General features: G+C 34.3%; 2 protein-coding genes across 3 annotated transcripts in view; one reads left to right on the forward strand and one right to left on the reverse strand.

Annotated features, from left to right (window-relative positions):
• LOC129804565 (uncharacterized) overlaps positions 1-5,633 on the forward strand; it is a 102,191-nt gene extending 96,558 nt beyond the window's left edge. For both annotated transcript variants that reach the window (XM_055851960.1, XM_055851959.1), the window contains exon 6: positions 3,908-5,633. In XM_055851960.1, the coding sequence (XP_055707935.1) occupies positions 3,908-4,570 (663 nt within the window). In that variant the 3' untranslated portion in view covers positions 4,571-5,633. The remainder of the gene's footprint in view (positions 1-3,907) is intronic.
• A 14,956-nt stretch (positions 5,634-20,589) lies between these two features.
• On the reverse strand, positions 20,590-60,699 carry LOC129804568 (GPI ethanolamine phosphate transferase 3). Its single transcript, XM_055851963.1, has 5 exons — positions 60,440-60,699; positions 60,231-60,372; positions 57,871-60,156; positions 47,307-47,821; positions 20,590-21,032 (listed from the first exon to the last, which is right to left on the reverse strand). The coding sequence occupies exons 1-5, from the start codon at positions 60,596-60,598 to the stop codon at positions 20,838-20,840; spliced, it is 3,297 nt and encodes a 1,098-aa protein (XP_055707938.1). The 5' UTR covers positions 60,599-60,699; the 3' UTR covers positions 20,590-20,837.
• Between the last annotated feature and the right edge of the window lie 249 nt (positions 60,700-60,948).

Genomic DNA, 60,948 nt, shown 5'->3' on the forward strand with positions numbered 1-60,948 from the left:
ATTTTTTTCAACACTAAAAGAAATATTTAATTGAAGCACATTAAAAATTCAGTCTTGAGACCTATAGGGGAATTCTGTAATTTTCGTGGCATTATCATGCGTGAGTTCGAAACCTGACAATGCCATTCGAACTTTTTTTGTCATATCATATGAGTTCAAAAATGCAATTCATTGAATTTTAATGAAATCCTTTTACTTGATGATTTTATGAAAATAAAGTACGTCTTGGTGGATTTGTTTAACAAAATTCATTGCCATTTTAATTGCCAGAAATCTCAAATATGTGATTTCTGACAATGCCACGTGAGCTGAAATGACAATGTCACGGCTATGGAATCGCATTTTCGAAAAATCTCTCCTAAGATTCGAACCCAATTTGTCATATGGTATTGCCAGAGCGTTACAGAATTCCCCTCCTGGAAGCTGGAAGGAAGTTAGGTCCCAAGTCACTGTCTTTAACCGTTTGGCCTCTAGAGCTGGCGACAGTCGGACGGACAGACGGACAAATAGCGTGACGCCAAAAAACTTGAAACTTCAGATTTCCAAAATTTTACCAAAATACGACCCCTTTGGGGGGCAAGGAGTCGAATATTTATAACTCAAAATCGAGGGATTATATATACTGCTCTCTCCGTCGAGTTCGAGCAGTAAATCATCTTTAACCGGTGCATTAGTTACCGAAATATTGTAATTTTAAAGCATAATCACGATTTTTCAAAAATGTTCCGGGTTATTAGACTTTTCTCAAAACCTACATATGCGATTTTGATCATTTAAAAGCTCATTTTGTAGAGCTTTATTTGTTGTAAGCTCCCTTTATTCTCAGGGAGACTAGACTCCTCCTTGTTAGGGCCTCGATAATCCCATTTTTCGCCTAAGGGGTTGCACTATTTTTTCAGTGCTAATGTGGAGGAGCAGACTTAGTTGAAACTGGTTATCACTTCTTGTTTGCGTTACGTTTTCGGACTTCGCAAATATGATTATGTTTATGTTTCTGCTTTTGCAAGCTCCATTCTCGCTCTACCACTGATCTTCTATCTTGAGTTTCGTGTGGTTAATTTATTTCCCGGCTTCATTGCGGAGCTCGTAGTTCTTGGATCTTCTGCCAAACCTTCGTCAATGCCAACGTGCCAAAAAACGTCAATGCCATGTGTCGCCGCTTGTTGTTTGCATTGGTCAAACGATTTGCAGGCTTTTGTGTGTTTTTTTTCTAAAATAGCTTGAAAATCGTTTTTATCGCTCAGTTAGAAAAAATGGTGTTTTACAAAGGTGTAGGAGAAACAAATTTCCTATGATAATATGTTATCTAGGTATTTTTTTTTAATTTACGGAATCCCGTAACAAAGCGAATCAAAATATGATAATATCCCATGCCTGATACTATTTGCCCCAGCATTTTTGAGAATGGTCACAAAATTATCTTTTAGAAAACGGCTTGATAAACGTATTTCCTTACAAAATACAGGAAAATTACTTTCACAAAGTTGTAGGGCGGTAAATTTCCTAATTAGAAATTTCTGGGGCGTCCGAGTACTTTGTAAAAAAATAAAATATCCGTTTTGTGACTTTTTGCCCCAGTGTCTCCTACTGTCCTATTTTCTCTCTAAATAATTTAAAACTGAAAATAGAGCTAATTAAGCAGAATAACTTAAATAAAAACTTCAATAACAGAACAATATTTCTCGATATATTGCATTTTTTAATAAATTGAATTAAGAAGAAATCTCTATTTTAACACCAGTTTTTGTTTAATTTATCTTGTGATCTGTTATTTAACCATCATAATTTTTTTTAGTTTCATATTGTAAAGTGTTACTTGATTAGACCAATATTAAGAAAATCCTATAACTGAATCTAAGTTCTCGAGATATGGCAATTTGAATTCTAAAATTATAAAAAAAAAAATTGTAAGTCTAGATAAAACAAAGAAAAATTATTAACAATTTATAATTATTTATTAATTATTAGTTATTTATAAGCTGATCTAGGCTTATAGGTGGCTTTTACTGCTCGAACTCCACGGAGAGAGCAGTATAATCCCTCGATTTTTTTCACGTTCCCTGCCAATTTCCACCTTCTACCCCCCAGAGACCACTTTTGTCAACAAATCTTTACAACCTTTACGTTTCAGACAATTTCTGAGAAATGTCGTCACGCTGTTTGTCCGTCTGTCCGTCCGACTGTCATCAGCTGTAGAGGCCAAACGGTTAGAGATAGTGACTTAGGACCTTCGGGGGACCCCCCCCCCATAAGTCGACCCAAGGATCGTGAACATTCCCTTCATTTCCCCCCACTCCTCCCCTTCCCTTCCAAAATCATGTTTTTTGGGATTGCTCGAAAACGCGTCGTGCGATTTTTTTCATTTTTTGATATGCTTTAGAGATTACCTAGGCGGACATTTCGTCCTTAGACGAAAATAGCGTTGAATTATTCGTACACTGAGAGAAATCCAAAAAAGTTAAAATAGCATTCCGGAAATGTTAATTTTACCCCACAGTATTTATCCAAAATCGGTGTAAATATTATGATTTTTAGGTGTATTAGGGGTTAAAGTTGCCCTTTTTCATGTTATTTTTACCCTTAAAAAGATGTAAAATTTCCAATAAAACTGAGCTGGTTACAATCGGTTCTGAATCGGTAATTAACCGGTTCATAGCCGATAACTAATTTTTATCCGAAAATCGATACTTTTAAAATAATTTTGGAGGATCTTTTGAATGATATAGGAATCGGTTCAAATCGGTTGAGAACCGGTAAATGGTAAATGATGCAAAAGTACTTCTGAGGTATATAGAATCTAAGTCACGAATTCGAGCATTTCGCAAAGCCTGGGACGCCTTGCCATCTCTTTTAAATGGAACTGGACCTTACCGTGATGCACAAACCAATTGGAAACTTAATTGTCGTAGATGCGGGTAATTTTGTCCTCCGTGGGTGCCTCTGATCCCCTACTCTTCGTAAGATTCTCTTTAATTCTAACACTTAAGGAAGGGTCTTTATACAGATGCAATCTACCTGGTCTGATCGGTGAGGACCGTTCTTAAGTGTCAGAATTAAAGAAAAACTTACGAAGAGTACTGGGCCAAAGTCACCCACGGCGGACAAAGTCACCACCCACATCTACGGTCCGTTAAGGCTCATTTTCAATAAAAAATTACAGAAAAAAGACCTAAGGTGCCCAAAATTACTGGTGCCCTACTTTCCCCTCACACCTTAAGAGAATCATAAGTGATTAAAGGTGATATTTCGTCTTTGGTATCTTTAAAATTTTTTGAAGTGCATCCGTCTTGCATTCTGCCTCCCCATTTGAGGATTATACATTACCAGGAAGACCAGAAACAATTAGAAAAATTGCCATTGCATTGAAAATATCGATATCATACAGCTTTTTGCTTCAGGACAAAAAAAGTGTATTCTGCGATATCTCCTCGGGGAATATGTCTCCGGAGAAAAGGGAGGAAAGTGCCAAGAGGTAACTCATTTCGGGGAACTCGAGCCAATCTGACCAGGGAACTCACGGGGAACCTATAGATTTTTTTTCAGGGAACCCGGGGAACCTATATATTTTTTCAGGGAATTCATTCAATTTTCAAGGATCTTTCAGAGAAACCGGGGAACTCATACATTTTTCTGGGAACCCATACATTTTTTCAGGGAACCGGGAACTCGTGCCACTCTATTTGCTTTTGAATAACCCCTTTGAAAGTACTTTCAATAAATGCTGATATTTGCAATATTTGCAATGAGAAAGACAATCAATTTCTTAATGCATAGTGCTCCTGAACTTGTACCTACTTTACTCTGCATGAAATCTCAATCTTGAGTGTATGGTTCTTTTTTGTGTTTGATTCTTGAGAGAGGAACGGAGAAACTTGAGAATATTACTAAGGGATATTGTTTATTGCAGAATCAAATTTCCTGGATACGTCGCCGTGACTGGCACATCCTCTCGTCAGGGGTCCAAATGTACACAAATGACGAGCGATTTGCCATTTTGCACACACCCGGTTCCAATGTCTGGACACTTCAAATAAAGTTCGTCCAGCGTCGTGATCATGGGATGTATGAGTGCCAAGTATCCACAGCCAGTGGGGTCATATCGCACTTTGTCAACCTACAAGTGGTAGTCCCTGAAGCCTTTATCCTTGGCAATGGGGAATTGCATGTGGACATGGGCTCTACCATTAATCTTGTGTGCATTATTGAAAAGAGTCCACAGCCACCACAATATGTATACTGGCAGAAAAATGATCGAATGATCAATTATGATGATTCACGGCGTGATATCACAATTGAAACATCACCTGGACCACGCACCCAGAGTCGCCTCATAATCCGAGAACCACAGATCGGTGACTCGGGCAATTACACGTGTTCAGCCAGCAATACAGAACCTGCCAGTATCTACGTATTTGTATCCAAGGGTGACAATATGGCAGCTATTTCCAGACGAAAAACCTCATCTGCCAATTGTATCGTCACTTGCATTGGCAATCCCGTGGGTATTTGCATCTCTGCCGTCATTCTCATGAGTAGAATCTTTCTCCAGTTTGGTCTGGCTGGTCGTTGAGCAACATTTAAACCACAATACCCAACATTAAAAAAACATAGGAAAGAAATTAACAGAAGGTAAAAGAAAAAAAACATTCTGCAACACTGAATTAGATTTCAGAACACTTTAGTGAGTAAAAAAAAACAATTGTTAATATCTCCATAAAAAGGACATTACAAAAAAATACAGAGATTAAAAAAAATAATATTTCTACTAATTATATACAGAAAAAAAAAATGGTGAAAAGAACTACAAAAAAAATTCAGTATAAATGTGTACATAGATAAATTTACATTATATATATATATATATTAAACAATAGGGAGAGGGCCAAGGTGAAAACACATTAATTATGAACTTACACGAAATCAGCAAAGATGAGGGGGAATGAGTAATATAGTAAAAGTACGTTAGAAGAATATTATTAATGTGAATTACAGAGAGAAAAAACAAGAAATAACTTAATCAATACCATCAATTTCTCAGCAAGAAATTCACCATCCACATCAAATAAATAAAAAAAGCAAACCAGGTTTTTAAATAAACTCATCAAATCCAGAGAGAATAAAAAACTGAATAGTCCAATCATTGAAAATGCTACGAGATACGAGATTGAATTGACAAAATAAAACAAAAAATAATTGAAAAAAAAATCGAGGTAATTTGTGAAACACATAGCTAATTGATAGTCTTTTTATCAGAAAGATGAAAAAAAACATAAACAAATTGTTTCATAGGAGATAGACACAAAAAAAAGGATTAAAACATGAATGAGAAAATTCTCTCTCATTTTGTGAATTTCTGACCAATTTTTGATGAAACAAAAACTACCAAAAAAAGCAAGTTAATATAAAAAAAAGAAGAAATGGAAATCAAGTATAAATAATTTTTTGTGTAAATAATGTAAATTGGTGGACGATTGACTCCGTGTCCTGCGTGTGTTGAATATTTCAGATATTCGCGTTATTTATTTTACCTTCTTGATTTTCCCTTCGACAGAAATTTCATTTGTTTTTTGTTGTTGTTATCGTGTTCCGGGGATCAAGCCCTCTTACCCCACTCTAAATCAATTGAACATCCCCCCCAAAAAAAAGACTCCAACCAAACTCTCCTGACCCTCTGAATTGCCCCATAGGGGAAGGTTTTGCAGCTTCGTAATGTTGCAGCTTCGTAAAAGCCGATTTTTTTCCAAGTTACTAAATGAATTTCATCCATGGACATACAATCTAAAAGCTAGTCCTACATCTCACATTTCCTGACAAACTTGGAAGCCTAGGCATTTTTTCCTGGATCCAAAAGGCAAAAATAAAAAATGGGCTTAAAATCGTAATTCTGATGTGTAATATTTGTGTAAGCAACTATTCCAAGTTATAGAAGGGTTTATTAGGGCATTGTCTTTGGATCTGACTGACACTTCGTTTGCCGAATCAACTCACTTTAATTTGCATTCGGAAATATCGTTTAAAGAAGGGGGTAAAAAAATGTACCTGCAGAAAAAGCGATCGCAGCGCCATAAAGGATACAATAAAGAAAACTGAGTCTTTACGGGACTATTTAGATCCAAACACAATGATTAGGGTTAATATTTACCTTGGAAATCTTTTGCTTAAAGGGGGTCATTTTTGTGGGTGGAGGAAAATTCATAAAAATTACCACCCTTGCAGCTCAGGAAAACTGAATTTTGCAGCTTCGTAAAAACATCTGTCAAAATTACTGACCACCGAATTTGAGAATTCCTCACTGTTTTGGGTCACACTGTGCATGCCGCTCGGGATATTTGACTCATCCGAGATTCCACTGAATAAATTCACAAGAAAATTGGGATATTAAACAATTTTCACTAAAATCTCGAAGGAAAACACGCACTTCCCCATCAAAATGAGACTTCATCAATGTTTTTTTTATTTCACTTCTGTCAAATCAAACATTAAGCGTGAATCTGCTTATGGTAGGTGTGATTCTTTCATTGCCCATGCGGTGCGTTTTGAGAATTTTTCATCCAATTTGCTTTGTTTTCAAGCGGAATTTTTCACATTTTACTTTAAATTAATCACTGGTAATTCTAAGAATCACTGATGTTCAAAAAATGTTCTGTAAGACAGATTCGAGACGTTAGAGAAAAAGCAAGGATTACAATAGGTGTGATTACTACTTTCTGATTTGTGCAGTGATGAAACTAGACTGCTTATGGTAGATGTGATTCTTTAATTGCCACTTCGATGTATTTTGAGTATTTCTCATTCAATTTTTTTTATTTTAAAGTGGAACTTCCCACATTTCACTTTAAATTGGTGGCTGGTCATTTTTGAAATCAGTTACGTCCGAAATATGTTCTGTAAGACCCATTGGAGGTGTTAGAGAAAATCTGAGGATTACATTAGGTATGATTATGAGAGAATCATACCTAACCAAGCCCTGTAGCCGATCGACCGCAAAGTTTCACAGTAACAGAAAAATCCATGGAATTTTTCTCCTATTTTTCCGCGAGAGTTTCCGAGGAAATAAACGCTAATATTCTTCTCGGCATTCTGCGGAGTTATCAGCTTTTTTTCGCGTGGATTTCCTGAAAAAAAAAGTCCGAGGAATTTTCTTCCAACATATCTGAGAGCATTCCCTGGAAATTGATTCAAAATTTCCTTTGAATATTCCGAGTATATTTTCTGATATCTTTCCGACCAAGGCTCCATGGAAGTAAGCTCGAAAATTCTGCAATTATTTTTCGCCCTAACGCTATAATTCTTGCTAGCTAGACATACTCAAATGAACAATATGGTAGCAATATTTTCAATTCAAAAGTAGAACAATTGTGTGTTCGTCTGATAGATGAACACTCTCCAAGTTCTAAGCTGCCAATTGGCACTGATCGTCCATATTTGTGGATGTTTTTATCTGGAAATTCTCTATGAAAGTTCCACGAAATTTTTAATCATTTTTGGAATTATTTTGAAGAAAAATGTGAAAAACTCCACTAGAAAAGTCGTGGAATTCCGTAATATTAAACCACGGAAGCCTCTAACGGCCGTTGTATGGAAATTTCCATGGAAATATAGAGGATTTTTCCAAATTTTTAAAGGGCTGATTGCCAATTATACGCTAATAATCCATAGGAAAAGCCGTGGAAATATTCGTCAGAGAAAAGTCCATGGAAACTCGCGGACATTTCTTATTAGACGGTCCTATACAGAGTTTCGCAAACGTCCATGGAACGCTAGGAAGAAATTTAGCGTCAAATTCCATCTGGGAAGCTTACGCGGATTTTGAGCGGTAAAATCCAGGGAATTCCACGCGGATATTTAGCGGTAAAATCAGCGGACATGGCAGAAAAGGCTGCTGGAAATCCAGAGGAATCGCTGCGGCCGTTGGCTATTGGTTTTCCGAGTGTCAAAAAACCTGTGTTAGAAAAATGGCTTACAATTGATTTTTAATGCGTGATACCTCCTACAAATGGTGAAAACAAGTAGATGAAAGTTTCATCTAAGTAGTGATGCCCAAATTTTTATGTCCGGTGTAATGTTTTCTGGGAAAATGAGGCCTACAGAGGTGGGAAAAGTGGTACGAAGCTGAGTTAACCAGGGCACCTTCGTAAAAAATGCCACTACATTTTCATTTTCCTGTAGAGGAAAATCCAAGGACTTCCAGGAATTTTGTGAGGCAGAATTATGAACCCAATAAGTAAGAGTTTTTTTTTATATAGTGATATCATTGATTCGGTGTGTGTGGCATTCAGTAAAAAATCTTAAATCTTGGACTCCTTTTTTAATACGAACCTTCAAAACCTTCCCCTACACCCCCCTATATACGTTAATAATGATATTAACTTGTTTGTTGAAAAGAATGTAACTAATTTTGTTTTGTATTTACTTTTATTCCCTCACCTCGTTAACATTCTGGTGCATGTTAATTATTAAATAGGAAAAGTGAAAAAATATAAGCAAGTTTATAAAACTATTAAAGTTTAGAAATGCACTCTGCAACATGAGGATTGTGATAAACATTTTTGAAATTCTCTAAGTTAATTAAAATATCCCTTTCCTCCCATCAACTCTCTCTCTCTCTCTCTTAATATTGCAAAATTTCCCACCCATTTCAACACTTTACCCCCCTCCCCCACCCCCCTAACTCAATTCTCCTTTCAACTTTTGCATTCAACATCTCTCCATGTGGGACATGCTCCAAAAGTGTTCACCCCCAAAGTGGGATGGACATTTTAAGAAAATGCATTAACACTGTCAGTGTCTACGATGCAAGGCATTTCCTGATGACCGAAACCCCCTCGACAAAAAAAACACACAGAAAAAATAATCGTTACAGAAAAACAAGAAATTTAAAAAAACGAACTCTGAGAAATATGTAAAGAGAATGAGACAGAAAAAAAATTGTTTAAGTTGCGTAGAGTATATGACAATCTTTAATTATTCTCTGAATTGAAAAAAGAAATATAAATTAAATGTATATGGTAAATTACATAATATGGTATACATTTTAAAAATGTTTTAGCAAAATAACATTTCTCCCATTTGCTGAATACAGAAAGAAAGAAAAAAAATAATAAGAGAGAAATGGATGAGAACAATTGAAATGACAAAGGGCAGAAATGCCAAAAGGAAAGGTTAAAAAGACAAACAATTTACACATACAATTCGGAATTATTTTACTGTAAAAATCCTTTTCTCTTTTTAAAATTCACATATTTTGCATAAATATTGCCTTGCCTGCAGTCCCGCATAAGTAAGTACCGCCCAATTAGAATTATAAGCCACGCCCTCTGTCAGTTTTAATGAGTTGAAGATCTTAAATTTTCAGTGTTTAACGGACTTAGCGGGAATCCTACAATGTTACGCCCATATTGTTAATAACTCTTTCCTTGTATCAGCAACTATGCTAGACTAAAGCGTGGAACGTTTGAATTTCCCCAACACTTGATATGATTTTGACAGTTTCAACTACTGTTTACTTTTTGTTTGTCAGTTGTCATTTTTAGTGCATTTCATTAGTTTTATTTTGATACTACTCTCGTTAAAAAATATTGATTTTTGGTTGAGATATCTCAAGAAGATGAAGAGAATCCGACAACAGATAGTTGACATTTACCTACAAAATCCAAATGCAACTTGTGCGGAAATAAGAAAACTCACCGGAAAGTTGCGCTCAACAGTCCGAAAGGTAGTATTGCGATTCAAGGATACAAAGACGATTGTCCGAAAGCAAGCTGGTGGTAGGAAGCCTGGAATTCAAGACCGCGACATGGAGAAAAGGGTTCTAGGGCACTTTAAGAGAAACCCTTCTCTATCTCTTCTAGATGTGGGCAAAAAGACGGGTATTTCACACTACCTAGTTCATAAAATTAAGAAGAAGAATGATTCAGTGACTTATAAATCCCAACCTGCACCTCATCGTACAGATAAGCAACGACAGTCCGCCAAAACAAGGTTCAGAAAGCTGAATGATCACCTTCTTAAAGGTTTTGAAAGATGTATTTTAATGGACGACAAAACCATCGTGAAAGTCGACTTCCACCAATTGCCTGGACAACAATACTATACGGCAACGACTCGCACAGGTGTACACAGCTAGTATCAATACAAGAACTACACCAAGTTCCCGAAAAAATACTTGGTTTGGATGGCAATTTGCTCGTGTAGTCTTCGAAGTCAAGAATTTTTCATGACCGGGATCATGAACAAAGAGATTTTCATCAAAGAGTGTCTCAAGAAACGTCTTCTGCCGCTCTATCGAAGCCATGATGTTCCACCATTGCTTTGGCCAGATCTACTCTGAGTGAGAGAAATCCGAAAAAGTTAAAATAACATACCGGAAATGTTTATATTACTCTGTAGTATTGATCCGAAATCGGTGTAAATATTATGCTTTTTAGGTGTATTAGGAGTTAAAGTTACCCTTTTCATATTAATTTTACCCTTAAAAAGGTGTAAAATTAACATTAAAAAATGTTGATAGTTGATATATTTTTACACATAAAAATGTTAAAGTCACGAGGAAAAAAAGTTAGTCGCACCTTCTTTTTTTTTCTCAGTGTAGCATCAAGCCACTACGCTAAGGGCTTTGACAGACCTGAGGATTAGCCGAGAGACGGCTTAACGGAATTATATTAGAAATAATGGTTAAAATACATTTCCATCATTTTCCACTAAGTCGTCTTTCGGCTTAAGTCGTAAGTGTGTCTAGGACATAAGGATACGATAGCGTGGTTCAACGACAATTGAGTCATTTATGTGCAGAAAGAGTTTAATCCGCCCAACACACTGGAACTGCGTCCTTCTTATGGAAAACTATTGGGGAATTTTGAAGGAGGATCTCAGGAAAAAGGCTAAACCACCTAAAAGTTTGCCCGATTTCAAGCAAAAATTGAAAAACGTCGTCAGAGCGCGTGGAGAAGAGCTTGTCAAAAACCTGATTAAGGGAATTAAGAAGAAGGTGCGGGAGTTTGCTAACCAGCCATTGGAATAAAGCAAAGAAATGGTTTAAAAGAATCACAATAAAATGACCTTTCCAAATCTGCATTAGGCTTTTTTTATCTACTGCGATTAAGATTTGAGAGCCATTTTTTCCATGGGGAAATTCATTCGATCCCACGCTTTAGATTACAGTGATGGCGGTAGGGGGAAGTATAACACCTTTGAATGTGGGGCACCTTCGAAATTAGTGTTTGGGAAAGGTTTTGATCAACTTTTGCAAAAAAAGCTTTTACGAATTTAAAGAACGTTACTTAAATTTACTTAAAATTATCAAAATCGGATACAAATTGAATAATAACGATTTTTGAAGTAAAGTCTAAAGTCTTTTTGAACTAAAAACATTTCAAGTTTAAACGCAATTACCCACCAAAAAAAAGCAACTCAGATCCAAGAAAATGTTTTTGTACCCTTATCTAAATACGTTAAATCGTCAATATCGGTGCAGAAATGGGAGAGAGAACAGAATTACCTCAAAGAGCAGTAGGGTAAAGTGGTACAAGTTGGACGATGGTACAATTTGGACAAGGCTTTTGTTCTTGATAAATTTAGTACTTCATTTTTATTTGTATATTTTTAATGCTTTAGTTTTATAATTTGGTTCCTTGTGCTTAAAAACAAATTTTGTACTGTATTTATCAAGAAAAAAGCCATGTCCAACTTGTACCGGCGAATTGTCCAACTTGTAACACTATGTCCAACTTATATCACTTTACCCTATATAAGTTTTATTGAACTTTCAATAAAAATATTCTCCTAAAATACTAAGAAATATTATTATTTTCTTATTTGTCCCCTTCTTGCTAAAATCCTAGCTATACCCTTGGGTACGCTGTCCTTTTCTTATCCAACTTGCCCATGAACAGATTGGACACGCGACAATATTTTGTTGCAGTCTCATTCGTCTGGTGAACATTTAAACCATGCTAACTGCATATTGTGTATCTCCCGGAAAATGTTTCTATTTCACTACAAAAAAATCCCAAAGGACAAAAAATAAGTCGGAAGTATAATGAAAGAGATATACTGCAAACTTTCCATTTGAATTGATTCAGAAGGAAATGGTGTTTACATTTTTTTACAATAATATCTCTTATCTAAAAAAAAACCATGTTTATGGCAATTTTCTTGCAATACTTTAAAGATTTTGTTTTATTTTTGAGCACTAAATGGGTCAAGTGGTAGAGTGGGGGTTCAATAGGCCAATTGTGAATCGAATCTAATTCTGAACTTTGAGATTTTCTCTCTGATTCAGATTAGAAAGAAAAGAGAAAAGAAGATCACGTAGAAGTATAAGACCTACACTCTAGACCTGGAGTATTCTTCATTGTGTTTATTTTATGCCCATTTGAAATGGAGAGGAAATCTCAAAGTTCAGGATTAAATTTGGTTCACAATTGGCCTTTAGCCCATTGGAATTTTTTCTGCCATATCCTTCTTGCAAAAAGGCCTAATTCCTGTATAGGGTGTTAAGCCTGATTTATTGTAATATCACCGCGAATGCAAGAAACTGGCCTTCGAGAGTAACTTTGCCCCCTGCTGTTCGTAAGCTTTTCTTTAATTCTAGTACTTAAGTATAGCCTTCTCCGATCGGACAAGGAAGATCGGATCGGTGAAGACCGTCCGTAAACGCTAGAATTAAAAAAAAAATGTTATCCAAAGACCGAAAGTATAAGATCACGAGTAAAAACTGTCGAGATAAGGTAGGGGGAAGTGGGGCACTTTTGAAAGTGGGGCACCTTTGAAATTGGGATTTCTTACCTATTTTTAAATAAAATTGAATCTTATTGTGATATAACTTAGAAGCACAAACAGATTGAGGATCTAAATTATGTCACGATAAGGCTCAATTTTATTTAAAAATAGGTGAAAAATCCCAATTTCAAAAGTGCCCCAGTTTCAAAGGTGCCCCACTTCCCCCTACCTTCGGACGGTTAAGGGAATCACAGTTAAGGGAAAAGCTACGCAAGCCATTGTAAGGAGACCTTGATCTCGGTCATCTACCTAGACCTAGGACAAGGTGGCTGAATCAAATTCAGGATCTTGCCTTGGAGCGCATTAGGATGGACCGCGAATATCTCTCTGAAGTGTTGGAGGATCGACAGGCATGTACTGCCAACCGGGTATCATAAACCCGCGACCCCAATAGGGATAAATAGTTGAAAATAAATTAATGAAAAAAGGTTACGAATATGAATAGCAGACACGCAAAGTCACTCGTCACCCATGGGCATTGAATATCACATTTAATGTCCACTTTTCACTAAAATGTGGTTAAAGTAAAAAGTTTTCAATTGATGAAATGGATGAAATCGTCAAATTGTCTAACAAAGGACAATTCCAATCATAAGCATTTAAGCCACGCCCTTTACATAATTGTGACTACTTCCGTTCCGAAATAATTTGTGTATTTGGGAAAAAATTACGGTAAATATTTTTTGTATGAACTAACCTTTATATTCAGGGATACTCTTTGGGTCCTGCCGCGATGATAAGTTGGGGAACGATAGTGTGAAAGTTCTATTTTTTTTCACATTCTTTTAATGAATTCTGGTGGATAGTTAATTAGTAAAGATTGCAAAGCGATCAATGTTATATACGATAGTATTTCTTATTTATTTTCGAATTTTACAGAAAGAGTAATACTAACTTTGGGAAAATGTTAGAAAGAATGACATTACGTTCTGGCGTATAATGGACGTAATGTTTATTTGGACCATGTTCAAAACATATCCTAAAATGAAAGAAGTTTTTAAGCTATTTTTAAGATACAGTTAAAACACGATTTTAGGTCATAGAAATGATCTATGATTGACTGAATTGGTCACCCGAACACTACAAATCTCTATTTTTCATTATTTATTTACCACCTTAAACTTAATGTGGAATAATACTGAATTGAGCAAATTTTAAGACATTTATTTCTCAAATTACCATCGCAACTGGAACGCTTATTATCACTGAGAATAAAAGAACAGTTCATAAATAAGATACTTGTAGTATTGAGTGAGATTCCTAACAATCTTGCCTTATTTAAAATATTTCCCTGTAAACCGTCCCTCAATCTTAATTATATTTCTCAAACTTATGACTTTTCTTGGAATGGAGGGAGTGTATTTTGCTTGGCATATTGCATTTCTATTATTTAATTTTCTCTATTTTGGTAACTGATTTGTGTTTTAAAACTTTCAACACTCCTACTTTTTATTGCTTCCCCAACCATCATCTTTAACCCTTTAAGGACGATTGGAACACCGGTATTCCATAAAGAAAATAATATTTCTTGACTACCTAAAGTTATTTTTTTCTTATATTTATACGTAATTGCAAAGTAGAAGGTAGAAGGAATCTAGGATATTTTTTGCAAGTCTCCACCTATTTGCTATATGACAAATATTTAAGCTCAAAACTGACAAATTTTTAAATTCTCATAGTGAAAATTGATTTTAATTATTTTTTATACTTTCAGTTTTTTTTTAAGAAACATCGTTTTGGAAAAGGAACCAACAATACTCAAACATAATATTTTTAGGTAAAGTGAAAATTATCAGTCATTGGTATCGTCAGAAAAATTACTTAAATTTTTAGGCTATTTTTGTCCCTATCGTTCATAGACACAAAAAATACACCAAATCAGATAATGTTTGCTTTACGAAGGTTAGATGTAAGATGTTTTACAATTTTTGTTTATCGGTTACATTTTTATTGCTGATTTTCGGTCAGCGAAAACTGTCTCGTCGTTAAAGGGTTAAAGAAAACGGCTCAATTAAAGATCGATCTGAGGGTCTCTGCATCACAAGACCAAGATTTTTTCGTTTAAATTATTGATATCCTCACGTTCTTTCTAAAATTCATAGCACGGAATGAAAAATAGAGTAGATTGATCATTAAAACAAGGCACAGATGTGGATGGCTGTGCCGAAAGCATCAGTAGCCAAATGTATTCAATCCAGAGTAAAACTACTAAGTCTCTAGAGCAGAGTGGTTCTACAGAAGTTGCAATAATTTTAAATTGAGGCTTCTGGTAGAGGCATCTGTGACCTGACTCTATATTACAGTTTTTACATCAATTTAAGACTATAAAACACCGTTACTCCACTTAAGACAATTTAGCATTTCAATTAAAAGTTAATTTTTCATACATCATAATCATATTACAACGATCCTGAGTGGAGGGAGGAGGGGGGTTATACCATTTCTACTGCCCATAATCACCCTCAATTGTATAGTGACCCAAAACTGAACTCTATTATTCCTCGTAGCATTCAATTTCACAAAAGCATCCTCTACTCATTGAGTTTACGGTGTAACTCTTGTTTGAAACTTAATACATGATTCTCCTTCCTCATCTTCCAACTAGCGCAAATACCTGTGGAAGTGTGGGAAGCTAAATCTAATGTTTTAGATTCGAGCATTTGTAGGGGAGTGTAGGCATGATTCGTACAGAGTGAACCTTCAAACGATGCGAATTTTGTCTTTGTTTGCAAAGAGTTGACCTACCATTTCTCGTCTCGTTTCATAAGCTTAATAATGATCTATATCTTATGGCTAAGAAATGACGATCTACCTCTTTGCAAATAAAGAGAAAATTTGCGTTGTTTGAAGGTTCACTCTATGCGAACCATGCCAACATTTCCCTAGATATGAAGAGGGACGTCAGAAGTTACTAGCTGTTGTTGTAGTTACTATGTCATTCACTAAAATTTGTCATAAATATTATATTAAGGTCACAAAGTTCCATACTTTTCATTTTTTAACGTTGTCGCTATTAGTGATGCAGAGTAATTAGAATTTGAATTTATTGTTCTTGCTATTGTTTTTCGATCTTCTTTTAATAGAGCAGCGTTTCGGTTGTTCGAGGCCCTTCATCCGGGTATTAATTTTAAGCGATTAATTGCTCTCCCTGTTGGACACTCAATGGGTCAAGTGGTAGAGCACTCGCTCTATGATGCAAGTGTCCCGGGTTCGAATCCCCTTTAGGTTAACAGGAATTTTTCTGGCGTTAAAGGTGTTCGGATTGCATCCAGTGAGCTTCATGGAACTGACAACCTCATGCCGTACAAGAAAAAATAATAATGCATGTCTAGAAATCCCCTTGCGGGAAGGCCTAGTTCCTTCATGGAATGTTGTGCCAGCATTATTATTATTAATTGCTCTCCCAGTTTTGATACCCTGAAATAGGGTAGCCCAAGGATCGAAACGTTGGTCAATAAAAAACTGATTAGAGAACAACAACATCAGGGGGGACTGGGGCAGTTGAAAACATTTCAATTTTTAAACTGGATATTAGACTTCAGATGATAAGACCTCTATGAATTCATAGATACTATAAGGACCCTTGTCCTCTTGTAGAAATAAAAAGCAGTGTGTAGAACAGCTCCATTTGTACTACTACCCTAGTCTCCCCTAGATCTAAATTCCAATTATTGTCATCCAGATTATGATCTGCAATAGATCCAATCATTTGCACATGTGCACGGACGAAAATCTCTCAAAATATCGTCGGTTACAGACTACAGACATCGCCTCTTGCGTGAAATACTGACACAAAAGAAATGGAGATACGACAACGGTCGATGCAATTGACGACGCGTAGGAGACATAGGACCTAGAGGGACTTTGGGTTTGTGCGTCCTTTTAAGTTATTACTCTCTCGTCTTCCGAACCGGGCGAGAGGTTGATATCTCGTCCCTGACCCTTCTGATCATTAAAAATACTATTGCCCCTTAGGGGAATTCTATAATTATCGTGGCATTGTCACACGTGAGTTCGAAACCTGACAATGGCATTCAAGCTTTTTTGTCATTTTAGGGAAAACTGGGGCACTACCAAACACGGGGTAGCACCAAACACTGCGATTTTTAATCAGATATCCGATTTCTGGGGATAAGACCTACAGGCATTTATAGGCACTATAGGGATGCTTGTCCACTGAAAAAATTGTTGAGATAGTCCAGGTAGTTTAGAAATAAAAATTAGTGTTTGGTGCTACCCCGTGTTTGGTGGTGCCCCAGTTTCCCCTATATGAGTTCGAAAATGCAATGCATTGAATTTTTAATGAAATCCCTTTACTTGATGATTCTGTGAAAATACAGTACGTCTTGGTTGATTTGTTTAACAAAATTCATTATCATTTGAATTGCCAGAAATCTCAAATATGTAACTTCTGACAATGCTACGTGAGCTGAAATGGCAATGTCACGGCTACGGAATCGCATTTTCGAAAATTCTCTCCTAAGATTCGAACCCAATTTGTCATATGACATTGCCAGAGCGTTACAGAATTCCCCTCCTGGACTGGAAAGGCCTAGCTCCTTCATGGAATGTTATATTGTGATTATTAATATTATTTTCGATAGCAACTCACTTATAAATCCATCAAGACATGATTTACCTAAGATGTGTCTTCGTCTCAGATTTCCAAAAAAAAAAATCTCGAGTGGTGTGTCATTTTCAGCACGTTATCTAACTTGAAATTTCTTAATTGTTGTAGATTAATTTAATCGATTAATTTAGGGGACATACTCAGAAGTCTGTGGTGTACGCAAATACTGTATTAAGTGACATTATTCGCAAATAGACCCACAATTCAACATAGACAAACAACATTGAATGCCAAGTAGCTTTTTAATTTCGAGTTTTTCTATTTAAAGTCTCACTGAGGTGTTCGATATTCTCTCTGTCTCTAATTACATCGAGAAAATTTTGGATATTTTTCGCAAATCGTGTTTTTAGAATTTAAATTCGAAAAGGTGTATATGATACAGTAGAGTCTCGCTCATTCGGCTCTTTCTCAATCGGGCGACAAATTTTGTTGACAATTTTCACGTTTAATTATGAAGCTAATTTGCTCAAATTCGCTGTAGTTCTTCCTATTTTATCGTGATTCTTTATAATTGAGCGCTTTTTGTGGAATTTACAAAGGCTTTGACGCCTAAATCTATCGATAAACCGGATGACATTTTGCCCCATATTCCCGATTGAGAGAGAGTCTACTGTAAATTTTGGCCATTGAAAATTGGCTCTCACATGTTAACCACAATATATACAGCAGACTCTCGCTAATTCGGCTCTTTTAAGATCGGGCTACTTTTTATTTCGGGCGATAGTTAAATTCGAAAAAAAGTTTCTTGACAATTTTCAAGTTTGATTATGTTTATCGAATGAAGCAAATATCCTTAAATTTGTCATGATCGTTTTAGTTTGGATGTGATTTTACATTATTATAATCTTTATTGTTAACGGTACGTGAAGTTTTCAAATGAAAAAATTACCTATTTCGTGAACAAAAAGGGTTTTTCTAAAGTGTCTGCAAAGGAAACATGATTATTTTTACATAATATAATACGGAAATATAATTTTTTTTTTTGGAGAGATTTTTTCATTGTTTTAGATGGAAAGGGAGAAAAAACCAGGAATGAGAACAAATCCTGCACTCAGGAGCAACTCAACAAGGTTTTGGAAGCCTTTCGTCGTTTGTCAGTTTATCTCCAATTAGAAACTTTCCCTTGTCTCCATTTGGATTAATTTGTTTCCAATAGAAGCATTTTACGTGCGCGTATTTTTCTTGTATTTAAGAAGTTTTCAAATTATATCTCAAGAATTTTCACTAAACAGTAACATTCTAAAAGAGACAAGGAGCAAATTTATGTAATTCTCTGCTGAAAAAATATGAATTTAATGTGTTGAATTTTCTGCCAAAGTTAAAGCGTCTGGAAATGGTTTTGAATTAGGACATTTACCCTATTAAAATTTAATATGGAAGATGGTAAATTTTGATGTCCTAGTTTGATGGGTACAGGCTTAGCAGACATTACCGAATATACTATGAATATTTCTCGTATAGAAAGACAAAAGGCTTTTAGATTAAAATCAATCCATATTAATACCTTAATCTTTCTTTTGTCAAAGAAAAAAACAAGTATCTAAAAAATATAAAGTCCTCATCGCCCTTAACCCTTTAAGGACGATTGGAACACCGGTGTCCCATAAAGAAAATAATTTTTCCTGACTACCTAAAATTATTTTTTTCTTATGTTTATACGTAATTGCAAATTAGAAGGTTGAAGGAATCTAGGATATTTTTTGCAAGTCTCTAGCTATTCGTTATTTAGTAAATATTTAAGCACAAAAATGGCGAATTTTTAAATTCTCAAATTCATAATTGATTTTATTTATTTTTTATACTTCCAATTTTTTTTAAGCAAAACCCTTATGGCAATAAAAACTACAATACTCTTACGTAATATTTTTCATTAAAACGAAAAATATTATTCATTGGTATTGTTAGAATAATAATTACTTAAATTTTTGGGCTATTTTTGTCCCTATCTTTCATAGAAGCACAAAAGATACCGAATCAGACTCTGTTGGACTTTCCAAGGTTAGATGTAAGACTTATAATTGATTATGTTTCTCAGTTTATTTTTTATTGTTGATTTTCAGTCCGTAAAAAGTGTCTCGTCGTTAAAGGGTTAAGAGATTCAGAGGCACTGTCCCTAATTAGATCTGCATCACTGTAGGTCTGCAATCTTTGAACAGGCAAGAATTATCATACGAACACATTTAATGTGAATGGTCACGAGCTCTATTACCACAGTGTCGTGACTTTGCACAATGCTAAAAAAAACTTATTTAGAAAGCATAAGTTTTGGTTAATGAATTTCTCTTATCTCAAAAAAGTTTTGTTACCAGAGAAACATTATGTATAAAAAGTTATTTTCACGTTATTAATTCCGTTATTAATAACGTGAAAATAAATTTTTCTTTACGTTTTTTTTTTTGTTTTCTTAAATTGTGGGGTAGTTTGGTCATTGATTCTTAAGCTTTCGGGACAAATTTCTAACGATTATATTATGTACAGTCAAGCTTAGCGGGGAAAGGTAGTAAATAAGAAAAAAAATTGAAGAAAACCTATACCGAAATAACCGTCCTTTCTTTTTGCCGTCTGTTTTTTGTGGAATACCGCAATACGTAATTTCGCTCCTGAATATTGGAGTCTCTTCCAAGGTACGAAAGCTCTGAGTTCCAAGAGCTCATTCGAACCCTTAATTCCCTCGCACTCGACAATAAATCTTTATAATCTGGCGTCATTAATGCTTTAAGTCAGTGTTGAGTAACCTCGTGTAAATTTTTTCCACGGGGTTTTACTTTGTTAATCCAGCCTTCCTAAATTTTTCTTACTCGTTTATTTGTGGTTGGTACTTTTCTTTTTAGTTCAAATCAACCTCATGCAAAAGAGATGCATCATGTAAAAATCAATAAATCACCATAACCTCAAAAAGTGGGCGTGTCCTAAAAAATCATTCTGGGCTGAAGCTTACTAAAAGGCTCAATTACCACCTTCCCGCAAAGTATGGGAATCAAAAAAAAAATAGAAACTTATGGTAAAGTAATTCCGATAAAAAATTGAAAATGAAAACAAATCATATTAATCCCAATTGAAGTTAAAAAGAAAAAAATTATTGAGAAAAACATGAATGAAAAAAAAAACACTTTAAATAGACAGTCACTTATATAAGAGAAGAAAGGAATACTATTAAAATAAAATGAAAAAAAAAATTACAATCATAAGAACAGTTTAAATTTGTTTGTTAGTCAAAATACCATTACAATATATAAACCTTAAAAATAAATAAAAACAAAAAAAAATACAGTGAAAAACGAAATTTGGCTCTTACATTTTTCTCCACGCACATTCCAACTCCTCTTGGATAACTTGTAACATCTGGTTTTTCCTTTTTCCTCTACAAACACACTTGACTCTTCGTGTTTATTCTTCTGTGGTTATTTTGTTTCATTTCTTTTACATTTTAATTAAATTTGGTGAATTTTACAATGAGATTTACCACGGCTCTGTGAATCCGAATCAGCATCAAGTAGCTGAAAAGAATTGCTCCCAGGAGAACATAGGTGGAAATTCCTTCATATATAAATCGGGGTGCGAATATTTTCCACACCATCAAATGCCGACAGTGAATTGTGCAGGCCAGCATCGAGCAGAAAATCTGAAAGGAAGAACATGAGAAAGGGCAATTTTATACATATTTTCCTTTTGCTACCTTTTCCTCTACAATCCTCTCTTCTTCTCTCCATCCAAAATTTCACCCAAACACTCCCCTCAACCCCGCCCATTCCTGCCACATATTCATTCCTTATCCCCCATTCCATTTACTTCAATTTTCGGAAGGTGATTCTACTAGAAGTGCTTCACAGATATTGTGATTGAATTTGATACTGATACTTTTGGCCATAACATGATATCTCAATAATAATGATTGGGTTATTAATTTTATTAATACTTATAGCTATACCGTAATAAATCATGTAACATTTCTTTTCTCCTTAGGTACAAGTTCAAATACTTATCTTCAACATGAGTGGTATATTCATTTTTAAGACGAAGCAGGTAACCTAATATTTCCTAAAGCTTCAAATATTATTCAACTACTTTGTCCCATAATAGCCTTTAGCTATAGAAAAGTTAGACATTGTCAAATGAAATGTGAAACTAACGGGTCAATATGATATTCTTCTTTATTATACAATATTATGATTTTTTGAATAATCTCCAGAATATTATACTTGATGTGAAAATTCATAATACTCGAGCTCATAAATTTTTTATAGCACAACACCTCTCAATCGCGTTAAACAGCTTTATAAAATCATCGCAACATCATGAAAAAATTTGTATAAATGTGGTAGCAAAGCTATTTACGAAATGCTCGAACTCATGAATTCTATGATACATCCTCAAAATACTTTCGCATTATTTACAGTTTACCAGTCAATTCTTTAAGAAAGGAGTGGCAAAGTGTCCCAGGTTTTGCAAAATGCTCGAACTCGAGATATAGATGCTGTACCTCTAAAGTATTTTCGCATCATTTACCGGTTTTCAATCGATTTAAATCGATTCATCACTCCAAAGATCCCCAGAATAATTTTAACAGTAATAGAATTAATTTTCAGATAAAAATTAGTTATCGGCTATGAATCGGTTCATTACCGGTTCAAAATCGATTAGAACCGGCTCAGTTTTGTCGGAAATTCCAAGATCTTTCCAACGAGCGTAAACACAATACCATTTTGTTGAAAAATGCCATCTCTAGTGTCTTTTTAACCTTTGACCTTGAAAAACCGTTATTAGGAATAATTCAACGGTATTTTCGTCTAAGGACGAAATGGCCGCCTAGATAATCTCTAAAAACCATCTCCATGGCAAATTGTCTTTTTTTATATGGAGTTATTTGAAGTTATATTAGAACCTCGCTATAGGCCATCGCTCTATAATAGTCCACAATTTATCGACCGTTGATTTCAAAACACTGATTTTAAGTTAGGTTATGTTTTTTAGTACGCGACATGCAATGTTGTCATGATTATTTTAATATTTTTTGGCAAACTTTATTGAGTAGTTGTGATAATTGTGATCCTTAATGAAGAGAGCGAGCACGAGTAGCACAATCGCAAGGAAAGTGGAAGCCGTCGAGCAATTTCAATAGTAAAAGTCGATGATAATTTTAAAAATGACATGGACTATAGTGCGGCCCAAGTGTCAAATCTGGAACCAAATATGGCCTATAGCGAGGCTCTACTGCAAAGGTGTGCAAGAACCGTTTGAAACCGAATAAACGTCAAAATAAGTTTCTTGAAGTAGTTTTTTGACCATTGACGTATGAGTTTCTTTTGACGTTTTTTCGGTTTCAAACCGTTCTTGCACTCCTCTGCTCTACTGTATTTGTTATTATTAATAAAAACTCTAAAATCGCTCACAATCATTGTGCAAATTTTAAAAACAATTAAAATGATTCGGAAAATATTTCATCTTGTCACTGACAGCCGAGCAACACGTCCGGCAACATAATTTTCGTAGTTCCGCTACTCATTACCATGAACGCAAAACAGTGTGCTTCACATATATTTAGTAAGGGGTATTTTGCATGGGAACTTCTTAAAAGTAAGGTATGAAAGATAGGGGTTAATCCACGCTTACCTGGTCAGACGGGACAGTTGATTTTTTGATAAAAATTAGTTACGATTCATTACCGGTTTATCATAACTGATTGGAACCGATGCAGTTTTGTAAAAAATTCGAAGATCTTTTCAACAAGTCCTCACATGAAAACCCTATTTTAGGAATGATTCAATGATTCAATGACTTCATTTTCAGGAATGAAATGTTCGCCTAGGTAAGTTAAAACATAACCAAAAACGAAAAAAAATCGCACGACGCGTTTTCGAGCAATCCCAAAAAACATGGCTTTTGAGGGGAAGGGTAAGGGTGGGGGAAAATAGAGGAATATTAATTACCCCAGGATCGACTTATGGGGGGGGTCCCCGAAGGTGCCAAGTCGCTATCTCTAACCTTTTGGCCCCTAGAGCTGTCGACGGCCGGACGAACAGACATGGATCAAACGGACAAAGAGCGTGACGTCATTTCTCAGAAATTCTCTGAAACTTGAAGATATGTTGAGAAAAGTGGTTTCCGAAGTGGAAATTTTGGAAGGCAAAGTTGTGGACTTTGAGCAGTAAAACTAATTACTCAAATTATTCCCTAGAAAAGCTATGCAAGGCCATTGTGAGGAGGCGCCGACCTCGAGGCAGACCTAGGACAAGGTGGCTGAATCAAATTCAGAACCTTGCCTTGGAGCCCCTTGGGATTGAACCTGAACATCGACAAGCGTAGGCTGCTAAACTGAATGTCATGGGCTCGCGACCACAATAGGGATAAGCGGTTGAAAATTATGATGATGATGAAACTAATACTCAATATTATTCAGATATATCACTCCCATGCCAATATTAATCTTGGCGAAAAATTCGTTCGATTGTTAGCATTAGCTTTTTCCCAATGGCTAAGCCCCCTGTTGATATTTGAATTGATTCGGAACAGCGTCGATTTCTCCTAACAGTATTCCTAATATTGACCAGCAGGATGGTTATCTTAGATAGGATTAGTATAAAAAGTTTAGTTTATGTTGGATTTCGGTAGGGCGTAGACGTTAAAAAAACGCTAAGGGTTCTGGAGAAACCTCAAGCGATCAAGGCGTTCATAGACGCGATTGACTTAAGGGCTTCCGGCTTAGAGATTCCCTGATCGAATCTAAGACGTTCGTTTTGAAATATTCTATTTTAGAAAAATTGTATTGGAATACCACATATGCTTATGGCCAAGCGTTCCACATTCCTAATATCCATTGGAGTGGATCTCGATTGGAGTGGCAATAGTCCACGCTTTTACGAAGTTGGGAAACTTAGCAAAGAGTAGGACTAACCGCTAGATCGTCCACTAGCTTACTGCACGTTTAGTAATATAGCTTTTTAGCCCCAGCCAACAAGTCTTAGGCGTCCGCCACCTGTTAGCAAATTAACTGCCTCTTGAGGGTAAATCAGTGAATCAAGTCTCTGTGATCTGGCTAGGGTACGCTTCTATAGACAGGGAAGTACAGAAAAGAATTTTCTGGAGTATTCTGAAAATTGCCTTAGTAGAAAATCCACAATACAATTGAAGCCCCTTAGCCCTATCAAAATTGACCCATGGATTATTTCTTTAATAGTTGTGGCTAAAGTTTGAGTCTGAAAGTAATACAAAAAGAATTCGTATTCCACGAAATCCCCAATTTGCAATTAAATAAATCTATTATCAGTCCATTATCGATTTAATGACAACTCTAAACACTTCAGATGTTATTTAGAATTTGAAGACCTTTCAAAAATTTACGAAAACCTATGGAAAATTGATTCAAAACTGCGAATTTTAAAGTGGAATTTGCAACATTGAAAATCCATTAAAAAAAAATTATTTAAGAGGTATGTTCGAAAATGAAGATGACCTTTCATTTTTCTCGAAAAATGTTATTTTTTTCATTAATATCTATTTTATTCCCTTGAAAGTAATCTCCCTCAGATATAATGCACTTGTGTTTAAGCTTGTTCCAATCTTCAAAGACTTTCTGAAATGTGTTTTTTGATATGGCTACGAGCTCTTCTGGTAATAGAGTCTTTATCTCCTTAATCGTGCTTTTCAGTTCTGAAAATAGGAAAAGCCCCTGAGGGTCAATTCTATAGTAAAAACGATGGCTAAGGTATGATTAAGGCGTTGTTTTAAGCCAAAAAATCACGAGCAAACAAGATTGTGTGAACAATCTTTTAGAACAAACTGTGCTGCGACATGTATCATGCTCAAAACATCCAAAACGAATTGCATGGCACGAGCCAACTGATATACCGAGGACATTAAAAATTCTTCAATACTGATTCGACAGTTTTCCATAAAAAATGTTTTCACTGCTTCATCATTTCTATCGGCTTTTAACATCCAGGTCTAACATCATAATTAACATGTTCTAGGCAACATGTGAAGAGCTTGCACCACTTTCACGCCCATTACAAGAACGTTTTCAATATGGATTCCCAAGCATTCCCAGGCAAGGTTTTTGAATTTACTTCAGATGTGGAATCTCTTAACACGAAGTAGCAGCTCTTTTGCTTATCAATGATTGCTTAATTTGCCAAGACAAAGCTTATCTCGGTAACTTGTTTTCCCCATTTAATTTTCTACATTTAATATGCGTTATTTGTCCTAAATATGGAACTCTGAGTCAAACCAAAAAAAAACCTGTCTGACAAGAAATTAAAGAAGTTAAGCCCTATGTCTGAACCTCAGGTCTGAAGACTGTATAAGGGAAGATGAATAAATAATAGCCTTGAAAACTGTAAACTTATTCAAACGATTTTCCATAAAACGCTTCTACCAATTCCCCTCCCTATGTTATTGAAAAACCTTGACCAATATGGTCAATGCTTCAGCATCTATCCTACCATCACTTGTTTAATAACGTCCCGAGTTACTATCCCAAAATTTACTGAAACATTTCAAATTAAAACTATGACAAAATATTTCATATAATGTGGTCAAGAAGGAAGTTTAACTTAAAAAGTTTCGTTTATACCCTCTGGGTGATTTAGTAACTTATGGAAACCCTTTACATATCGCCAAAGTTCTAAAAAGTTTGTCTGTTTTATAAAAATTTATTGTGTGTGTGTGTGTCCAATGGATTCTCTTGGATTTAAAAAAGATTGTATGTGGCTACATGTTCTTTTTTTTTTGTAAATTCGTAAGAAACGGAGACTAAAAGATCATATTTTGATGACATTTTAATAATGTGTAATACCGGCTTCAGACTGGAGGTTTAGCTCAGTTCCCGAAGGTCTCAAAAATCTTAATAACAAGCAATTTAACTTTAGCTAAAATATTTAACTTCGGCTTTTACTATCTTTTAATTCTTTTGCATTTTTTGAAACTCTGGATCTGGATACACTGAGAGAAATCCGAAAAATTAAAATAACATTCCGGAAATGTTAATTTTACCCTGCATTATTGATCCGAAATCGATGTAAATATTATGCTTTTTCGGTGTATTATGGGTTGAAGTTACCCTTTTTCATGTTAATTTTACACTTAAAAAAGTGTAAAATTAACATTAAAAAATCGTAATATATTTTTACACCTAAAGTGTTAAAATTACGAAGAAAAAAAGTTAATCGCACCCTCTTTTTTTCTCAGTGTACCTATACCCCCTATACCCAAAGTAAATTATGGATTCCCCTTAGAAAACCAAGGCATTTTGGACTATTTAGATTTAGAATCAATTAAAATTCAAATCTTGTGCATGATTACGTTACAAAGTATTTCTTCAAATCCAGGGCACATTTTGTAAAACCAAATAATTCCTGAACTACGATATTTTTTTAATAAAAAAATCGTAACATTGGCTCACTGGCTCGCTGAAAATTTAACAGTCAGAGAAGAGTTAATGGTATTACACAAAAACCAATTTCACAGTATATTGAAAAAATTCTCACAACATTTTGTTGTATTTTTCTAAGCTCTCCCTCCCATAATTGAATATCTATTCAACAAAAAATATATAAATAAAATTTGTATTGTGAGTTTTTTTTACGAATGTGAACTCAACTTGTTGAATAAGTTGACAGAGTTGATTTTTTATTGCATTTGACTGACGCGATATTTATAAAAAAAAAAGTTAAAAAATGTATTAGATATAAGCCCTTATTAAAATAAATTTACTCTAAACATGATTTTAAAAATAATGATATTTATTTTATAAACAAAACGAAGATTTCATTTCACACTATTCCATCAGAAAATGCATTTAAGGTGGATAATTTCGTTAAAAAAAAAAATAGGTTTTAGAATTCGTTTTCGAGTATCAATCTGTGTTCTTTAACGTAAAGAATATTTATACCTACAATTTAAAAAAAAATCGCACAATTCCGCAAAATTCCGAGCTATTTCTTTGAGAAAGCTAATTTTTTGCTTACACAGAAAAAATATTTTGTAAAAATGTTTGTGAATTCCTATGGGGGAGTTACGAAGTGCTCGTGAATCGTATAACCCACAAACAAGTTCGTAAAAGTTTGTACTTTTTTTACAAACATTGTTCGTAACATTATCAATTGACGAACATTTTTTGTACTTTTACAAACATTCGTTCGTAAAAGTTCGTGAACACACAAAAAATCTTCGTAAAATTTTGTCATTTGTTCGTAAATGTTCGTAAAATGTTCGATAGGAAAACATTTTACATTCACAAACATTTACGAACATTTTTATAATTTTTTTTTCTATGTAGATCATCTCATTGTAAGTGAGATTCCTAACGTGAGCTGACTCGGAATGCATGCAAAGACGATTTAAGAGCTGAAGTTGGGGTACGCCATTCAATTATCTTGAATCAAATTCGAAAAATTATACAAATTTTATATTTAAACCAAAATATCAAGGATTTGGATGGACTGACAGAAAAGTAATATATGGGTGAAATGTAGATGAGAATGTTCTCTATAATTTTGCCGAAGAAGTTGATGTCATTGATTATTCAAAATGTTTCAAATTTAAAGCAAATTTAGTGTTCTTGTCTGCCGTATCCCGTATAGACACCAAATCGGCGTACCCAAGATATTAATGAAGCAGCAAATTGCACTTAACAATTTTAATTCCACTACGACTATACAGAATGTTTTCACTGTGTTTTTCACGCTTTCTATTGTTATTTAATTTCTTGGAAAATTTTGCCAGTTTTAACCTAATCCAAGAATAATATTTGCAAGAATTTTGGCCGTCGGATTATTGATAACTGAACCATCCGACATGTCAAAAACTGTTGCACTGGGGATGCAACCTCGCGAACAAGTCTTTAAACATTTCACTATTGAAGTCTTTTGGATACAAAATATTCATCACACAACACTCCAGAGACTTGAGCATGCCCTCTAATGGCCTCTACACATTGGGAGTAATTTTAGTCAAAAATTGCTTTTTTGAAGGAAATTCCCTGCAGCGTTGTAGGGGGAAACGTCAAATTTCTGTCAAAAACGCAATTTTTGACGAAAATTGCTCCCAATGTGTAGACACCTTAAACCACAAAATTTAATTTTCCAAATAAATGATTTGAGCAATTTTCCTGCAAAACACTGCTCAAATTTCATTTAATTTCTGTCGGCACTGTTTTTTTCCGAATCACAACACAAATCTCTACTGGAAGAGTTTTTCCTTCAAATTTCCACTATTATAATTATTGAGAAACACGTGAAAACTATTACCACTTTGCAAAATAATTCTACAGTGCATTAATATTTTGTCTGCCATTTGACAATTCTGTGTGACACAGCGACACTGACACTGGAAGACACTGGAAAGTGCTCATTTTTCCACAAATTGACCTCCTTTTGCAAAATATTGATCTCCTTTTGCAAAAAAGTTGGTTGGAAAATGGGTTATTACATTCTTTGGTTATTTACATGGAGTGACAACCAACTTTTGACATCCTTTTGCAAACTATTTTTCTCATAGGACTCATATATAGGGTGTCCCAAAAATTACGCAAGATTTAAATTAAATAAAAAACACATTTTTTTCTCAATTAAATTTTTTGATAAATTGAAAAATAAAGTACACAAGATAGGGTTTATGTATTATATATCGCATCCATTAATTAACATCCATAGCTCTTCTGGCATATGAATCCTTTCGTCGAAGGTTTCCCTGACATTTTTGGACAAATGCAATGATGCAGTGTTAAAACTTCTCTTTTAATGCACAGAGGTAGATGTAGGCCTGTTGACTTAGGCTTGTGATTTCGAATAACCGAATAAAAAAATGTAATGGTCTAAAATTACATGATCTAAGGGACCAATTCTAATCACCAATAGAGAAAATTACAATCAGGAAATATCCTATGCAGGAATTGCATTATTTCGGGATTGGGAAACCTCGTATTTTACATTTCGTATTTTACATCTTCGTATTGCACATTTCGTATTGCGGAAACTTCGTATTTCAGCACATTTCGTATTTTACCATTTCGTATTTCACATTTCGTCTTTCATACATTTTGTACAAAAATTTAACATTTCGTCTTCCATATATTCCATACAAGCATATCAACCAATAAAATAATAGAATTGTAGTTTTATAAGGTCAAGGGCGCTATGCGCCTCGGGTCTGAGTTTGAAGTCGAAAATTATGCTTTTTAATTATTCTTTTATTTAAGATTTTTATGTAAATTTGCGACTGCTTCAGCAAATATTTCAAATTTTACCACCAAGTCTGAGAAATATTGGTAAATGTTTACAATATGCTCTTAAAACACATTTGAGCCTTTTATTCATAACTTTATCAAGACATTAGATGGAGATTTTATAAAAGGGAAACGTGACCATTAAAATAGATTTTATAATAATTCCTTGAGGCTTTTTTGTAGATATATCTTGTGTAGCCGAGGCTTTTGCCCTGAAAGATTCCTTATGGAGACCAAATCTTTTCGCGGCTAATTGCCCAGCACCACCCAAGCTCTGTGCCTCCATCCGATCTCGTCCAGACCATGTTACCGACTGACTGACAGTATCTCCTGTTATCCTGTTAACCAAGGCCAAGCCCACACACGATAATAGGCTTTGCTTGGAGCGGGAGGCGGGAAATATGAAGTTTCTGCGAACAGGGAAGGGATAGGCGTGATCAACTTCGCTATCAGGTGAAAAATCTCGCCAATACTTGAAAATTTCTATTTTTATCACATAAAATTGCTGCCTATTTATTTTTTTACGTTTTTCTTGCCAAATATTTTTTTTATGTTTAATCTCAAGAGTACTTCGTTTTTATTTTTTTAATTTTATTTTTCTTTTTTTCTTTCGTTTTGTTGTTTTTTTTCTATTTTTTTTTTTTTAATCTTTCTGTGCGTTTGATTTTTTCATATCTGAATGCGGAATACCACGACGAAGAGAAAAAAATAAAATTCGTAAATTTAACTTTATATAGAAATATTTTATTGCCAAGATATTGAAAACATTATAGGCTTTAACACTGGAAATTTTGAGAAATTCCGCGTAAAAAATTGATTACGGATCGGTTGGAATAGTCGTTTACGACTGCTCTAATGCAATTTCCGATAGCCGCATACTTTTTGTTGCACGGATTTCCCTGATGTCCTGCTATGAATTGAGCAATTTCATAATTGTGAAAAATTTGTTGCTTCTTTAGGCAGTCGATAAAACGATAAACATTGGGATAGATTGTTTCATAGATGTTCTGGAAGCTTCTGTGCCATCCTTCCACGTTGTTGTTTGTTCGATGTTTACCGTCGATTGTACGCTGGTACATATTCCAAAGAGTGATGGGAAATAATGCATCACGTCGACCTCGACGATGTTGGCGACCTATGTAGGTATCCTCGAAGTAGTCGAGGATTGGACAGAAGCTTCCAGAACATCTGTGAAACAATCTATCCCAATGTTTATCGTTTTATCGACTGCCTAAAGAAGCAACAAATTTTTCACAATTATGAAATTGCTCAATTCATAGCAGGACATCAGGGAAATCCGTGCAACAAAAAGTATGCGGCTATCGGAAATTGCATTAAAGCAGTCGTAAACGACTATTCCAACCGATCCGTAATCAATTTTTTACGCGGAATTTCTCAAAATTTCCAGTGTTAAAGCCTATAATGTTTTCAATATCTTGGCAATAAAATATTTCTATATAAAGTTAAATTTACGAATTTTATTTTTTTCTTCGTCGTGGTATTCCGCATTCAGATATGAAAAAATCAAACGCACAGAAAGATTAAAAAAAAAAATAGAAAAAAAACAACAAAACGAAAGAAAAAAAAGAAAAATAAAATTAAAAAAATAAAAACGAAGTAGGGGAAATGCTTCTAATTTTGTCCAGTTTCTTATTTTGGACACTTTGAGGATAACATTGGACACTAAAAATAAATTGATTAAAATGATGGATTTTTATTCCAATATTTGATGAATAATGAATTCTATCTAAATATTTGTTCTTTTTGGAATATTTTAACACTAAATACGTTAAAATTTGAATATGATTTGAGTTGAAATTGCTTTGTTGAAAATTCAGTGTGAGCAATTGCTTACGAGAAATATGACAGAACTTCGTGGCTTACTTCAGTCTTATTTAGTTTTGGTGAAGTACTAACAAAGTTTGTTCGCTGTTTTTGAGTGATATTATTGAATATTCATTGAATATTGTGTTGATTCACGTTACTGATGATTTGTACATTTGACCTGAAGTGAGATTTGCCTTGTGAATTACATTTTTCGTGTGAAAAATGGGAATTTTTTTAAGGCATTCACCAGTGAGATGATGATTCTTATTTTGGACAGGTGTTTTTCTCACGAAATTTCGTGAAGTTTTAGCTTTTGTGATGACTAGGTTGGACAAATGCCTGGAGAAATGAAGGAGCATCATCTCTACGAAAGAGATGCAGTGAGAAATGCCTTGAAAGGCTCCCGGAAAGGCCAGGGAATGAGCGAATCCCCACGTACTTGGAGTACCGAAGTCAACTCACTTTAATGAATGATATGGAAAGTTTCCGGGCTTCTTGTGACATTCTACGTTTCCCTTACATGAACAGGAAGAGGACTTGGTAAGATTGGTTCATCAAATGAAGAACAATGGGCATCCTATTGAGGCGGATTATCTGTCCAAATTTACAGACAAGTTGTAAAAATTAATAACCAAGTTGTCCAAAATAAGAGTCAAATTCACCTCTACATATCAATTCATTTTTAAACGTATTAAAACTAATTTTAGTAAAAATGAGATGATAAATAGCTTGCCAAGTTTCTAAACAATCCTTCTGAAAAGAGAGTAACAAGAAAAGTCAATTAGTATTGAAAATATGGCACTTCAAACTTAGGATATCGATGCTTATATGCAGACTGTCCAAAATTATAAGCACTTCCCCTACTCTTGAGATTAAACATAAAAAAAAATATTTGGCAAGAAAAACGTAAAAAAATAAATAGGCAGCAATTTTATGTGATAAAAATAGAAATTTTCAAGTATTGGCGAGATTTTTCACCTGATAGCGAAGTTGATCACGCCTATCCCTTCCCTGTTCGCAGGAACTTCATATTTCCCGCCTCCCGCTCCAAGCAAAGCCTATTATCGTGTGTGGGCTTGGCCTTGGTTAACAGGATAACAGGAGATACTGTCAGTCAGTCGGTAACATGGTCTGGACGAGATCGGATGGAGGCACAGAGCTTGGGTGGTGCTGGGCAATTAGCCGCGAAAAGATTTGGTCTCCATAAGGAATCTTTCAGGGCAAAAGCCTCGGCTACACAAGATATATCTACAAAAAAGCCTCAAGGAATTATTATAAAATCTATTTTAATGGTCACGTTTCCCTTTTATAAAATCTCCATCTAATGTCTTGATAAAGTTATGAATAAAAGGCTCAAATGTGTTTTAAGAGCATATTGTAAACATTTACCAATATTTCTCAGACTTGGTGGTAAAATTTGAAATATTTGCTGAAGCAGTCGCAAATTTACATAAAAATCTTAAATAAAAGAATAATTAAAAAGCATAATTTTCGACTTCAAACTCAGACCCGAGGCGCATAGCGCCCTTGACCTTATAAAACTACAATTCTATTATTTTATTGGTTGATATGCTTGTATGGAATATATGGAAGACGAAATGTTAAATTTTTGTACAAAATGTATGAAAGACGAAATGTGAAATACGAAATGGTAAAATACGAAATGTGCTGAAATACGAAGTTTCCGCAATACGAAATGTGCAATACGAAGATGTAAAATACGAAATGTAAAATACGAGGTTTCCGCGAACCCATTATTTCATAGGCTATATGACATGTCACACTATCATGCTAAAGCCACATGTCCTCAATATTAATGAATTCATAATTAATTAATTTATTAATGAACAAATCCTCCAATTTAGGCTTCTTAAACTCGGTCATCATGTTGCGATATCGCACGCCAGTAACAGTAACGCTTGATCAGCTTTATTTTCAGATAATACACTGCTTCAATATTAGGGTAAGTGTGCCAAATTCCGGCATAGTTGCATGCAAGCGTCAAAGTCTCAAGTTTGAAATGTAATATTTTAAATACAAATTGATTTTTTTTATTCTTTCTTCTGAAAGAGTGTTGCTTGGAACCTTGTAAAGAGTTTACCGTCTTTATTTACTCTAAAATAGTTCTTAATACATTTTAAAATGAATAAAAATATAGACATGGCTTTGGTACCCTATTTCGGCCACCTTCATTCTCATAGGAATTTTTCAATGCCTTTTTCACATCATCTTGTTTGTCAAAGCTACATTTTTTGTTATTCTTTTGCATTGTATAATCTCTAGAGTATGTAAAATCTAAAAGTTCATGGAAATTCGAGGAACAAAAAAGGTGGCCGAAATTGCAAGCTGGCCGGAATTTAGCACATTTACCCTATTAATCATTTGCAGGACTTGTTCTTGGATGGCAAGTGTATTTAGCCTCCCCAGTTGATTCAGTTTTGTGAATTTTTCAATTAGACTTGATAGTTGACGAAGTTAAATAAAGGAGAATGGTCAAAACTATATGGGCGCTGGTCCCGGAATCGCCACAAACGAGAGTAGGCGCATTTTGTAGGTACTGATATAAGATTAAAAAATTGCCGGAACCCAGGACGATAAACGCTGGGAGTTCTTGTAAAAAGGTCTTTATCCTTCCGAAAAATCGCTGTTTTGAAAACGAATTACTCAAGAATGACTAAAGCGATCTTGATGAAATTCGGTAAAGGGTCAGTGTATTACTTAAACTTTTTATTCATGCTTACCACCCCCTCCCCCCACCCTCCGTTCTGGTAGTCCCAATACAAAATGAGAGCATTTTACCTTACGACTTCTTTATTTATTCGATATGGGAACAAGGCTTAGATAAGACTCTTTAACTGGCATACCACCCCAACACCCACTTGTCTGATAGTCCCAATATAGAAAGATTTCCTTCGCACAAATTGTTATTAATCCACTGAATTGCATATTAGTACAACTTCTGTAGATAACAAATTGAGAAGGAACTCCAAAACCTTGATTACAATAAAAAAAAATCACCAATAATGCTAATTAGATTATACAATGAGGATATGTTTCTATTATTGACGTACCAACAGTTAATGAGGCGAAAAATGAAATATAAAAAATCTAGAAAATGATTGTAAACGTTACTACTTATTCAATTTTTTCATTCAATTAAGATCGGTCAAAAAGTTCTTCGTGAGGATTGTTGGAAATACCTCTTCTCAGAAAGGAGTTAGAAAGGAAAATGCTCTCATTTTGTATGGGTGCTGCCAGGATGGAGAGTTGGGGGAGGGGTGGTATGCATGGATAAAAAGTTTAAGTAATACACTGACCCTATACCGAATTTTATCAAGATCGCTTTAGCACTTCTTGCGTAATTTGTTGTCAAAATAGTGATTTAATGGAAAGATAGAGGCTTTTTTACAAGGACTCTCAGCGTTTATCGTCCTGGGTCCCGAGAATTTTTTTAATCTTATACCAGTATCTGCAAAATGCGCTTACTATAATCTCCGGATAAAGATGAACCGGTGCCCATATATATTTTTGACCATTCTTTCTTCTATGAAATAGTTTTTATGCTCTGGAATTTTTCCTCCATGGTTTAGAACATTGGTCCCAGAACAAAAGTTGTTACCTATACCAATGTCTATCCATTGACATAGGTCCCGTTCGTGGCGATTCCGGGACCGGATTTGACCATTCTCCTTTTCTGACCAATTCTCAAACCGAATTATTTTAAGAACAAAAACGCGTTAGTCTGGCATTTAGTGATGGATTTTTTAAAAACCCTAATCTATAAACTGTCACGTAGTATTTTTATCATTCGTTGCGGACCTTTATTTCAGAAATGATGCTAAATCTAAATCTTGCGTGATTTTTGGGACACCCTATATTTGTAATCAGGAAGTGGCGAAACACATTTTGGCAAAGTTTGAGCCCGATCGGAGGACATGAAATTTTGGTAGGAGTATAGTAGGTGAGATTGTTAAGAATCTCACCTAATATTAATTTCTTATTGTGAAATAGTTCATAAATGTGCATGTGAATCTACCCAATCCTCCATAATCCAGGGATTATAAAGCTGCTTCTTTAGAATTCAACTATATTGAAATATGCAGAAAATCTTCTTCTTTTTCAAAGAAATCTCGTCTTAAATAATTTCTTACAGCTGAGCAATTTGAAACTTTTGAAAATGTTAACAGAATAATCCAGCTAAACTAAGGCCAAATCCCACCCTGTTATTCCCACTGCGACCACCCAGTCACATTTTTTTTTGTTACTTTTCTTTTCAATCCACCAAATACACTTTACACTTTATTATAGAGCAGAAAATAGCGAAGCAGAAAATTTGTGTAGAAAATACAAAATATACAACAAGATGCTGTGGGAAAAGAACTCTCTCACCCTAGAAGCCCACATTCCAACAAGGAAAAGAATCCAACATGGATGGGGAGATGTCGGAAGCTTGTTCTGGGATGGAAAGTTGATAGAAAAAAAAATAAGGTAAAAAAGGCATGAGCTAGAGAGGAACAAGAATATGAGAAGGTGGTGAAGAGAGTAAAAAATGCAAAGACGATAGGATTATACTAAGACAACTTTTCCAGGAAGTTTTATAATATTTTACTATACAGCATAACGATCGCATTCTGTTGCCAATATCCACTAAGTTACCAAAAGTAAAAGCTTATTATAACCGTCATCCTCTCTCTCGCACAGACTTTGTGAGAGCTTGAGAACCAACTTATCTGCAAATTTTAAAATAGAGACATACCCAGTGTGTAGGAGCTCTCTACACTTTTACTGTAAAAAATTCTCTCTTAGCTCCTTTTTCTTCTTTTCCAACTTTTCTTTCTTCTCTTTTTTTTCTCCCTCTCACCCATGTTAATCCTGTCGCTATAAACTTTCTCTTTTATCTTCTTCTAATATTAATTTTTACCACCCAACACATTTTTCCTCCTTGTCCCCTATTCATCTACCTTTGTACACACCAAAAGCACTAGAATTTCTCTGAGAATCAGCCAGCTGAACACAAATCTCAAGTGGGTAATTATTCACACACAAACTACCAGCACAGGAGATGAATTAGAAAAGAAATCACTTTAGAAAGTTTCCCATTTACAACAATATATATATAAAAAAAAAAATGCCCAGCCCTTCTACACAAGGAGCTCTCTGTAATTATTTAAAAGGTAAAATCACATTTTAGTAATCTGAAATGTTTGTCCTCTCTTAATTTACCATCAAGTTAGTTGTTTGAGCTGGAAGAATTTTAGCATTAAATTGACTGTGGCATTTTAATTCAGCAAATATTTGCAGACCTAATTTATGCTACTCGACGCTTGTGGATGGTAAATTGTATTATTTATAATTAGTTTGTTGGTGTGTTAAAGTTTTATTTTGAACCAAAAAAAAAGGGTCATATTGTGCATGGGAGAAATACCAGATAAATCTCAACAATGAAACATTGTTTGCAAATTGGCTGAAAAATATCAATCCCTTGAATAAATAAATTGAGGGAAAAAAACATCGAATGTAGTGATGTTTGCTCCATTCACAAAGGATAAAAGAAGACAATCGGATTTAATTTTCAATATACCAACTCTGAAAGTCTTCATTAGTTGTTACTTAACCCTTTCAATTTGAAAGTCAACCAATTGCTTTGCGTAGGCCGATGAAGCCTCGAACGCTATAGTTCCACGTTCACCACGTGGAACTATTAGGTGAGATTCTTAACAATCTCACCTACTATAATCCTAACAAAATTTCATGTCGTCCGATCGACCTCAAACTTGGCCAAAATGTGTTTCAGCACTTCCTGATCACGAATATATGGGGGGGCTAAGTTAAGTTCCCGGCCGGCCGGCCGGCCGGCCGCTCATTGGAGCTTAATAGCTCCTAAACTAAAAAAGATATCGACTTGCGGTTTTCGGCAAAGGTTATATATCGGGTGAAAATTGCAACTTGGTGCATTGACCCCCCACCCCCCACTCCTCCTTCCGCCATTTTGAAGACCCCCCTTTTTTTGTTTTCTCAATAGCTCCGCCCCTATGGCATCGATCGGGCTCAAATTTTAGTAAGTTATAGCTGGGCCTTAAAGCTTTCCATCAATACCAAACTTAAGGTCCCCCGACCCCCCTGACCCGAGCTATAAGGGTCCAAAAAAAAATTCTTAAAATGGCCATAACTCCGGTTCTAATTGTCAGAATTTGAAAAGTGAGGGCTTTTTGGAAAGCTCTCGTGAAATGCCACTTCCCCTTCTAACATCGCAAGTTCATAAAACCACCGCTAGGGGCGCTATTATTAAAAAGAAAATTTTTAAATCTTATAAGTTAAAAAACTCAAAAATTCCTTATGCAATCGGGCTGAAATTTTAGTATGCTGTAGCCGTTGATTATACCTATCAAACAAAAAAAAACCTTAAGTCGACCCATAACCCCTGACCCGAGCTATAAGGGGTCAAAGTTCGAACATTGACCGGCCTCTATCTCCGGTTCTAACTAACATAGCGACCTAAATTTTACCTTTTTGGTTTCGTCTCGATCAGCACTTTCAGATGGAAGTTCAAAAAGTCACCACAGGTGGCGCTGTGATAGCGTCAAAATTCATCGAAATTCAAAGTCACTTTTATCAAAAACGGCATTGTGCAAGTTAATGAAATTTTAGTATGTTGTAGTCCAGTCTAGGACGTTTCCAAAATGGTGCAAATGTGCGCTGTGGTTAAAACAGAACCGGAGATATGAGGGGTCAAAGTTCACAAAATTCAAAAAATCATATCTCCGGTTCTATGTGACCGATTTTGATGAATGAGGGCTTAAACGAAAGATCTCACCAAATGCTACAACTTTCTAGAATATTTGAACTTCGTGGGACCAACACCAGGGGCGCCACAGTCGAAAAACCAATTTCAATATCACATAACCTCAATTATCTCGACTGCCGCTGAACCGATTTTGATGATTACTTCGACATAGTTGTAGAGGACATTTGTCTCTACATTTCGTCCATACATCATTTTCCACTCAGACTACGCTATCACTCAGATTTTGCCGTTTAAGTGTTAAAAAATTGATTTTTCCCATAATAACGCTTTGAAATCACTCAGACGCCAATTTGACTGCCTCTACTCCACCAAGACTCTTAAAATAGGGTTTTAAATGGAAAGTCCCACAAAAGACAACAATTCTTTGATAAAGTTGAAGTTCAACAAATGACTACTTGGGGAACTCTGGATGAAAAAACGAGTTAAGAAACAAAAAACCTCGATTATCTCGGCTTCTAATTAATCGATGAGATCATGTTCTATGGGAAAATTATAGAAAACATTCCGGTCTACATTTCATCCATATATCACTTTTCTGTCAGTTCATCCAAATCCTTGATATTTTGGTTTAAATACAAAATTTGTATAATTTCACGAATTTGATTCAAGATAACTGAATGGCCTCTCCCAACTTGAGCTCTAAATCGAATTTGCATGCACTCCGAGTTAGCTCACGTTAAGAATCCCACCTACATAAGCCGGTTAGGATTATCTGTCCCTTTTACAACGCATGGATAGAGTAAATTCAGCTAATTCAAAACCTATTCCAAATGAAAACTTTGCGCTACTCCACACTTAAAAATAAAAGGGTCAAATTGACCCTTTTCCAAAGGATGGATCATATTTGACTATTTGAAAGGGTCACCAGGTACCCTTCGAAAGGGTCACGGTTTTGACATCTGTTTAATTCCGGAATAAACGAATAAAAAAAACAATGAAAAAGTGATCTTTGGTGTTCGCTCAGATGAGAGAAATATGATATCAGTAATAAGTTTACAATAAAACATGATTATTCGTGATAAATGTGCATACTAAATTTCAAGAGATACAAAAGTGAACCTTTCAAAGGGTCAAATACGATCCATCCTTTTGAAAAGGGTCAATTTGACCCTTTTATTTTTACCAGTGCAAATGGAAACATATTTTTTTCCATGATAAATACAGTATTAAATTTTTATTTATATATGTTCTGTATCTTTTTGTTTCATTATTTAGTTAATTTTGCTCCAAATAAAGCGAAAATCCATTCATATTCACAAATTTTAATTTATCAATTTCTCAGAAAAATTAAAAGTGTATTTTTTCACCATTGAATTTTTCATCAATAAACCATGTTTTTTAATGAAAAACACAATAGGGTGATTGTTATATAAGGTCTTTAAAAAATTCGAATATTAGAAAAGTTTCTTCACTATGTTATACTCAAAAAATCTAGCATCCTGTACGTTTTTTTTGTAATTCTAGTTAATATTTTTTTGTTTTCGCCATAATATTATTCACTTACAAATTAATGATGGCTCAAAATTCCTTACACTGTGTTCATAGACTTAATAAAAACAATCTTAAGACAAGAGAGAAAAGACAAGAGAACTTTCAATCGGTCAAAAAGCATAAAATCACGTAAATAAAATTATTTTGTTGGAAAATGATTACACGGTTAATAAACCTACGAATTTTATCACAAAATTACCATGTCCTTACATAATTTTTTTTGTCTTGTGTTCAAAGTGTTACGTTGATACACAATAAGACTGGTTTTTATTTCAAAAAGATCATATTAAATCATATAATATTATAAGTTTAATAATACAAGAAAAGTTGACTCTATCAGAGACAATTTGGGTCATAGTTGACACCAGGGGCATGACATTTCCTATCTTTCCCATATGTTTCTAGCGAGCCGAAAAAACTTTTGAGTTTATTAGCTGTTTTCCGTCATTGTAGAATGAATTAGCAAAAAACACTTATACAAGATAAAAGCCAATTTAATAACGAAGAGGCAACCGAAAACCCTAAATTGCCAGCCTACGTAGTTTAGAAGATATCTCGTGAAATGTGTACGAAAACAGGGAAAAAATTACACTAAAACCGGTCGCATTTTTCAAAGCTAATGTCACTTCCCTGGTTGACACAATCAGAGTCCGTAGAGTAAAAAAATAGCTGTTCACTCTATTGGAGATTGACTCTATCGAGGTCCCACTGTAATTCTAATGGGTAAAATTTATTAAAATCATATTGAAAAAATGAGTTGTTCGAATATAATCCGTTTTTTTCGAATTTGTAACGAACCTGGAACTTAAACGGTAAAAGATGTCAACTTCCAGTCTTTGATGATAATAAGTCAATACTATCTCGAGACGCGTCTTTTTCGCAATGACCCTTAACCTTTTAAGAACGAGTGGGACACCGGTGTATATTTATTTAAAGTAATTATGTCTTCAAATTACCAACGAAACATTGTTTTTTATCCAATTTTGACTGACTTTCGATTTGCATTTTTTTATTCCAAGCCTTGTTGGAACGTCCACTTCCTCTGAAAGAAACGTTTGCGTGTTAAATGAGCAATTCGCATTCACATTTTATAAATAAATTATAATTGATATTAGATTATAATTAATTATAATTATAATTGAAACTGTAAAATTGTTATAACATGTACAAAATTTGGCATATACGATCAGTGATTCAGTCTAGAAATCCACGATTTCTAGTGGTCATTTGAAAATGGCAAAGAGAAGTAATTCCTTCGCTCTAAAAAACCTAAGTGCTTCAACAGACATGAGGATTAGCCGAGAGAAGGCTTAGCGCAATTATATTCGCAATAATGGTTAAACTAATTTTCCATAATTTTCCACTAAGCCGTCTCTCGGCTTAAGTCGTAAGTCTGTCTATTGCATAAATGTTTTGGCATCGGTCAGATCTTGTAGTTTTTGGATTTCGTAAGGCTTTCAATTGATCTCTGAATCTTGTTGCGAAACTGTACTTCTTCACTTGAAAAACGACTGGCAACAATGCAGGGTTTTTCGATCCCTACCCTACGAAAGCGTTTTATAGTGTTGCCGCCAATAGGGGAAAGTGGCCTGCTTTTGATTGTGGCAGCCTTTGATTGCTTCATTTTTTCTCTTATTTCTGAAAGCTAAAATTTCATTTTGTTAATCAAAGTTTATAGAAAATAGTTAATAGTATAAACTATTGTTCACAAAATAGAATTTTTGCTTTCGGAAATAAGAAAAAGATTGAAACATTCAAAGGCAGGCCACTTTCCCCTATACCTGTACGCTGTACCAAACTGAGGTTCGAAACAAAAACTGTTAAGACAATTAACACTTACTCAGGTGTTAAAGGGCCCTTACATTTGTATCCTTCCAGCCGAATCTAGCTTAATCACAGTATCAGGTATAAATTCAATTGCGGATAAAAAGTATTTAACAATAAATTTCCCCAAATTCATCTATTTACGCTTCTAAATAATAAAATAGACTAGACTGTCATTAAGCAAAAATATGAGCTCGCTGTCAACAGCACTTTAAAAGTTAAGAGATTAAAAGTTGATTGTGGTTCAATAGAAATTCACTTCTCAAAAGTTTATGTATAAAATTTTTTTTCTAACTATACATGGAATAATTCACATTTTAATTGAAAATAGGACTCATATAAACCAAACCATATAACAAATTTTGCCAAAATCACAAACTGGATTAAAGTGCAGAATTTATGATGCAAGTTTCAAATTAGAAATATATTTTATAGAGCTATAAATATTTTATCTATAATGCAATATTAACTGAAATTGCTAAAATGCAGATTTGTGTTGCTATTCTATGTCAGTAAAGGGTAAATGTGTCATTAAAGAATCTTGAGCCTACCCTATAATTTATCTGAACGATCTAAAACGTTTTATTTGGTAGCACAGAACGAATCTAGACTAGCACAATGTCTTTCTCAAGAGCATCCTTTCCTCAACAGCTACTAGCTACTGCTATTGTAAAGATTCCTCTGGGTAATTAACAATCTTTCTCCTTCTCTTTGACATGATTTTTTTTGGTCAAGTGAACCAAATTATTCACAAAATCAATTTGTTCGTGATTTCATAAAAACTGTTTTGAATGCAAATTAAATCACATTCCTCTCCTTTTGTCTTCAATATTTCGTAAATTTTTTTATTCGCCTTTTAACTTGGTGTATTGCCTTTGATTTTCACTGCGCACTTATTAATAATTCATAAATTATGCCAAAAAATCAAGTAAAATAATTTGAATGTTTTCTTACTTAGCAACTTCGATAATGAAACCCTTGAAAAGTTCTCTATGTGAATTTTATTAATTTTCAAAGGTCGGCGGACATCGGTAGCTGATCGGTAAAAATAGGAGTATGTATTTTACTTACAGGAAATCAGTATACAGTGGGACCTCGATAGAGTCAACCCCCGATAGAGTCAATAGCTATTTTTTTACTCTACGGACTCCGATAGAGTCAACTTGGATCCAAATTGACTCCGATAGTCAACTTTTCCATTATTATTGAACTAATAATATTGTATGACTTTTTCGAAATTAAAATCAGTGTTTTGGTGTATCAATGTAACGTTTATAACACAAGAAAAACAATATTATGATAAAATTCGTATATTAACCGTGTAATCAATTTTCGACAAAATAATTTTCTTTCCGTGATTTTAAGCGTTTTCATCAATTGAAAGTTTTCTTGTCTTAAGATTTTTTGAGTAAGCCCTATGATCCCGTATGACGTGTTTTCCTGAAATCACAAAAAAACTGTTTTAGCGGTGAAGGGGAGGGGTAGGGAGGAAATGAGAATAAGAAAATAAGGAAAAATGGTTTTATTGCTCTTTTTGTTAAGTTTAGAGCCATAGTTATGTCATAACGAAAAGAATAACTATTAATCTCTTCTTTCATGCCATAAAAGTTTAAAATAAATTCTAATTAATAACGTTAATTGCATCAGAATTTTCAACGATTAAATATCTACTGAAGTTCTTCTAAATAAAAGTGAAAAAAGAAATCTTTAAGACACCATTCCCTTATCTTAACAACGTCAATGGACCTCAATATTATCACATGGATAGTAATTTTCACTTAAGATACTTACTAATAATAAAAACATTCTGTAAAATCATTCCTTAATCTTCAATTTTTGACCAAACATACGGCTTTTTTGGACCAGGGGGAGCAGAATTTGTGGGTTAATTAAATAAAATATTCTACTGTCGTGTTAAATTTATCAATTATCTAGTACAAACATAAAATAATACGCCTTTATATCAAAATTTCACATTTTAATTGTTTTTTTTTTCGGAATCCAATAGTCACCGAATTCAATAAAGTCAACAGGCCTGGAAATAAATTAATTGACTCTATCGAGGTCCCACTATATTAATGACATAAGTCAGTAAAGTAGAGGGAGGTGGGCTTACATTGAAAACGCAATTTTTTTTTGTATACAGTGGGACCTCGATGGAGTCAACTAATTATTTCCAGGCCTGTTGACTCTATTGGATTCATTGACTCTATCGGAGTCCGAAAAAATCAATTAAAATGTGAAATTTTGATAGAAAGGGGTATTATTTTATGTTTATACTAGATCATTGATAAATTCAACACGATAGTACAATATTCTATTAAATTAATCCATATATTTTATACCCTCTGGCCCAAAAAAGTCGTGTGTTTAGGCAAACGTTGGAAATTAAGGAATGATTTTTAAGAATAATTTTATTATTAATAAATACACTCAGTCCCGGGATTATGCACATTTTCGGGACCGAAAAAACGCGCGAAATGGTATAATGCATCAAGAAAATTTGCATACCCGCAAGCGATTTCTTTTTAATGAATTTGCTTAAAAATTTTAATTTTCTGATGCTTATTTTTGTTTTTGATCAAAATTTTCTTCTGAGATACTGATATTTTAAATTTAAAATGTAAGTTAAAATAAATTTACACGTTTTCTTTAGAAGCGCAATTTTTAAGATTATTTATCATGTACATTTTTAAAAGAAATAAGGTCTTTAAAAAGTTCGAATAAATTTAGGAAAGTTTCTTCACTATGTTATACTCAAAAAATCTAGCATCCTGTACGTTTCTTTTGTAATTCGAGTTCATATTTCTCTGTTTTTGCCATAGTATTATTCACTTACAAATTAATGATGGCTCAAAATTCCTTACATTGTGATCATAGACCTAATCAAAAAATCTTAAGACAAGAGAGAAAAGACAAGAGAACTTTCAATTATTCAAAAAGCTTAAAATCGCATAAAGAAAATTATTTTGTTGGAAAATGATTACACCACTTAATGAACCTACGAATTTTATCACAAAATTACCATGTTCTTACATAAATATTTTTTCTTGTGTTTAAAGTGTTACGTTAATGCACAATAAGACTGGATTTTATTTCGAAAACATCATAATAACCCTTTAACGGGTAAGACCGTCTCCAGGCGGTCTTCACAAAAAACACATTTACAGCGACATTAAAGGTTTTATTTATTTAAAAGTGCTATAGTGTCCTCGGTAATAGTCTTATAAACATCTCTTGAAAGTTTGAACTCATTTTGACTCTTCGTTTTGTTGCTATTCCCAGTTTTGTGTGACAGGTCAGAGAAAAAGCAACAAAAAATATTAGTGCAAAAAAACTCATTTCCAATTTTCATAAAAATACCGATTTAAAGTTATCTGATTTTTTACTAAAAGATATGTCATTCTATTTTATATATTTTATTTAAAAAATTTGAAAAAACTAAAAATGTGAATTTTAGAGGCAAAAAGAGTTTCAAAAATTTTTTATATTTTCTAACCTAGCGCCTAAACTAAAAGAGATAATGAAAAATGGATGGCTTTTGGGACTTTATTGGATCATAATTATCCTAGAAAAGATTGTTTTAGAACTTTTTTTCGCATATTAAAGAAAACACCGTTAGAGGGTTAAATCATATAATATTATTTGTTCAATAATGCAAAAAAAGTTGACTCTATCGGAGTCCCTAGAATAAAAAAAATAATTGTTGATTCTAATGGAGATTGACTCTATCGGGGGTTGACTGTATTGAGGTCCCACTGTATTTCTAACTGAAGTTGGACGTAGCTGTAATTTAATTTAGATCCTTCCTTTTATAATACGTGAAAAATAGCGTTTTTAATGTAGCCGCAACACAATATAGCCCTACCTCCTTCTATCAGTAAATGGATAATTTGGTTCAAATACTGATTTTTAAAACCCTTTTCAGGAATGACCAATTATCCAAATAAAGGGCAAAATATGTGTGATTAAAAGAACACACTTAACCCTTTAAGGACGATTGGAACACCGATGTCCCATAAAGAAAATAATTTTCCCTGACTACCTAAAGTTATTTTTTTTCTTATGTTTGTACGTAATTGCAAAGTAGAAGGTTGAAGGAATCTAGGATATTTTTTGCAAGTCTCCAGCTTTTTGCTAAATAGTAAATTTTTAAGCTTAAAAATGACGAATTTTTAAATAGTCATAATGAAAATTAATTTTAATTATTTTTTATACTTCCAATTTTTTTTATGCAAAACCGTTTTGGAAAAAGAAACTACAATAACTCAAAAATAATATTTTTCATTAAAGTGAAAATTTTCAGTCATTGGTATCGTCAGAAAAATTACTTACATTTTTGGGCCATTTTTGTTCCTAGATGTAAAAAATACATAGATGTAAAAAATACACCGAATCACACTCTGTTGGATTTTCTAAGGTTAGATGTAAGAGCTTTTACTGATTTTGTATATTGGTTCCATTTTTATTGCTGATTTTCGGTCCGCGAAAACTGTCTCGTCGTTAAAGGGTTAACAGGGCGATTTTTATAAGGGAATGAATATTTTTTTTGGTGATCGGTGACCCAATCATCCTTAAAGGGTTAACGGTTAAGGGGTGAATTATCATTCCATTTCAAGAGTTTGAGCACTCCATGAATTTTTCTTTACAATACTGGATCTATTTTAACAAAAAAAATCCTTGGTGGTGTTAGATTGGAATGAAAAGATTTTTTTTTTACTGCAACCACAAAGCACTAATGAGTTCGAGCCGTTCGAGCATTATATGATGTCTTTTTCACCTTCCCAGCTTCCACCTTGCAACATTAATGTACTCCCCGGTATAGGCCAAAAATTACCCAAAAGGCAATTTCTAGAGTTAAATGCTGATCTGTCAATTTTCTTTTGCATATAAAACCTTCGTCAAATAGCCACCGAAGGCAGTTAAGTCACACTTTTATCACTTGGAACATAAATAAAAATGACCCAATTTGTGGATACTATGTGAAAACTCCACGTGGTCTTCTCCTTCTATTACCAAGTCAACAAATACTCCCAAGAGAAATAACCCAAAATAAATAACATCCGTTTTGTCTATACATAAATGTATAATTTTTGTGTTGGTTATATTCTCATGAAAATTGCATAAGATCCTCTTTCAAAATTCAGATAAATTCTTCTCATTAAGCTGGGTCACATTAAAAAAAGAAAAAGAAAAAAAACAGACACCCCAAAAAATCCTTTCACACAATTTTTTGAATAAGTTTATGAAAGGGATGCAACTCAAATCTCACCACAAGGATTCTCTCCTCATCTTTTGTTTATCCCCCATAGCACTGAAAATATAGTGCAAAAGAGCACTAATGGAGGATAGCTTTGAATAGAGAGAGAAAAGTGGCTCAAGAATAAATCTCAAAACCAAACATTAAAGATGAAATTTATTGAAAAATTTTGGTTGTGTGTATCCTTTCTGAATGTGTTTTGTAGAATGTTTATGGAAATTTTTAAATTATTGACCCGTAAACCGGTGATTTATATTTTTCATTTTCGATGATTCTCTTCCATCCTACAAAATTTTCCCATAAACGATATATATTCACCTTCCCATGGGTATATGATTTTGGTACGAGGAATAAGATGTGTATTTACCACACATAAAAAAAAGAGGAAGAAAAAGGTGAAAGAAAGACAGACAGGAAAAGTAAAAAAAGAAAATAAATAAAAAAAAATTCACAGCAGATTCAAACTCACCCTGAGTCCCTGGAGAGCCATCAATTGGCACGCACTCTTGAAGATGGCCCCAATGAAGAGTGCTTCGTTCTCGAACAAATTGAGCTCGCCCTTTGTAATATCATACTCCACAACATTCATCGTTGTCTCCTCCCCAGTGACCTCATCGTCCGCCCTCGAAATGTTCACCTTTCTATATTCAACATTGTTGCTTGTCTTAAGGCGCTCAGGACGTCGCTCGGGCGCCATATCCCTATGATATGTCGCCAAATTGGGCAGAGCCGAGTAGATAAAGAATGGAGCGAGTGTTACTAAAGGAAAGATGGTGCCAAGGAGTACAGCACCGCAAAATGTTGAGATGATAACTAAAGATGCGGAGATGATATTGCTATGATCATGGTATGCCGTTCTACCCACAAATGCTGGATGCCAGTCTATCTGTGAAAGTGTCGTTTGATGGGACGTTGTATAGAAGGTGAAATGGATGAGGAGAAGCCAAACCACCAGAGTGGCAAATGTTGGTTGTAGACAAGACTCTATATGAGGAAAGGATGTGTAGAAAGGGTGGCAATTAGTAAAGTCAATGTCCATTGGAAGGCTTCACTATTTATCCATCAATTAATTGACACTTCCTGCACAAAAATACACACGCAACTTTCTTCACGAAAGAGTTCTTCACATTTTTTTTTTAAATAAAATAGATTTTCATGAAGATTTTTTTAAAGGGTACGAAATATCTGAATAAATATGACAAACGGAATATTTCACATTTTTACCATACTCTGGAAAAAAAAAGTTTTGCCAAATTAAGAAGAAAAGTTTATCAAAAAAAGATATGCCAAAGCGTCTCAGCTTTGCAAAATGGTCGAACTCAAAATGGTCGAAAATTAGTTTTTCGCATGATCTTTTGGTGCTTACTAATCTATAAGAGATCGAATTGATTTATAAATCACAAAAACAAATCAAAAATTGGTAAAGAAATAATCATTTAGAATGTTTTGGCATGAGTCACAAGGACAAACAAAAAATGTAAACGCGAGAAAGATAAGTCATTTGCGGATATTTAACCGATTCATTACTGATATGGGGGAATCAGTGGCGCAATAGGCAAGACCGTTGTCTCTTGGGCAGAAATATTCCCCGGCTCGACTCACAGTTGTGAGTTCGAGTCCCGCCCGGTGCAAAGATCTGAATGTCTGATTTAGACAATTTTCACATGTAACAATAATGTAATACTCCCTCCGTCCCAAAAAAAGTCGTACGTTTAGGGAAAAATTAGGGATTAAGGAATTGTTTTACGGAATGTTTTTGTTAATAGTAAATATTTTACGTATGAACTATTCTCCATCTTCAGTAGTAATATTGAGGTCCACCTACCACGGTAAGATAAGGAACTGGTGTCTTGAAGATTTATTTTTTCACTTTTTTTTCGAAGAGCTCCGGTCGATATGTAACTTTTGAAAATTCTATTGCAATTAACATCATTAACTAGAATTTCATTTAAAATTTTAGTGTACAAAAAAAGGGATTTATAGTTCTTTTCGTTGTGCCAGAACAATGGGTCTAAATTTACAAAAAGGGCAATAAAACCAATCTTGCTCTTTTTTTCTACGTTCTGTGATATGGGTGCTGAATGGTTGGAGATAAAGATTTGATGTCTTTGGACGACCCCCACCCCCCGTAGGTCAACTTTTGGATTTTCAATATGTTCCCAGTTTCCCTCCGCCCCTCCTCTTCTTCAGAAAAAAAATCGCACTATGTGTTTTTGAGCAATCCCAAAAAAAAAACAATATGGTTTTTGGAGGACTAGGGAGGGGGGAGGGTAAATGAAGGGTAGGGTAATGATCCTAAGGTCGACTTACGGGGGCGCCGCCGAAGGTGCCAAGCTTCTATCTCCAACCTTTTGGTACTTAAATCTTACTAAAAATATTCAAAAGAAAGATGTTTTTAAGACATTGTTTTCTTATCTTACAATCGTAGGTGGACCTCCATATTACCACTGAAGATGGAGGATAGTATGTACATAAGATATTTCCAATACACAGCATTTCTACTTTACACCGTCTCTTCCTAGCGATATTCTTCCAAACGTACGACTTTTTTTGGGACAAGAATTTTTCTCAAACGTACGACTTTTTTTGGGACGGAGGGAGTATAATTCACCGCCTTCGCCCAACACTCCGGAAGCATGGAAGAAGCATTCACATCACGGGAAGGCGCTCCTGGGCGGTCTACAATGGACTTCACAGATTCTTCCAACACGGGATCAACAACAATATAACATAATATGATTACATTGTAACAAAAAAATATCCCGATACGATTAATAATAATAATTACTGATTTCAAGACCATGTTAAACTTTAACTATAAAAACTTCAAGATGAATATTTTTTAGACCATAAGTATGTTTGGACGAAATGTTTGCCTGGGCCACGTCTAAAACATATCCAAAAATAAATGAAATCGTAGGGGCCATTTTCGAAAAAACCAAAAAAAATGGTTTTGCAGGAGATGGAGGAGGGTGAGGGGAAAATAAAAATCATAATAATGTTCCTTGTGTCGACTTATGGCGGGTCCTCCGAAGATCCGAAGTTTGTATCTCTTACCGTTTCGCCTCTAGATTGGTAACAATTTTACCATCAGAAAAAAAGAATATTTAAAAAAGATTGGTCATTTACGGGTACTTAACCGATTCATTACCGATTGCGACCGTGGAAATTTAAAGACCTTTCCAGAAAATCCAAATTTATCCAAATCGGTTGAAAAATATAGCCTCAAAGCGGGAAAAACTTTTTCCTTAAAAATTCAAGATGGCGATTTTTTTAGGTCATAGGTAAGTTTATACGAAATGTTCGCCTAGATCGACTCCAAAACATATCCAAAAATTAAAAAGTCGTAGGAGCCGTTTTGGAAAAAAAAAAAAACAAAAAACATCGTTTTGGAAGGGTTGGAAGGGGATGGTATGAAGAAAAACTTCCAAAGATATCGTTTTTTATTGGGGTCACCCAAAAAAATCGATTATATAACTGCTCTCTCTTTGAATTCGAGCTGTAAAATGTTTTTTCCACACAAAATATGAGAAATAGTTTTGTCAAATTGGTAAGCAACATCCTTTTGACAAAATTTTAACAAAATACATTTATCTACCTAATAAAACCTTTCTCAAATTTATAAGAAATTCAAGTTATAAGGAATTGTGGACAAGCCTTATAACTATTTTTAAACAATTAACCCATTCCTTACCATGGTATTATACATCATACGCAAATTGAGTGATTTTAGATAATTTACTCCTGGGCAATTGATATTCAAATTTCTGTCAGGAATGGATTTTTAGTTACTTTAGTATTTCAATTACTTGGGAAAAATAGTCCGACGAAGATGAAAATGCATTTTTTATTATTTTCTTGCTTCCCGGAAAGTCATGCAAAATTTTTGCTCAAAATGGCGGACGACAAATTCGACATCCCGTCGAATTTGTTAAAATTGGCCTTCATCCTCTTTCCTGATATGAATTCTAGTTGCCAATTTGTGTACTTGGGTAGTTACTCTATCTAAAACAATAGTTTGTAATTAATTAATGTAAAGAATTTAAATTCAGTGACCGTTAAGACGTGTCTTTGACAGCGGCTCCAAGCGCCCCCATAATAATTTATTTTTATTTCCAAAAAAAATCATTTTTAATGTGTAAGAAACTAATTCCAAAATATAAACATTCTATCTCAAGTATTTCTAGTACATTGACTGAATGGATTAAAACAAAAAAAACAAAACATTCTTAAATGGAAAAAAATGCTGATAAAGTTAGAAAACTGCACACTTAAATAATAAGGAACAACCTCTCTAATATCTTTCAAAAATATCAATTTTGTATACCAGTACATTTTTTTAAATTAAAATTCAGTTATTCAAACAAAATTTTCAAGTAAAATATGACTGAAAATTTTCTTACAAGGTTTTTATGGACTTGATTATTAGATTAGAAAAAATATTTCTTTTTCAGCTTTCAAAACTCACGTACCATCTTAATATCAATTCATTTTATTGAATAAATTGAAATGATATGAAGTAGTTACGTGAGTTTAGAAAACTAAACAAGAGCATATTTTTTCTATTTTACTGCTCTAACTCAAAGAGAGAGATAGCAGCAGTTAAATCCACTATTTTTCCAACTTTTCACAGCTCTGGAGCTTTAACGGTTAAAGTTATCAACCTCCGATCTTCGGTGACCGCCTATAAAAAAATATCTTCAGGCTTTTTTTTATCCTTTTTCCCTTCACTTTAGGCCCCCCCTCCCAATCCCAACCTTTTCAAAGCATATTATGTTATCTTGGTTTATTTCGAAAACAGCTCTAAAGATTTCTTTTATTTTCGGAAATTTTTTCCGAATATACTTATAACCGGAAAATTCGCCATTTTGAATTATTGAAGATCAAAGGTCAATCATTTTGGGAGGCTCATTTTTTAACCAATTTGGTTAAATTTTGGATTTTTTGGGAAGGTATTAAAATTGCGAACCCAATTGCATCTGTCTTTATTGGTAATGAATCGGTTAAGTACCGAAAATTTCCGAAAAAAATACCGAAAAAAGCAATTTAAAGCTAACACTTCTCACTCTGGCTGGCCACCGATAGAAATTTTTAAAGTCTCTATCTTCTCGAAAATATTATTCCTAATTATTTTAGCTGTGAGAAAATATTCATGACATATTTACAATAAATAAATTTTTTTAATTGAAATTGTAAGACCCAACCACGTTCTTCCTTAACGGAACTAGAATGGAATTAACTATTTTTTTAAATTTATGTGCAAGAAATAATTCTCCGTAGAAAGTTTGCGGCTATTGCTCGTAAAAATGTGTTATAAAACCCGAAAAATTTCAAAGGGTTCCGACCACTCAAGAAAATGTTTGCGAAAAACCAGAATCGCAAATAATTTATGAAAGATCCAAGAACAGTTTCATGAAACTCAGAAAACCCATTACTTTCACGATACTTGGGAAACTTTTTGGGGAAGTAATTTTCAGATAAATCTTCAAAACTTTGCGGAACCCGAAAACCCTTCAAAAGATATGGCAATAAACAGCCAAAAACTCAATAGTTTTTAAGCTAGAAGTTTAGAAAAATATGTTTTGCAATTTTATTTGAAAAAAATCTTATATAATTTGTAATTTCACGTGTCTCTTTCAGAAAGAAAGATTTATAAGATTTATTAAAACCACAGAAACATTTGCATTTATTTAAAAATAAAAAAAATTCAATGTTCTTTCTGTGCCTTTAGCAGATCATCTAGTAAATATGTAAAAGAAAGTTTTCACGCTTGTACTTTATATATACAGAAAAAGTTTCGCATATTATTTCACTGAAAACTTTAGTATTAAATCACTGTTATTCAGTGAAGTAAGAAAAGAAATTTCAATTTCATTTAGTGTCTGGATCAAAGTTACTTTTCTTTAATTAATTTTCAGATATAATTGTTTTATTATTTATATTGAAATGGGCACCCTACACTCTTAATATTTCCCAAAAATTTATTGTACCAAGAAATAATATTATAAAGAGCCAGACTGGTCAAATTTTATTGTGAAACTCTTTGGGTCACAGTAAAATAATACTAATATTTAGGTATATACAAGGCATTGGACTGCAAGGAGAGTTATGAAATGTCCCTGGCCATTTCCATGGGTTGAATGAGCGCTCAGTGGCCACAATACTTAAACATATTTCGTGATAAAATAACTAAATTGCTCTTTAAATCTAAACACAAAATTTTAAATGGGTAATAAAAACATAATACACAATTTTCATATAAACAAACTAAACTTTACATTAGATTCTCTCCAATTCGGACATTTAGCACCGTAATGTTATTAGAATTTTAGAAAAAAATCGGTCAAGAAGGAGTTTAAAATCCAAAAACTTCTTATTCATTCGCATAGTAAGAAAAAGTGTGGCAAAGCGTCCCAGACTTTACGAAGTAAAAAAAAAAGTACTCTCGCATCATTTATCGTCTACCGGTTCTCAACCGATTTGAACCTTCTTATAAATCACTCAAAATATTGGCCAAAATACCTTATAAGAGTAAATTGAATTTCGGATAAAAAATATTTATCGGTTATGAACCGGTTCATAACTGATTAAAATTGACTCAAGCTTGTCATGAATTTCAAGACCTTTCCAACCAACCCAAAGATGATTCAGTTAAAAAATACGCTCTCTAGATCTTTTTAAACTTTTGACCTTGAAAAACCGTTATTAGAAATGCTTCAACGAAATCATAGCACACAAAACCAAAAACGATATTAACCAAGCCTTCGGGGAAATATAAACCTATTTAGAATATTCATTCGTCTTAAAAAAAATAAAAAATGATAGGGGAGACTGGGGCAAAAAGTCACAAATCGAAAAATTCAAAATTCAATAACTTGCAAAGTAAAAAAGATAGCGGCTCAAATTTTTTTCTATAGATAGCCTCCATAGACCTTCTTCAATGTTGTAAGTTTCTTAGAATTCGAACAAGGAATTTAGAAAATAAAAAATATCGAAATTTTTAGCCCTATTTTTTAAATATTTTCCTTGCAGAAGATAACAATTATTACCTACTTATTTTCCTAAATTGATGCAATGGTGAACATTTTCTAAATAATTTGAATTTTTTGAATACGAATCCGCCATCTATTTTAGAATTTCACAAAAGTTCTTTTCTCCAGAAATCCTTTTATTAAAAATATGACCACTTGGGGTAAAAAGTAACAAAACGTATAGAGCAAAAAGTAACAAAAAACCGAAGCAATTTCTGATGTCTCACGGCGAATAGAAACGTCATTATCATATTTCGGCGCTTGTTGTTTTTATTGGTTAAATGTCTTTCGTGTGTTTTTTTCTAAAATAACTTGAAAAGCGCTTTTCTCGTTTTTTCACTTTTCTCGCAGAGAAAACGGTGTTTTACAAAGATGTAGATGAATAAATTTTCTATGAAAATATGTCCTCTAGGTATTTTTACAAATTTACGGACGCCCGTAATGAAGCGAATCAAAATATGATAATACCCCATATGTCTGATACTATTTGCCCCAGCATTTTTGAGAATGGTCACAAAATTACCTTTTAGAAATTGGCTCGATAAACGTATTTCCTTACAAAATAGAGGAAAATGACTTTCGCAAAGTTGTAGAGCGGTAAATTTTCTATAACACTGCGCTAATTAGAAATTTTTGAAGTGTTCGAGTAGCTTGTAAAAAAATAAAATATTCGTTTTGTGACTTTTTGCCCCAGTCTCTCCTAATAATAATTATATTGACATTACAGAGATCGATATTCTCGTAAAAATAAGAAATTTGTGAGTTATACTTGGAGTTATCCTACTTCCAAAAAAATTAAGAAATGCACATATTCAAATACTTAACCCATTTTTTATGAAGAAAACAAAAAATTACTCAAATTATTTTCAAGGATCTGTAAAACTTTAAAATTTGACATGGAAAAATCGTGAGTAGGAATAAATTGAGGTTAATTGGTATATAATGGCTGATATATATCACCCTGAATTCGTTGGATCCGTTTTTAAAATAAACTAAAAAGTACGCCTTTGAAGGAAAAAGAGGGAAAGATAAGCGGAAAAAGAAAAAAAAATCCTCTGGAAATAAAATTCACTTATGGGGCGGTTACAGAAAACCGGAAGTCGATATCTTCTATCGTTTGTCAATTATTCCATTTATCGACAGAATGAAAAGAAAAAATAAACTGCTCCAGGCCAGTTTACAAATTGAAAAATCAATCGATTATTGTGTTGTTTGAACACAAAGGGAACTTTAAATCATGATATAAATTCTTATCTTGCAAATGTATTGTAACAATTTTATAATGTTTGCAGAATGTTGTATACAGAACAAACTTAATCCTGCTATCGCACATTACATATTAAAATGATTTAATAAATCAAAATTCACAATAAACTTCGATAATATATCATAGAACGACTATATTATCCATATTATCAATGTTTAGAGGATTTTTCAATTCTTACTTTTATGTCAATTTTAATTACGATCTATGACAATTCTTTCTGGTCTTGGAAGTCAATTGAGTTTTGACGTGTGAAAGCATTTTTCAAAATGGAATAATTGGAACTTCGCACAGTGATTAAGTTCTTTGATTAAAGAGATTAAAAAGGTTTGAAGACAATGACAATTTATTCCGAAATTGGTAAATGAACCAGGGCTATCGGGGCCATCACTCCCTTGAAAAACAATTGTTTGCAGTTGGTCATTTGAATTTCAAGCTGGTCTACAAGTCTCGAAGATGAACCATGCAGTAATTATACTTCATTTATTAAACAAAAACATCACAAGATAATTAATTTTCATTGCTGAACACACATGCATACATGACCTCAAAATTATTTCGAATGTAACCGTCGATAACTCGTCTGATTTACACCGATCCGGATTAGAGAGCGGGCACTCTAGTTCAGTCCAATTTTGAGTTCGAAAGTGTAGCTTATACTTAAGCAAATCTTTTGAGAAGGAAAGGTACGCGAAATTTGATTTCATGAAATTTTTGGTGATCCAAAATGTGTGCCGGATGCATAACATGCCTTATGGCTCTAGCACACCTTTTGGATCAGAACAATTTAATGAAATCAAAATTCACTTCAAATTGCATTTCCGGCACCCAATCCTATGTCCATATTTTTATTCATTTTAAAATGTATTAAAAATGATTTTAGAGAAAATAAAGACGATGATCTGAAAAAGGCATTAAAAGAATTCCAGAAGAGCAAGGAACAAATTCTATTCCAACTTTCAGGAATAAATTTGTATAAAATGAAATCAACTCAAATTTGTAGACATTCCACCGTATCAAAACGGTTTCAAAAGAAAACTCTAACAAAATTGTAACTATTATATATTTCGTAACAAAACTGCAATGAAAACTTTTTGGAACAAAAAAATATCTTCTCTAGATACAAATTGATTCCAAAAAAATTGATTCAAGGAAAACTTGTTACAATATTTTGGTCAGTGTCCAAAAGTTTTTACCTTGTACCCTATCTACAAAAAGTGGACCTATCGTTTAACCCTTTAAGGACGAGAAAGTTTAAAATCGGGGGTCAGAAAAAATCATTTTTTCCGCCTTTTTAAAGCGAAACATGATTTTCGATGGCGGTAGGAAAAATTTAATTTTTGGGCCACCGGTAACCCAATCGTCGTTAAAGGGTTAAATTTTTCAGAATTGATAGTCGATACTATCAAAAAGAAGTTATGAATGTCTCCCCTGATCTACAAGGTGTGCCGGAGTCATACCATCTATATTCTATTCACAGTAAAAAAAGATCAGCTACCATAAGCTTATCTGGGCTTAGGGCAATTAAGGTAATTCAAAACCTGCTTCAAATGGAAACGTCAGTTTTCTGGCTAATTTTAGTTAAATTAAGTGCTAATCTTTATTGTTAACGGCACGTGAAATTTTCAAATGAAATAATTACCCATTTCGTTAACAAAAAGGGTTTTTCTGAAGTGTCTGCAAATGCTTCAATAGGAAACCCTGAAATATGATTTTTTTTGAGAGATTTTCTTATTGTTTTAGATGGGAAAGTAGAAAAAACCAGGAATAAGAACAAATCCTGCACTCAAGAGCAACTCAACAAGGTTTTGGAAGCCTTTCGTCGTGGTTTCACTTACAATGCTTGTCTCCAATTAGAAACTTTCCCTTGTCTCCATTTGGATTAATTTGCTTCCAATAGAAGCACGCGTATTTTTCTTGTATTTAAGAAGTTTTCAAATTATATCTAAAGAATTTTCACTAAACTGTAACATTCTAGAAGAGTCAAGGAGCAAATTTATGTAATTCTTCAGAAAAAATATGAACTTAATGTGTTGAATCTTCTGTCAAAGTTAAAGCTTCTGGAAATGGTTTTGAATTAGGACATTTACCCTAATACGATATATATTATATATTTTTTTCCTTTGGAATTCAATGTTTCATCGCCTTATTTTTAAACTTGTACTTCAATGGTCCTTTTCACAATCGATAACATTTTCAATAAATTGTTTATTCCGTTTATCTCACAAAAATAATAAAGCAAAAGAATAATTTAACCACCCGGAAAATTTTGTGTTTTTTTTACCTTTATGGACGATTGGAACATATATGTCCCATAGTTTTCCAAGACTCCTAGGTACTGGAAAAATTTTTTCTAACCACGAATTGCTTATTTAGGCCAAAATATTAAAGGAAACTTGATTTCATTGAATTTCATTCAGTGGATATCCTCTCGTCCTTAACTCTTTCGCGTCTTTAGGGTCATATATGACCCGGGGAAAAAAGTTTCTTTTTGGCTATTTACATTAATTGAAATCTAACTGGAGTCTTGAGAAAATGAGCCAAGAATCTTACATCCTTCTATTATGATGTCGTGCACGAACAGATAGATTTCAATTAATGTAAATACCCAAAAAAAAACTTTTTTCCCCGAGTCATGACATTACCCTAAAGACGCGAAAGAATTAAAGGGTTAAGAGAATTTAAAGTGAGAGAAAGCGTCTGTATTTTTGAGCAGGATCTGTATTTTGTGTACTCACCGAGAGACTTGGCTGTTTGATAACGCAGGACACCAGTTAGTATGATAAATACAGCTGCAACGAGCATGGTGACAAGGAGACCAGTGGCTGCCTTTGCACCGAGCAAAAGAGCCATGAGGATGGTAAAGATGACAAAATAAGACACCATCGTTGATGAATAGACTGTCCCAAGGCCACAAATTATAGGTATCTTATTCCTCTCTCTATTCTCTCGATCTTCCCCATATATTGTCTTGAGTCTACGATATAGATCCGGTATGAGACGTCCAGTATTCACAGTATCATCTACCATGCCCTGTGGCACCACATATATCATTAAGGGTCGAAATACGAGTATCAGCATCTGCATAAGGAAAATTCCACCCACAATCCATGCCATGGCATCAATATGAAGCTGTGGTATGCCTGATGTTTTCCCATTCTTTGGTGACAACAAAAAGTATCCACTTGTGCATATTGTTGCCAATGTTGGGCCATATCGTGCCAAAATCGTATTCCAAGAGTATCCGGACAAATTGCCACAGCTACGTAGATAAATTCGTGTAAGGGTGGCAAATAGTGCAACTGCCACAACAGCAATCAAATCCAATTTTCTCCTTGCAACTGCCTGACTTTTTCCACCACCACCACCATTTGGATTTCCTATTCCCACAAATTCCAAACAATTTCCATGTTCTTCGCGACATCGGAAAAACATATGGGCAATTCTCAGGCAAAAGATAGCAATTGTAGCCAATCCAATCAGTTGCATTGGGACTGAAGAGAAAATTGTGAGTAATTTTATCTGTCTTTTGCCATCGGGTAAGAAAGCACGTTTGAGTTCAAAGAGAACATGAAGTAGCATTCCCGTGAGGATGTATGTTAGGATCTTTGGTTCTTGTATAATAAAACTATTTGAAAAGAAGATAATAACGAGTACAAGATAGACTATTCTTGTGATTGTGTTGGAAAATTTCCCAATTTCATTCCAATTTTCAACAATATTGCTCCAATGTTGAATAATAAAGAGCCCAAGGATCAGTATATTAAATGCAGCCATGTAGAGCATAACAGAGTTGATGGTATTAGCTGAGATCCACTTGAGTGCCACAATACTCACAATACAGATGACATTGCTGGCATAGATGAATGTTACGATGGAAGTACTGAAAAGACGCTCCAGTTGGCGTATTTTCAAATTATGAAACAGCAGGAAGCACCCAAATACAGTCAGTATGGCAATTAGTAGGCCATTTGTCATTGATTCTGCATCAAATCTCACCCAAATTTCATGGCATGCTACGAGAACACCACGTAAATGACCCTGAAGATCTTTGGCAAAATTCACAAATGCCGCTTCAGAATAGATTGAATTGACCCGATGTGACAGTACGAGAAATTTATTTTCCAAATCATCAATATGATCAGGACGAAAGGTACCAAGATTTGTGCTGGCATAGTGCTGAAAGTATCTCTGAATTTGTTTGGCATTTTGCCACATGTGCAGCAAAAGGGTCTCCATACGTGGTACCTTCTCAACTTCTGGCAACAAATCCATCCTTATACTACCCAAGTTGGAATAGGGAATTGGAATACCAAAGATTGCAGCAAGTGTTGGCACCAAATCAATCTGTTGCATCTCATTCCCATTGCCATTCATTATTAGATCATTGCCCTTAGCATAAGCAAATATCAAGGATGTTAATTCATCAGCTGAATCACCTCCATGATCACCATTTGATGTCATCCCATGATCCCCAATTACCAATAACATCGTATCATTGGCCATTTCATCAATAACTCTCCTCACTACAGCATCCATCTCTCCCAATTTCCTACTCATTTCCCTATGCAATGGCCCATGCTTATGCCCACAGTGATCAACCCCGAGGAAATGAGCCACCAATAAATCCCAATCATTCTCCCTCAATTCATCCGGCAAATGCTTCTCAATGCGCCTGTCCACGGTATCCAAATCGAAAATATTGAAACTGGGATAGCTATATTCCCTGGTAAATCTCCCAGGAAACAAATCAGTCCATGTACTATCACCCAAAAATACCGCTGTCATATTCCTTCCCACAATTTGATCAATAATATTATCCTCATTAATTTCAGGAGATGCAAAATTCGACCCAATATCGATAAATGTTGGCAAACTCCCCGTTGTCAATCCCTTAAGTCTCTGCATTGTTGTTGTTGGCGGATCAGCCATAAATTTCAACATCCTACTCCTCCTGGGATGCTTCTGCAGCATCTCACTGAAGACAGGCATGCGATTCTGATACGCCAGCGGTTTCCGTAAACCTACACATGCACCCATCATTTTAACACCCTTCCTTCCTCTTCTCTCCCTCACAAAAAAAAAAATCCCCACTTACCTGGATCATAAATTCCAAAGTCATATTTGAGAGCATCTATTACCAGCAGAATCACTCTGCTCTTCTTGGGCAGACAAATACTGTCAGATAAGTTAACATTGTTCAAATACTGATTTATTCTCGTGCCTGAAGTACAGTGTGTCTGCAATATAAAGACAGCCCAATTAGCATATGAGGTAATCACCTGGGGTGATAAAAAATAAACCAACCTCATTTGCAGGGCAAGCATCCGGAAAGGACACACACGATGTCCGTTCCTTCTGCACCACCCTCGTCAGGAGGAATCCACTTGAAAATATATGAACACCACAGAATATTGTATACCCTATCCATACTAGAACTAGAAAATATCTCCACTGTCTCTCCATTCACTCAATTTCACCGGGAAAATCACAATTTTCACAACATTCGGTCTTTTTATTTGGCTTTGGATAAATCTTTGGGACAAAAATGAGGTTATGTGATGGCAACAAATTTCCCGGTTGTACATGCGTAGCATTTCTGAACGAAGGCAAATCACTTACGTTCAAGTGGTACATACGGCATATGGTTATATCGCTCCTTGGAAATCACAATGGGCTAACTTAGTTTTTTGACACACACTTTTTTTTATTTTGAAGGAGAATAATAATAATAATAATGCTGGCACAACATTCCATGAAGGAACTAGGCGTTCCCGCAGGGGGATTTCTAGACATGCATTATTATTTTTTCTTGT

Source organism: Phlebotomus papatasi, chromosome 2 (assembly GCF_024763615.1).
Source record: "Phlebotomus papatasi isolate M1 chromosome 2, Ppap_2.1, whole genome shotgun sequence".
NCBI lineage: Eukaryota > Metazoa > Arthropoda > Insecta > Diptera > Psychodidae > Phlebotomus > Phlebotomus papatasi.

Bases quoted from the DNA above. Each gene is read 5' to 3' on its own strand.
- LOC129804568 (XM_055851963.1), bottom strand. From the start codon at position 60,598: ATGGAGAGACAGTGGAGATATTTTCTAGTTCTAGTATGGATAGGGTAT. The intron at 60,157-60,230 runs GTAAGTGGGGAT...GTGCATGTGTAG, and splicing joins CTTTGGAATTTATGATCCAG to GTTTACGGAAACCGCTGGCG. The intron at 21,033-47,306 runs GTGAGTTTGAAT...TCTTCCTTTCAG, and splicing joins TGGCTCTCCAGGGACTCAGG to ATTTTCTGCTCGATGCTGGC.